The following is a 63,820-nucleotide window of genomic DNA, read 5'->3' on the forward strand; positions in this document are numbered from 1 at the left end:
AGATTGGATTACAGAGGGTACGCAGAAGGGTTTTTGCTTGGTTGTTTTGTCTCATTGGTAAAGAGTTTGATTTCGTTTTTCTTTTAATGATCCTAACCTAGGGAGTGTCCTATGGTAGGTGGGATTTTTGGTGTTTCTTTTTCTTTCTTCTTGGTGTTTATCTCCCTTTATGATTTTAGATAAACCCCTAGAGCGGATGGCTTTTTGTAGGCTTGTTTCTTTTGTTTCATTTTCGGGGCATGTCAAATAGGTTGGTCGTTTTATTAGGCCTTTGCACATTCTTCTTGTTTTTAATATGATTACTTACTTATATAAAAAAAAAAAGACAGATTCTGTGCAGGTCACACTCAAGAAAGATAACTTGAGTTATACATCAGATTGCTACGATGTTTGTCTCGTTTAAAGCTTAGAGATAGGGCTAAAACTTTTATGTTTGGGCTCAACCAGTTCAATCTCAAAGATACCCAAAAATCACTTACAAAGTCACAGATGTGATAGGGCAGTTCTTAGGCATTTCATAAACATTTTGCATGCTAATCAATCCGAATTTGGTACCATTCTATCTATTTCTCAAGTCACCAATATTTGGAGTAAAACTGTAGCAAATAACTACTAAACCTGCCAAAACAATACATCCCCAAAATTTCACTCAACTCTTTCTAACTTCAACCAAACTTCAATGAATCATCATACAACAAAAACACTTCTCATGGCTAAATTTTACTATTAATAATCATCAAACTCTCAATAATTCATCAATTTCATCAACATTCTCAAAATCATAAACAATACACATATGTAAAATCTATACACCCTTGATTTCTAAATCAAACTTGGGTTGGATTTACTACCTTGAATTTGAGCAGCTCCAACACTATAATCTCTCCTTGATATAATCTCTTTCCTCTTAAACCCTAAGCATTAAAACCATAAGAATTCAAAACTTTAAATTTAATCTCACTTCTTGATGCAAGGATCTTACCTTTGGATGCTTAGGATTAAAATCCACTCAAAAATACCCAAAATCTATGAATTTTCTTCGAAAACTAGTGAAGAAATTTGGAGAGAATTAAAAGAGATGGCATGAATGGAGGGATAAGGTGGCTAGGGTTTCTACCTTGAACTCTTATTACATAATAATATATATATAGTTTCCCATTTTGCCCTTGCTCTTTCTTAGAAATTTCTCTACGTCCCTTACGATCATACAATAATGCCCTCATTTTTATTACATTCTCCATGAAATTCTATCTCTTTTCACTCCCCAAGTTTTCAACTAATTTTGAGTGAAAAAACCATTTTACCCCTAATGAAAGTTTAAGGGATTTTCTTCACATTTTTCTCAAAATAACTTTTAACAAAATTCAACTAAGGGCCAACCAACCAAAAATAACAACATGCAAGCTCAAATGAGAACAAATCAATAAACATTCAATCAATGCAACAATAATTTAACTACATACCTCAAGTGGGGCGTTACATGACAATATCTTCTTGTTATTCCTCGCGTAGGCATCTAGGCAGAATAGTGGGAGTTGCTTGAAAAAGCCAACATCTTTAAAGTCCTATTGCAATATTGATACGAACTTCACCAACAATTGTGATGAAACCCGATAGCAATGATGGATTGAAACCCCAAGATCGTGAAGACAAGATTTGTTGAGTCTTGACCCGTCACCTAACAAGACAAAAATCAAGACTACGAAGGATTGAAACACCACACCAAGAAAACCTAAGAATTCTCTCAAGAATTCAAGGTGATAAGTTTGGTTGTTTGAACGCCACAAGATTAACTTGATAAGTTCAAGAATTCTTTTTAAAAACTAAGAGGAACACAAGACCTCACAAGATGATAATTTTCTAAATAACCAAATCTCCTTTAAAATTCATAATACCCATCTATATACTTGGAACAACCCTCCAAGAATCGGCAAAGTCATAATTACAGCTTTAAAAACAATACAAAAATTAACCTAAACAAGTCCCTGCGTTTTTTTAGGACTCTTGGACTTCTAAAGACAGCCAAAAATAGCTAAATGACTAGATTCAATGTATTTTAACATGCCCAGCCAGGACCAAGTCATTCTCCTATTTAATATCCTTGAAACTCAACAAATTCACACCCTTTAATGGTCAAACCATGCTGGTTATGAATTTGCATGCTAATTAGCCTCTTCAATTGCTTTGATGACATGGACTAGGCGTTGATTATTATTTGAGCCCATCTTGGTCTTTTTAGAATCAGCCCAATTCTCTTGGATTAGCCCATTTAGTGCTTCCTTGAAACGTTGGGCTCTAAGTCTTGTAATTGGGCCACTAGGAAGTGACAAAGGGTCTTGTGCAAATTCAACTCCTTGGTTTGCATCAAATATGATAGCACAAAATTTTACTATGGGTTTTTAATTGTTCCATTTTCAATTTCTGTACCCTCAGCTTGCTTTCCTAGATTTTCTACTTTGGAATTTATGTTTTTGCAAGAATTCATAATTTTGTTCTTCAACTTGCTTTAGTTGTTATATATAGCACTTCATAAAGGCATCTGGGCAATACGGGAACTCATTTGAAGTTTTTTACTGTATATTGTGGTAAGGATAATAGTGGGAATTTGCTTGAAAAAGTCAATAGCTTTAAGGTCCTAACTGCAATGTGGCTGGAAAAACTTTGTACTATGGGGTTTTAGTTGTTCCATTTTCATTTCTGTGCCCTTGGCTTGCTTTCTTAGATTTTTCTTCTTTGGGATTTCAGTTTTTGCTAGAATTCATAATTTTGTTCTTCAACTTCCTTTATTTATTATATATTGCTTCATAAAGGCATCTAGGCAATGAGAGAACTCATTTGAAGTTTTTTACTGAATATTGTGGTAACGATAATAGTAAGAGTGGCCAGGTACAAATTTAAAGGGATTGAAAAAAGGAAAAAAGAAGAATGTAAAGAAAGAGAGAGGAGGAACTTATGAATCTTAAGCACTCTTCTCTCCTAATGAAGTTGACAGTTTTTGCTAGAAAGTCCTGGTCACTTTTTAATTTGTTTCTATAATCTCTTCCCTCTCTGTGGCTTTTTTCTTCTTGAGTTCGAAATTTATTATAAAAATTTATAGAACGGGAACTTTTAATTCAACTAAATTTCAAGTATGTACACATACATTCGTCGTTAGGTTCGGTATTGCACAACCAAGTTGTACATACATGAAATTTTAGTTATTTCCAAGAACCATAACTTGGCCACAAGAGGTGGAAATTGTAGTCCTAGAGATATTGAGGTGTTCATTATTATTCTGTGGTGGAGAAACTTGCTCATTTCACTCTGTCTGTTTTTTTTTTCTTTGCCTAGCTTTGACAAGGATTTTTAATTTTAACAAAAAAAATTTCCCAGGACTGATACCCTTTTGGTCCAAGTCAATGTGGATTCAGCATCCCAATATTGATTTTTGGTTTCTTCATTTTGTAATTTTCCCTTGATCCAAGGCGACCTTATGTTTTTAGAGGAAAGCTTAAAGGGCTCAAACATTCATGCTAACCCCTAGTAGAATGTCATACGATATCTAGTTGAGATTTTTGCTGCATCTATTGAAGATCATGTTTGTTATAGCTTTCATGAAATAGGTGATGTAGATATATAGCACAATGTCAAGGTGGTATTAAATCTAGAACTGATGATGCACCTCTTTAAGTGAGAGTAGAATATTGACAATATCATCTTGTTGTTTCTCCTGTAGGCATCTAGGCTATGAGATAGCTCACTTGAAGTTTTTTACTGAATATTGTAGTAAGGATAATGGTGAAAGTTAACTAAAAAAGCTAGATTTGTTTAAAAGTGCGATTGCTCCAACTTCAATATGGTGGGAAAAGAAAGCTAGGTTTAATGTCTTTTTTTTTTTTTTGTTATTGGACTCTTTTTTTAGTTTTTCTTTGTTGATTATGTAGACAACATCTTCTTGTTATTTCTCCTGTAGGCATCTAAGCAATGAGATAACTCATTTGAAGCTTTCTATTGAATCTTGTAGTAAGGATAATACTGAGAGTTGCCTGAAAAAGCTAGACTGGTTTAAAATTGCCATTGCTTCAACTTCAATATCGTGGGAAAAAAAGTGTGCCATGGGTTTTTTAATTCTTCACATTTTCAATTTTTGCACCCTCGGCTGCTTTCTTAGAATTTCTACTTTGGAATTTAAGTGTTCGCATTCATATCATTCTTGCCATTGTAATGGTACAAGAATAGGATGTCTTCTTATCTGAAAAAAATCACACCTTATTAATCCTTTGTCATTTTTTTTGCTGCTGTTGTATTTTGCAAATGTATGTCATGATATTTTCTTATCCTATTTTTGTCATCTTTCGTTTTAGTATCCAAATGTGGAGTCTTGCACTTGGACTTTAGCATGTTGGAAAGGTGGGACTTTTATTGAAATGCTTGGTTAAGGTATTTAGTAATTTGTTAAAGCTTTGGGACAGTGTATGATGGAATAGGAACAAGTTGTTTTGCTAGGAACATGTTGAGGATGATCGAATTAGAACCCTAAGGAAACTAAGTCCTTAAAACCCTAATCTTGAGACACCACATAGGTTGATCACTCCCTTTGATAAGTCGAGATTCAAGCATTCAATCAAGAACATAAGAAGGCAAAGCAAATAGCTTTCTGAAATAAACTTCAATTGATAATAATCTGTCCCTAAAAAAATAACATGGCTGCTTCTTTTTATAAGCAACAAACCTTAAAAGAAAACCCTAGCTAATTGAAAAACGGGTTGGGCCTAAGTACAAGCGAATTGGGCCTAATTAAACCTTAAAAAAATAAAAGACTAAAGAATCTAATGATAATTAAACATAAAAAAAGCCCAAGATTAAATAAACGAAAATTAATTCCTAAATTAATCCTTACATCCAACCTGATCTTCCGAATCTACCCCTTGCATAAAAAAATAATAGGCTATCCTTGGTGAAGCTTTGAAATCTTCGAATTTAGTCTTACAGTCTACTAGTACAACCTTTTTGTACTGCACTTCCATGATCAAGCCTTGTAAAGCCTCTTTCATCCTCTTTGCCTTTGCCCTAGTCATTGGACCGCCAATTCCTTACAAAGGATCTTGAGAATATTTGGGAACATCAACTTGGTCAGCACCTCAATCTCCATTATTCCCCTCTTCTTCGAAATGATTCGTCCTCAAATCTCCTATATCAAACAAAGATAAATCAGCAACATTAAAAGTTGCACTAACATTACCATAGTCGCTTGGTAAATCTAGCTTGTAGGCATTATCATTGATCCGCTCCAAGACTTGAAAAGGCCCATCTCCTCTAGGTTGCAATTTTGATTTCCTTTGTTTGGGAAACACTTCTCCCACTGCCTTAAGTTCTTTTGAATGATAGGACGCAACAAAGTAGTGAGTGTCCTATTAACTACTTTAGTTTGACCATCCGTTTGAGGATGTGCAACAGTAGAAAATAATAGTTTGGTTCATAATTTATTCCATAAAGTACGCCAAAAATGACTTAGGAACTTAACATCTCTATCACTAAAAATTGTCTTAGGCGGTTGCAAACGAACCACTTTTTTTTTTGTTTTTTTTGTGGTTAAGTAAGTAATTATATGTGCCGTTTGTTTTAGAACATGCAATAAAATGAGCCATTTTACTAAAGCTATCAGCAACAACAAATATGCTATCCTTACCACTTTAAGTTCTTGGTAATCCTAAAACAAAATCCATAGATATATCAATCCAGGATTAATTTGGTATAGGTAAAGGGGCATACAAGCCATGCGGTCTAACTTTAGATTTTGCTTGCCTACATGTAATGCACTTATCACAAACAAATTGCACATCATGCTTCATATTAGGCCAATAAAAATGCTCATGTAATATATTTAAAGTCTTTAGAACACCAAAGTGACCCATCAAACCTCCCCCATGACTTTCGCTAACAAGCAACTCTCGAACAAAACAAATAGGCACACATAATTTGTCTTTCTTGAATAGAAATCCTTCATGCCTATAAAGTAACCAAACGCACACTTATCACATGCATTCCACACTTGGCTGAAATCAGAATCATTGGCATACAAATCTTTAAGCAATTCAAAACCAAGTAATTTAGTTTGCAATGAAGTAAGTAATACGTACCTCCTAGACAATGCATCAGCCACAACGTTTTCCTTCCCATGCTTGTATTTGATTACATAAGGAAACGTTTCACATGTTCATCCAAATCTGAACCTCTTGGACTTGAACTGCTTCTCCACTTTAACGGCTTTGTATTTGATCCCTCATGCTGGAATTTTCGGTGAACTAATGAACTTTTTCCTTTATTCATCATTATCATTCTTTTAACTCATTAAAATTCATCATCCATTTATGATTTTTCGAAATTAAAATTTGAATTTCATTATCACATTAATTACACAACTATATATAGAAAGAGTGTTATGATAATAACATATTTTTTATTTTTTTTCATTGAATGTAATCTTTGTTTGTCTCATAGATTTCTTTTTCTGTTCTAACTCTAGAAAATCATTATTATGCAGTAATGGAGATCGAGGTGCTGACCAAGTTGGTATTCCCAAATATTCTCAAGATCCTTTGCAAGGAATTGGTGGTCCAATGACTAGGGCAAATACAAAGAGGAAGAAAGAGGCTTTGCAAGGCTTGATCATGGAAGTGCAATATAAAGAGGATGTACTAGAAGACTGTAAGATTAAATACAAAGATTTCAAAGCTTCACCAAGGATAGCCTATTATCTTTTTATGCAAGGGGTAGATTTGGAATATCAAGTTTGATGAAAGGATTAATGTAGAAATTAATTTTCGTTTATTTAATCTTGGGCCTTTTTTTTTTTTTTATGTTTTAATTATCATTAGATTATTTAGTATTTTATTTATATAAGGTTTAATTAGGACCAATTCGCTTGTACTTAGGCCCAAAAATAGGAATCAAAGGAAACAAGCCTGCAAATGGCCATTCACTCTTGAGGTTAATCTTAAACCAGAAAAACCAAGAAGAAAGCAAAGAGAACAACAACAATTCCACCTACCATAGGACACCTCCCTAGGTTAGAATCATTAAAAGAAAAACACGATATCAAACTCGTTACAAATGATAGAAAAACAACCAAGCAAAAACCATTCTGCGTAACCCTCCGTAATCCAGTCTTCAAACGGTGTCGGGAACTTGAGGAACATCTTTGAAAATAGATCTAGGAAGGCCCCAATCATTCGCCAACTTCCTATTGCTATAGGATACTTTGACATTCCTAAGTTCCATAGCTTTGTCTCTCACAACACTTTTGATAACATCAATTATGGTGAAGGAATCCTTATTGTCACCCCTAAAAATTCGCGAATTCCGCTCCCTCCAAATCCAATAAACCGTAGCCCTTAAACAAAGCCTACCCAAAGTGAATTTTAGGCCCTTACCATTTCCTTGCCAAATGGGGGATGTAATCATGCCAGGGTCTAACCACATAGCCAAGGTCAACAAGCATAAGGATCTTACTCCAAATAGACTTAGAAAAAGGGCATGCAAAAAATAAGTGGTCAAGAGATTCCATAGATGAGTTACAAAGGCAAAAATCTAGAGTGCAATGGCTTAGAGAGGGTGACCAGAACACAAGCTACTTCTTCAAGTGTGTGAATGGCCGAAAGAATAGAAATAGAATCACCAAGCTTAAGAGTGATAACGACATGGTTTTTGAAGACCCTTTGAGCATTAAGGAGGAAATTGTCAGCCACTTCAAAAGAGTATTTGAGGACTAGGGGTGTGAGAGCCTATCGAGGTTTACAAGAACTTATTGAACCTTTTTTTTGGATAAGTAAGCCTTTATAGAAAGGGGGAAGAATGCACAAAAGGCCTAAAAGCTGGCCAGCCTACCTCAGGACAAGCCCTAGGTTAGGAGCAAAGGAATGATACTATCTAAGTCTACCCCTAATTTTCTCTTTTTCCCATTCTGCTTGTCAAAGGAATGGAACCAAGTAGAAATTAAACAATACAATGAATCCCACCTACCATAGGACATGCCCTAGGTTAGGTTCAAAAGTATCAGAGCACAAAACCCATATGCATAAGCATTATCAATAAGAATTCCATAAACATGGACATTAACAAGGTAGGGCCTATTAATGACACAAAGACAAAGCACTAGATCAACACCGCAAGACTTCCAATTGTCAAAGTAGCCTTTTCTAGCACAATCACCCGTCGGGATGTCATATAACCCAATCCCCTTACACGACAAAAAACTCATCACATAAAAACAAACCATATAATTACCTCTCATGGGATGTTTTAAAAATAGACATGGGGACACCCGATTTCTCGGCAAGTCTTCTATTGTAGGTATTCTTTATGATCTTGCTAAGGTCCATAGCCCTTCTCCCTCACCACATTCTTGATGAAGTTGTGGAGCATATGTGCATCCTTGCATTCTCCACCAAAAATTCGGCTATTCCTCTCTCTCCAAATAGAGTAAACGGTGGCTCCCAAACTTAGCTTCCCTATAGAGTACTTTAGCTTTTTCTTCCTCTACCTACTAGCTATGTGCTCAACATAATCGTTCTAAGGTCGGGTGACATACCCAAGAGAAGAGAGCTCAAGGATTCGGTTCCAAATCCTTTGGGTGAAAAGACAAGCAAAAAAGAGATGATTGATCGTTTCTTGCCCATGATTACAAAAACAACACGCATTGCCAGAGGCTATTCCATACCTCATCAGTTTTTCCCTGGTCTAAAGCCAATCCTTACATGCCATCCATGTGATCATGGAGTGTCGTGGAATAGTTGTTGGGAACCATACAAGGTGATGCCACTCCACTTGGTGTTGGCGTACATGAGTAACCTCCCACGCCGATTTTATGGAGAACTTACCGGATGCATTAGGCTTCCAAACAACCACGTCCTCGCCCTCCTTTGGATCAAAGTCGATAGAATCCTTTATGTCCATCAAAGCCCAAGAATTAGTCGTTGGCCATCGCACCTTGTCCCATCCCAAATCTCACACACCTTAGCAAGATGTTGTAGCCCCGAATCATACACAATGCGGCTGCCATATCTATCCTTGAGAGGGCCTCTTGGGTGCCAATTATCATGCCAAACATAAGTTGCTTCACCATTTCTGATGATGACTTTGATGTGCTCTCTAGCTTCCATTCTAAGCTTCAAAATGCTCCTTCAAGCCCGAGAAGCATCCGAAGATATAGGCATCTCCCAAAAGGTCTTCCTTGCCAAATAGGTTGCTTTGATCCACTCAGCCCATCCGAAACCGCTACGTACTTGATTAAGATTCCAAACATGTCTCATCATGGCTGCCTTATTCCAATCTTGAGCTTTCACAATCCCCAACCCACCTTCTTCAACAGGGACACAAACCTCTTCCCATGCAACTTTGGCCTTTGAGGTTTTCATGTCACTCCCAGACCATAGGAAAGCCCTTAACTTAGCATCAATTTCATTGAGTATCTTTGAAGGGAGCATGAAAATAGATGACCAATAAACTTGAATGCTAAAAAGAATGGCCTTAATGAGAATTACCTGACCAACATAGGAGAGGAATTTGCTTCGCTAAGATTGAATGCGAGCCAAGATTTTGTCTACCAAAGGTTTACAATCAGCAAGGGAAAGCTTTTTGGTTATGAGAGGGACATCAAATACTTCATTGGCAGCTTTCCTTCTTGATACCCAAGGATCGATAAAAGAGCTTGTTTGCTCTCCTCACTCACCCTGGAGAAGAAAATGTTGCTTTTTGAGGGGTTTGCTTCTAACCCCGCCCAAAAGGTGAAACGATCCAATGCTCTTTTGACAATGCCAAGAGTGTTTTCATCCGCGTGGTAAAAGATCATTAAATCATCTGCAAAACAAAGATGGGTTAGGTTTAACTCTTTGCACCTCCAATGGTGCTTAAAAGAAGGTTCCTCTATTGCTCTATTTAGAAGTCTTGATAGCACCTCCATGGCAATAACAAAGAGATAGGGAGAGATAGGGTCTCCCTGCCTAAGCCCTCTAGAACCGTTAAAGAATCCGGTTAATTCCCCATTAACGGCTACAGCGTATTTAGGAGTTTTGATGCACTCCTCTACCCATCCAATAAAATTCAAAGGAAACCCGAGATGCTCTAGAGCTATAATAACGAAATCCCATCTCACATAATCATAAGCTTTCATAAGGTCTACCTTCATTGCACATCTAGCCCCTTTGGCCGACTTCCTGTCATAGTGGTGGAGAAGTTCTTGGCTCAAAATGATATTATCCATAATTTTCCTCCTCCCCATGAAGGCACCTTGGGCTTTGCTGACGAACTGAGGCAAAACTCTTTTAACTCTATTGGCCATAATCTTGGAGATGCATTTGTAGATGGTGTTAAAAAATGAGATCGGCCGAAACTCACTACAAGATGAGGGATTTTCATTCTTTGGGACTAAAGCAATAATGGCACAATTCACCTCTCTAAGCATCTTCCCAGACTTGAAGAAATTTTGGATCGCTTTAAAAACATCATGACCTACAATATCCCAAGCTTTTTTAAAGAAAAAAGCTCTATATCCATCTGGTCCCGGGGCTTTGTCTTTACTCAATCCAATCATGGTCTCTTGAATCTCTTCTTTGGAAACCTCACTAATCATGGAATTCACCGCCTCCTCCAAAATAACAGGGCTGATAAGTTCCTCCATGCCCTCATAGGAAACACCCTGACACTTATCTTCAAAAAGATTTGAGTAGAAAGATACAAACTCCTCTTTGATTCTATCTTGATCACTAGTAACCGAGTCTTCCCCAATTTCCAAGTTCACAATCTTATTTCTATTCCTCCCTCCAACAATCGATTTAAAGAAGTAAGAAGTATTAGCATCCCTCCCGTAACCATTTAACCCTAGACTTTTGCCTAGCTAGTGATTCTTTGGCTTTTGAAAGCTTGACCATCTTTTCCACCTTACCTTTCTCCTCTTGCAAAAGAGCATCATCAACCAGATCCACAACAAGCCTTTCTTGGACTTGGGCTAGATCATCTCTTGCAAATTTCACTCTTTCCAAAATGCTCTAGAACTCCTTTCTATTTAGTCTCTTAAGCTTAACCTTCAACGCCTTTAGCTTAGAGACTAGCCTGTACATGGGGTTACCCTCCACCTCCACACTCCACACTCTCTCCACCATAGGTAAAAAGTCCTCATGCTCTGCCCAAAAGTTGAAAAACTTGAAAGGGGATTTCTTACCTTGAAAGTTCAGTCCACTATCAACCACTATAAGACAATGGTCTGATATGCCTGGAGTAAGGAAGGACGCAAAAGAGTTGGGAAACCTGCTGCTCTAATGCTCATTACACATCACCCAATCAAGTTTGCACCAAATGCTCATATTGAGCTCTCCTCTGTTATTCCAAGTGAAGAATGACCCAATGGCATTAAGATCATCAATATCAGCTTCCTTACACATGTCATTAAACTCTTCATATTGCGAATTCCATTGATTAGAACCTCCTTTCTTTTCCCTTGCAAATCTAACCACATTAAAGTCGCCCATAATAACCCATGGTTCACGATGGCTAACATTGACTTGGTGGATAAGCTCCTTCCATAGCTCCTTCCTTTCCCCCACACTATTCATCCCATAGACAATAGAAAAAAAGAGCATGGAATTATCTTTCAAAATTCTAACCTTACAAAGAATTGCTAGAGCAGAAGTTTGGATAACCTACACATGCAAAATATCTCTATCCCAACCTACCCAAATTCTCCCCCTTTCACAAAAACAATAGTTCTCAACCATAGCCCAATTGTGGAACACCATTTTCCTAACAACATCCATATTATTCTCCCTAACCCTAGTCTCCAAAACAGCACTTAAACTTAAATTATTGCTACTAATAAGATTCCTTACCTCTTTTTGTTTAATGGGGGAATTAAGCCCCCTAACATTCCACGCGGCAACTTTAACCATGGCTATGAGGTAGCTTCGGTGGAGTTCTCGCCTTCTTCACTAGTTTCCTTCGTTTATTCTTACAAAGGCTTCCTTTTTTCTTCTCCAATCTTTCCTTTTCATCCATGCGTACTAGGTTCCCAAACGGCTGAAAAATTGGAGAGCTAGTTCCCATGTCACTGTCCTCAAATATATTCAAGAAAATAGCATTGGTAGTTGGAGTTCTCTCCTCTCTATCCTTATTGGCATTCGTAGCTTCCTCTCCCAAAACCATTCTACCTAACTCTGTTTCACTTTCCAGCCCTTCCTCAATACCATTCCCGCTCTTCCTCTCCTCCCCATCGGTAACATCTCTCTTTTCCTCACCCTCTTCGGATAGCACCACAAATTGGTTCACACATTTACAAGGTTTAGGGGCCTTACATTCCTTCTTTCCCTCAACCTTTTGCTGACTTACTGCTTGAGGGACAATTATATTCTTCTTGCTAGTAACTTGTCTCCATTCTTGCACATGAGGAGAAGTCGGCTTTTTGGGTAACAACATTCTGGTTTCCTTAGGAGCCCAATGACAGTTTCTTTGCACATGCCCGAACGTTATGCACTAAGCACAGGTAAATGGCTTCCATGCATACTCCACCTTAACTAATGCAATCTCACCACTCGGCATCTCTAGCTCAAATTCCTCTTTAAACTTTGTCGAAGAATCCATCTCAACGCACACTTTAGAAAACTCAAGCCTTTCGCCCGACTTGGTAATATTGTCCATATAAAGAGGGGTGCCTATTACACTTGCTATATGACTTAAGCCTTGGGGGTCCATAACTCAAGTGGGATACCGTAGAATTTCGCCTATATGGGTAACCTAGAAATCCCATTCATGCCCAACGACAAATTCGGAGTCCATAACTTAAAAAAGAAAGGCTGCCCTCATATGAACCATGGACCACCCTCTAGCACATCCATTTTAGTAACCTCATCTAGGAACTTGAGCAAATAGCCCCCATGCCCATATGAAGTGATCCCCACAACTCCAAAACGACTCAAATTTCTATCAACATAGCTCTTTACTTGGTAAAATGGCAATTTCTTCCTAAGGAAAAACCCGACTAGACAATTACTCCATTTGTCTATTCCTAAAGCCAAAATTTCAGTAGGGATTGAATTTCTAAACTTACCACCTTCCTTGCTCATATTTGGTTTGACATATTCAAGGGAAATATCAGACCTCTTTGAGACAAGAACACTTGTCCAAGCTCCTTTTTCCTCCCCTTTCACCTGTTTTTGATCACCACAACCATTTGGCTTCTCAATTCTATTCACTCCATCCACCACTTTGCTTGGGAGAGGGAGGTAATCCTTAGAAATCTCATTGACCTTTGCTGCCACATTTTCATAAAATCTCCCTCACCTTTAGTCAATGGCACATCATTCCGGCCTAATTTTTCTATAGCAATATGTGGCCCTACAACCTCACGACTCTTATCCACACCATGGCAGATTGTGTCCTGCCCATTTTCACCTACCCTAGAAGAAACACGGTACCCTCCAAAGCACTCTTGGATTCAGCACAAATAGCTCCTCTATCAACCCAAATAATTTCTCCTTCTTCAAATTCAGAATTCCCTCCATTAATAGGTTTCACCAACCGGACTTGGACAAACTCTCTATTAGAAATGGTGGCCCCTTTCAAGACTCTAGTAGGTACCAAAGCACTATTCCTAACACTTTCAATTTTCTTTTCCTCAATGTTTGGATGCTGCTCACTCAAACCAAAGCTTCTCCCACGTTCAAAAGCCCCCATGGGAGGCAAGGAAGAGAGGTAGCAGGAAAAAAATGAAAAAAAAATTTTCTCACCTGATGACGTAGCACCTTGGGTGGCGTAGCACCTAGGGTGATGTGGCACACGTGGAGGGATGAGGGATGACAAGGCAATGAGGTGGCATGACAAGTGTAAGGAGGAAGATGTGGGGATTTGTTAGATGAGGGATAAAGACAATCACAATAACCAATAGGAAGAGGTGAGGTGGAAATGAAAATCACTTATGGAACTTGCTATTAACCAGTCCAAAGGAAATAGATAAAGCAAAATCCACCAAGCCAATAGGAGAAAAAGGAGAATCTTAGCCAAAGATAAAAGGGGAAAGAATTCAAACAAACAACCACACTCACATTCTTGAAAAGGAAACCAAGACCAACCACACCAGAAAAGCTCCAGCCAACAAGATGAACCAAACTCCGGCAGCATAGCTACAATCTCCGAACAATAAGAATAACCAAACTCCGGCAGCACAACTACAAGCTTCTGTGACAAGCATAACCAGCCCCAAAGCAACACCCTAGCAACAATAACAAGCAAGGACGTCCAACTCTCCCAAACAAAACCAAAAGGCTTCAGCTCAGCAGGCTGAAACTCAGGCCAAGCAAGCCCAACTACGACCAACAACACTGCCAACACCAACCTACACCACAAATTCGCACCTAAACCAACCAGACTTTCACCACTCCAAAACACACCCACTCAAAACAACAACCTCTCACCACTCAATTAGCAACAAAACTGACCAGAACAGTTCAGAAGAAAAACGGAAAAAAAAAATGACACAAGAGAGGAAAAATCTTCAGCATTTCTTAGTACTAATTGTTTCTACTCTCAGCATATGCCTACAATGTTCAATTCTCTCTCAACAAGATTTTCGAAGATGGTTATAGACATTGCAACTAAACTAAAATAATTCTAAATTCAGTTTGCAGATTCGGTGAAGTAATTGTATAATCTTTTTGTGTTAATATTATTTTTTGGTCAAATAACGATGATTTAACAAACTGATTTAGCACACCAGAATCCGTTTACCATAGCTTTGAAGAATTTTGGTGTTATTACTACAATGGCTAAATGACTGTGGAGAAGTGAAGGTAAACAACCTTCATCACCCATCCTCCACCTTTACCAGTAAACACCTCATTCTCATCTAACCAGCCATCCTCCATCTTTTTCGTTTTTTTTTTTTTTCCTTCTGAACTTTTCTGGTCAGTTTTTTTTTTGCTGATTGAGTGGTGAGAGGTTGTTGTTTGGAGTGGGTGTGTTTTGGAGTGGTGAAAGTCTGGTTGGTTATTGCCGTTTTACCAAGTAAAGAGCTATGTTGATAGAAATTGGAGTCGTTTTGGAGCTATGGGGGTCACTTCATATGGGCATGGGGGCTATTTGCTCAATTTCCCAGATGAGTTACTAAAATGGATGTGCTAGAGGGTGGTCCATGGTTCATAGGAGGGCAGCCTTTTTGTTTTAAGTTATGGACTCCGAATTTTTTGTTGGGCATGAATGGGATTACTAGGGTAGCCATATGGGCGAAATTCTACGGTATCCCACTTGAGTTATAGACCTCCAAGGGCTTAAGTCATATAGCAAGTGTAATAGGCACCCCCTTTATATGGACAATATTACCGAGTCGGGTGAAAGGCTTGAGTTTGCTAAAGTGTGGGTTGAGATGGATTCTTCGACAAAGTTTAAGGAGGAATTTGAGCTAGAGATGCCGAGTGGTGAGATTCCACTAGTTAAGGTGGAGTATGCATGGAAGCCATTTACCTGTGCTTGGTGTAAAACGTTCAGACATGTGTAAAGAAACTGTCATTGGGCTCCTAAGGAAACAGGACCGTTGTTACCCAAAAAGCCGACTTCCCCTCATGTGCAAGAATGGAGACAAGTTGCTAGCAAGAAGAATATAACTGTCCCTCGAGAAGTAAGTCAGCAAAGGGTTGAGGGAAAGAAGGAAGGTAAGGCCCCTAAACCTTGTAAAAGTGTGAACCAATTTGTGGTGCTATCCGAAGAGGGTGAGGAAAAGAGAGATGTTGTCGATGGGGAGGAGAGGAAGAGTGGGAATGGTATTGAGGAAGGGCTGGAAACTGAAATAGAGTTGGGTAGAACGGTTTTGGAGAAGGAAGCTGTGAATGCCAATGAGGATAGAGAGGAGAGAACTCCAACTGCCAATGCTGTTTTCTTGAATACATTTGAGGACAGTGACATGGGAACTAGCTCTCCAATTTATCAACCGTTTGGGAACATGGTACGCGTGGATGAAAAGGAAAGATTGGACTTTCTAAGAATAAACGGAAGAAACTAGTGAAGAAGGCGAGAACTCCACCGAAGCTACCTCATAGCCATGGTTAAAGTTGCTACGTGGAATGTTAGGGGGCTTAATTCCCCCATTAAACAAAAAGAGGTAAGGAATCTTATTAGTAGCAATAATTTAAGTTTAAGTGCTGTTTTGGAGACTAGGGTTAGGGAGAATAATATGGATGTTGTTAGGAAAATGGTTTTCCGCAATTGGGCTATGGTTGAGAACTATTGTTTTTGTGAAAGGGGGAGAATTTGGGTGGGTTGGGATGGAGATATTTTGCATGTGTAGGTTATCCAAACTTCAGCTCAAGCAATTCTTTGTAAGGTTAGAATTTTGAAAGATAATTCCATGCTCTTTTATTCTATTGTCTATGGGATGAATAGTGTGGGGGAAAGGAAGGAGCTATGGAAGGAGCTTATCCACCATGCCAATGTTAGCCATCGCGAGCCATGGGTTATTATGGGCGACTTTAATGCGGTTAGATTTGCGGGGGAAAAGAAGGGAGGTTCTAATCAATGGAATTCGCAATGTGAAGAGTTTAATGACGTGTAAGGAAGCTGATATTGATGATCTTAATACCATTGGGTCATTCTTCACTTGGAATAACTGAGGAGAGCTCAATAGGAGGATTTGGTGCAAACTTGATGGGTGATGTGTAATGAGCATTAGAGCAGCAGGTTTCCCAACTCTTTTGCATCCTTCCTTACTCCAGGCATATCGGACCATTGTCTAATGGCGGTTGATAGTGGGCTGAACTTTCAAGGTAAGAAATCCCCTTTCAAATTTTTCAACTTTTGGGCAGAGCATGGGGACTTTTTACCTATGGTGGAGAGAGTGTGGAGTGTGGAGGTGGAGGGTAACCCCATGTATAGGCTAGTCTCTAAGCTAAAGGCGTTGAAGGTTGAGCTTAAGAGACTAAATAGAAAGGAGTTCTGGAGCATTTTGGAAAGAGTGAAATTTGCAAGAGATGATCTAGCCCAAGTCCAAGAAAGGCTTGTTGTGGATCCGGTTGATGATGCTCTTTTGCAAGAGGAGAAAGGTAAGGTGGAAAAGATGGTCAAGCTTTCAAAAGCCAAAGAATCACTAGCCAAGCAAAAGTCTAGGGTTAAATGGTTACGGGAGGGGGATGCTAACACTTCTTACTTCTTTAAATCAATTGCTGGATGGAGGAATAGAAATAAGATTGTGAACTTGGAAATTGGGGAAGACTCGGTTACTAGTGATCAAGATAGAATCAAAGAGGAGTTTGTGTCTTTCTACTCAAATCTTTTTGAAGATAAGTGTCAGGGTGTTTCCTATGAGGGCATGGAGGAACTTATCAGCCCTGTTATTTTGGACGAGGAGGCGAATTCCATGATTAGTGAGGTTTCCAAAGAAGAGATTCAAGAGACCATGTTTGGAATGAGTAAAGACAAAGCACCGGGGCCAGATGGATATGGAGCGTTTTTCTTTAAAAAAGCTTAGGATATTGTAGGTCATGATGTTTTTAAAGCGATCCAAAATTTCTTCAAGTCTGGGAAGATTCTTAGAGAGGTGAATTGTGCCATTATTGCTTTAGTCCCAAAGAATGAAAATCCCTCATCTTGTAGTGAGTTTCGGCCGATCTCATGTTTTAACACCATCTACAAATGCACCTCCAAGATTATGGCCAATAGAGTTAAAAGAGTTTTGCCTCAGTTCATCAGCAAAGCCCAAGGTGCCTTCATGGAGGGGAGGAAAATTATGGATAATATCATTTTGAGCCAAGAACTTCTCCACCACTATGACAAGAAGTCGGCCAAAGGGCCTAGATGTGCAATGAAGGTAGACCTTATGAAAGCTTATGATTATGTAAGATGGGATTTCGTTATTAAAGCTCTAGAGCTTCTCAGGTTTCCTTTGAATTTTATTGGATGGGTAGATGAGTGCATCAAAACTCCTAAATACTCTGTAGCCGTTAATGGGGAATTAATCGGATTCCTTAGCGGTTCTAGAGGGCTTAGGTAGGGAGACCCTATCTCTCCATATCTCTTTGTGATTGCCATGGAGGTGCTATCAAGACTTCTAAATAGAGCAATAGAGGAACCTTCTTTTAAGCACCATTGGAGGTGCAAAGAGTTAAACCTAACCCATCTTTGTTTTACAGTTGATTTAATGATCTTTTGCCATGCGGATGAAAACACTCTTGGCATTGTCAAAAGAGCATTGGATCGTTTCACCTTTTGGGCAGGGTTAGAAGCAAACCCCTCAAAAAGCAACATTTTCTTCTCCGGGGTGAGTGAGGAGAGCAAACAAGCTCTTTTATCGATCCTTGGGTATCAAGAAGGAAAGCTACCACTGAAGTATTTGGGTGTCCCTCTCATAACCAAAAAGTTTTCCCTTGCTGATTGCAAACCTTTGGTAGACAAAATCTTGGCTCTTCTTCAATCTTGGCGAAGCAAATTCCTCTCCTATGCTGGTCGGGTAATTCTCATTAAGGCCATTCTTTTTAGCATTCTAGTTTATTGGTCATCTATTTTCATGCTCCCTTCAAAGGTACTCAATGAAATTGATGCTAAGTTAAGGGCTTTCCTATGGGCTGGGAGTGACATGAAAACCTCAAAGGCCAAAGTTGCATAGGAAGAGGTTTGTGTCCCTGTTGAAAAAAGTGAATTGGGGATTGTGAGAGCTGAAGATTGGAATAAGGAAGCCATGATAAGACATGTTTGGAATCTTAATCAAGTACGTAGCGGCTTCGGATGGGTTGAGTGGATCAAAGCAACCTACTTGGCAAGGAAGAGCTTTTGGGAGATTCCTATACCTTCGGATGCTTCTTAGGCTTGGAGGAGCATTTTGAAGCTTAGAATGGAAGCTAGAGAGCACATCAAAGTCATCATCGGAAATGGTCAAGCAACTTATGTTTGGCATGATAATTGGCACCCAAAAGGCCCTCTCAAAGATAGATATGGCAGCCGCAATGTGTATGATTCGAGGCTACAACATCTTGTTAAGGTGTGTGAGATTTCGGATAGGACAAGGTGGCAATGGCCAACGGCTAATTCTTGGGCTTTGATGGACATGAAGGATTCTATCGACTTTGATCCAAAGGAGGGCGAGGACGTGGCTGTTTGGAAGCCTAATGCATCGGTAAGTTCTCTATAAAATCGGCTTGGGAAGTTACTCGTGTGCACCAACACCAAGTGGAATGGCATCACCTTGTATGGTTCCCAACAGCCATTCCACGACACTCCATGATCATGTGGATGGCATGTAAGGATCGGCTTCAGACCAGGGACAAATTGATGAGGTATGGAATAGCCTCTAGCAATGCATGCTGTTTTTGTAATCATGGGCAAGAAACGATCGATCATCTCTTTTTTGCTTGTCCTTTCACCCAAAGGATTTGGAACCGAATCCTTGAGCTCTCTTCTCTTGGGTATGTCACCCGGCTTTGGAACGATTATGTTGAGCACATAGCTAGTAGGTGGAGGAAGAAAAAGCTGAAGTACTTTATAGGGAAGTTAAGTTTGGGAGCCACCGTTTACTCTATTTGGAGAGAGAGGAATAGCCAGATTTTTGGTGGGGAATGCAAGGATGCACATACGCTCTACAACTCCATCAAGAATGTGGTGAGGGAGAGGGATATGGGCCTTAGCAAGATCATAAAGAATACCTTCAATGGAAGACTTGCCGAGAAATGGGGTCTCCCCATGTCTTTTTTTAAAACATCCCATGGGAAGTAATTATATGGTTTGTATTTATGTGATGGGTTTTTTGTCGTGTAAGGGGATTGGGTTATATGACATCCCGGCAGGTGATTGTGCTAGAAAAGGCTACTTTGACAATTGGAAGTCTTGGGGTGTTGATCTAGTGCTTTGTCTTTGTGTCATTAACGGGCCCTACCTTGTTAATGTCCATGTGTATGGAATTCTTATTGATAATGCTTATGCATATGGGTTTTGTGCTCTGATACTTTTGAAGCTAACCTAGGGCATGTCCTGTGGTAGGTGGGATTCATTGTATTCTTTAATCTCTACTTGGTTCCATTCCTTTGGCAAGTGGAATGGGAAAAAGAAAAGATTAGGGGTAGACTTAGATAGTATCATTCCTTTGCTCCTAACTAGGGCTTGTCCTAAGGTTGGTTGGCCGACTTTTAGGCCTTTTGTACATTCTTTCCCCTTTCTATAAAAGCTTACTTATCCAAAAAAAAAAAAAAAAAAAAAAAAAAAAAAAAAAAAAAAAAAAAAAAACGAAAAAGATGAAGGATAGCTGGTTTGATGAGAATGAGGTGTTTACTGGTAAAGGTGGAGGATGGGTGATGAAGGTGGAGTGAGGAGTGGTGGGTGGGGGGGAAAAAGGATAGAAGGTGGGCTGTTTCACTAATCCTAGAGAGAAGAGATAGCATTTTCTCTCACTAACCTTATTGTCAACCAAGTCCATTATGTATGAATTTTCATAGACATTTTTGCGATTGAACTTATTGAATTTTGCATCACTAGTGATATGGCTAATGGGATGATTGCCGAAGTGATGGATGAGGAAATCAAGAACACTATGTTTTCTTTGGGCAATGACAAAGCTTCTTGACCGGATGGTTTTAGTGCATATTTCTTCAAGAAAGCTTGGGATGTGGTGGGCAAAGATGTGACTATGGCTATTAAAGACTTCTTCAAAGAGGGCAAACTTCTTAGGGATGTAAATTGTACTTCAATTGCTCTTATTCCCAAGTGTAATAATGCTTCTTTGTGTAAGGACTATAGGCCTATTTCTTGCTGCAACATTACTTATAAATGTATCACCAAAATCATTGCGAATAGAATTAAGAGTGCTTTACCTCTCTTCATTGACCCGACACAAGTAGCCTTTGTTAGTGATAGGAGAATAGGAGATAATATCCTGTTATGCCAAGAGTTGGTGCACAACTTCAATCGAGCTTCAGCCAAAGAGAAAAGGTGTGCCTTGAAAGTTGATTTAATGAAGGCTCATGACTCGGTTAATTGGGAGTTTCTCTTACAAGTCCTGAACAACTTTGGATTCCCAAGTGTACTTGTCAATTGGATATCCAAATGCGTCACTACTCCTAGGTTCTTGGTGGTCATCAATGGGAAGCTGGTAGGTTTCTTTGGGAGCTTTAGAAGGCTGAGACAAGGGGATCCCTTATCCCCTTACTTGTTTGTTATTACTATGGAGGTTCTCTTGAGGCTTTTGAATAAAGTGGCAGCTAATCCGAACTTTAGTTTTCATTAGAGATACAAGAAAATTGGGTCGACTCATCTTTGTTTCATGGATGATCTCATGCTTTTTGGTAGAGCCGAAGGTACTTCTCTATCTCTCCTTAAGAATGCCTTAATTACCTTTGAAAGTTGGTCAGGATTGAGTGCTAATCTTGATAAGACCAATATCTTCCTTTCTGGTGTGAGTGACAATGAGAAGATGGAACTCTTAAGTTTGATAGGTTTTGCCGAGGCTACTCTTCCCATCAAATACTTAGGTGTACCCCTTATTACCTATAAGTTAACCTTTGGGGATTGTCGACCTCTCTTGGATAAAATCTTGGCTCGGATTACCTCTTGGAGAAGTAGGTTTTTATCATATGCGGGGAGGATCATTTTGATTAAGTCCATTCTTTGGAGTACCCAAATTTATTGATCGTCTCTCTTTATTCTTCCTTCCAAAATTAAGAAGGAAATTAATGCTAGGTTGAGAGCTTTTCTTTGGTCCGGAGTTGATATGAATAGACACAAAGCTAGAATAGCTTCGGAGGAGGTATGTGCACCCAAAAATGAGGGCGGGCTTGGGTTTATGAAATGTAAGGATTGGAACCTCGCCGCTTCTTTAATACATATTTGGAACATGTGCAATCATAGAAACCATACTTTGTGGATCTCCTGGGTCCGAATTCATCTTTTGAGAAATAGAAGCATTTAGAACATAAACATTCCCCAAAATTGTACATGGTCATGGGCACATATCCTAAAAAATAGGGAAATGGCTGGAAAGAATATCAAATGTAACATTGGCAATGATAACACCACCTCTCATGGACACATGTAGATGCAGGGATTGCTAAGGATGCTAAGGTGAGTTATGTGATTGATGGATGTAATTGGAAGTGGCCAGGTGCGAATTCTTGGGCTCTTACAAGCACGAGGAATTCTGTGAATTTCACACCTTCTAATATTGATGACAAGATTTGTTGGATACCTTCACCTTCGGGGGATTTCTCTACCAAATCGGCTTTGGGAGGCTATTAGAGGAAGAAGAGCAAAAGTTGAGTGGTGTGACTTGGTATGGTTCTGTAAGGCTATCCCAAGATACTCTATGATCTTATGGATGGCTATTAAGGAGAGATTACCTATAAAGGAAGGTTGATAAGGTATGGGGCTACTATTAACGCTTATTGTTTCCTTTGTAACTCATCCATGGAATCTCTTGACCACTTATTTTTTGCATGCCCTTTTTCTATGTGCATTTAGAGCAAGATCCCTATGAATGTTGACCTTGGCTATGTGGTTAGACCCTGGCATGATTACATCCCCCATTTGGCAAGGAAATGGAAAGGTAAGAGCCTAAAATTCACTTTGGGTAGGCTTTGTTTAGGGGCTACGGTTTATTAGATTTGGAGGGAGCAGAATTCGCGAATTTTTAGGGGTGACTATAAGGATTCCTTCACCATAATTGATGTTATCAAAAGTCTTGTGAGAGACAAAGCTATGGAACTTAGGAATGTCAAAGTATCCTGTAGCAATAGGAAGTTGGCGAATGATTGGGGCCTCCTTAGGTCTATTTTCAAAGACGTTCCTCAAGTTCCCGACGCCATTTGAATACTGGATTATGGAGAGAATGGTTTTTGCTTGGTTGTGTTTCTACCATTTGTAATGAGTTTGATCTCGTGTTTTTTTTTTAATTGATCCTAACCTAGGGAGATGTCCTATGGTAGGTGGAATTTTTCGTGCTCTCATTGCTTTCTTCTTGGTATTTATCTCCCTATGTGCTTTAAGATAAACCCCAAGAGTGAATGGCCATTTGTAGGCTTGTTTCTTTTGATTCCTATTTTCGAGGCATGTCCCAAAATAGGCTGGTCGCCCTTTATCATGCCTTTGTACATTACTTACTTACCTTATAAATTTTGAAATAAACATAAATTATAGGGTTTAAAATGAAATTTTATAAACTTTATAAAAAAAAAAAAAAAAATTTGTTAAAAAGAATGTTGTTTTTAAGTGGGTTCAATAGCATGACTGGACTTTCAAAACTTTGAAAGATAAGCTAACTAATGCACATTTGTTGTGTTTGCCTAACTTTGATAAAGCTTTTAAGATAGAATGTGATGCATCCGAGATTTGAATAGGAGCTGTTTTGATGTAGGATTCCAAACCAATTGCTTATTTTAGTGAAAAGCTAAGTGAGGCAGCGTTGAATTATCCTGCGTATGACAAGGAGCTTTATGCATTAGTAAGAACTCTTCAAACATGGCAGCATTACTTGTTGCCGAGGGAATTCATCATTCATTCCGATCATGAGAGCTTGAAGCTCTTGAGGACCCAAGGTAAGGTTAATAAAAGACATGCTAAGTGGTTGGAGTTCATAGAAACGCTTCCTTATGTAATCAAATACAAGCACGGGAAGGAAAACGTTGTGGCTGATGCATTGTCTAGGAGGTACGTATTACTTACTTCATTGCAAACTAAATTACTTGGTTTTGAATTGCTTAAGGATTTGTGTGCCAATGATTCTAATTGCAGCCAAGTATGAAATGCATGTGATAAGTATGCGTTTGGTGATTTTTATATGCATGAAGGATTTCTATTCAAGAAAGATAAATTATGTGTGCTTATTTGTTCTATTCGTGAGTTGCTTGTTAGGAAAAGTCATGGGGGAGGTTTGGTGGGTCAATTTGGTGTTCTAAAGACTTTAGATATATTAGCATTTTTATTGGCCTCATATGAAGCATGATGTGCAATCTGTTTGTGATAAGTGCATTACATGTAGGCAAGCAAATTCTAAACTTAGACAGCATGACTTGTATACCCCTTTACCTGTACCTAATCAACTTTGGATTGATATATCTATGGATTTTGTTTTAGGATTACCAAGGACTCAAAGTGGTAAGGATAGCATAGTTGTTGTTCTAAAACCAACAACGCAACACGTATTGCTGATTTGTTCTTTAAAGAAATGGTTCGTTTGCATGGGTTACCTAAGACAATTCTTAGTGACAGAGATGTTAAGTTCCTAAATCATTTTTGGTGCACTTTATGGAATAAATTAGGAACCAAACTTTTATTTTCTACTATTGCACATCCTCAAACGGATGGTCAAGCTGAAGTAGTTAATAGGAAACTCACTACTTTGCTGCGTGCTATCATTCAAAAGAACTTAAGGTAGTGGGAGAAATTGTTTATGGCATTAATCCTTTAACACCTTTGGATATTTACCTTTGCCTCCAAATGAGCATGCTAATCTTGATGGTAAGAAAAATGCAGATTTTGTGAAAGACTTACATGCCAAAGTTCGGGCCAACATTGAAAGGAAAAATGAGCAATGTGCTGAGCACGCCAATAAAGGGCGTTTGAAGGTTGTCTTCCAACCTGGAGATTGGGTTTGGGTGCACATGCGTAAGGAGAGATTTCCCACACAAAGGAAATCAAAATTGCAGCCTAGAGGAGATGGACCTTTTCAAGTCTTGGAGCAGATCAATGATAATGCCTACAAGCTAGATTTGCCAAGCGACTATGGTAATGTTAGTGCAACTTTTAAAAGTTGCTGATTTATCTCTGTTTGATGTAGGTGATTTGAGGACGAATCCTTTCGAAGAGGAGGGGAATAATGGAGATCGAGGTGCAGACCAAGTTGATGTTCCCAAATATTCCCAAGATCCTTTGCAAGGAATTAGCGGTCTAATGATCATGGAAGTGCAATACAAAGAGGTTGTACTAGAAGACTCTAAGACTAAATTCGAAGATTTCAAAGCTTCACCAAGGATGATCTATTATGTTTTTATGCAAGGGTAGATTCGGAAGATCAAGTTGGATGCGAGGATTAATTTAGGACTTAATTTTCGTTTTTTTAATCTTGGGCTTTTTTTTATGCTTTAATTATCATTAGATTCTTTAGTCTTTTATTTATTTAAGGTTTATTTAGGCCCAATTCATTTTTACTAAAGCCCAACCCGTTTTTTCAATTAGCTAGGGTTTTTTTTTTAGGGTTTGCTATTATAAAAAGGGGCACCCATGTTATTTTTGGCGGACATATTATTATAAATTGAAGTTTAGTTTCAAAAAGCTATTTGCTTGCCTTCTTGTGTTCTTGATTGAATGCTTGAATCTCAACTTATCAAAGGGAGTGATCAACCTTTGTGGCATCTCAAAATTAGGGTTTTAAGGAGTTAATTTCGTTAGGGTTCTAATTCAATCATCCTCAACACGTTCCTAGCAAACTAACTTTTTCCTATTCCATTGAGTTCATGGGTTCCTAGGGTAATTCGCCTGGAGTGTCTATATCACTTAGTGGTAAAGAACGCATTACAGTACACTACAACTGTTCCCAGTGTTGATTTCGTAATAGCTAGGTTGAAATCTAGAGAACTTGAGTTGAAAATCCAAAAAAGAAATGGGAATAACTGTTTTATGAAGGGAAGACCTGATGTTGGACATTTAGCAAAAGAAATGTTTAAGGAATAAGAGGAAGCGAAAGGCTAATAATAATAAACCTAAATCAGAGACGAGAGTAACATAGCATCCTCTAGTAATAGCATTGAAATCACTGAAGCACTCACTGTATCAAGTTTTGAAATATCTAATGTAGGTGTTAGACTCAAGGTGTTCCTTCCATATGAGTCCAAATAAAAGTTGGTTTCAAAATTCGATAAATGGTGAACCTGTAGGGTTCAAGGTCTAGGAAATATCACCATTAGAATAAATAGTGGTAAATTCATAATGTTAGCAAGAGTAAGATATATACCTGAGCTTAAGCGTTGCCTGATTTCAGTGGGCACTCTAGATGAAGCTGGCTATAGCTATAGGGCTAAAAAGGGCTGCATTTCTGTTTGCAAGAATGATCAAATATTTACTTGAAGGGGTTAAGAGGCATGGTTTGTATATTTTGTGTGGTCAGTATTATCCAATAGCTGTTAATTCTGCTTTTATATCCATTAACATCTCTCTTGCAGAGAAGTGGCACCTAAGGATGGGCCATATAGGCCAAAGAGGTATGAATTCCCTTAAACAGTAGGGGTACTTCGGCAATGATAATGTGTCAAATATTAGTTTCTATGAAACATGTGTCACGGGTAAACAACACAGGCTGAGTTTCCCAAAAGGAACTCACCTGGCTGTAAATTGTCTAGAATATTTACATGCTGATCTATGGGGTCCAGAGAGAGTTAAATCACATAGAGGGAATAATTATTTCCTATCCATTGTGGATGATTACAGTAGGAAGGTATGGGTATACCTTCTTAGATCTAAGGATGAGGCCCTAAGTAAATTCAAGGGCTGGAAAACTTTGGTAGAAAACCAAGTAGAGAAAAAAGTAAAAGCTCTAAGAACAAATAATGGCTTGGAGTTCTGTAACACTAAGTTTGATACATACTGTAGAGACCAGAGAATTTTAAGACATATGACAGTTAGAAGGACTCCCCAGCAAAATGGAGTTGCTGAGAGGATGAATAGGACCTTGTTAGAGAAGGTCAAGTGTCTTTTACTCACTGCTAGTCTGCCTAAGTCATTTTGGGGGGTGGCTTTAACCACAGCTGCTTATTTAGTAAATAGGTCTCTTTCTAGTGCAATAGGTTTTAAATGCCTTGAAGAAAAAAGGTCAAGAAGAAAAAAGGTCGACGGTTTCATGAACAATGGTAGACGGCGATCAACGGCCAATCAAAGTTTGGAATGATGGGGTTTTTGAAGTAGAGGTGTCGACGAATCTTATGGTGGCTTCAGGGAGTTATAACAGCATCGGTATTTTTCGAAATCAAGAAATAAGGTCGACGGTTGCGTGAACGATTTGTGAACAGCGAGCAACGAAAGGCTGGATGGCGACTGCTGAAAATAGATGGGTTTTGTCATGGAGATGCTGTCAAGTCTTATGGCGGTGTTATCTCCCTCGAACAATGCCGAAATCAGATAGGATTGAGTCACGGTTGGACCATGATTCGACACTATTTTGACGGTCCAACCGCGGCTCAATCCAGTTTGATTAAGAATACAAGTTACAAGAGGACATCGGATCAGAGATGATGTCGATTCCCGGTCGAATCGGTCCGATTGGCCGGTACGGTTGTCAGAACATTGCATGGGACATGAAAATTTTGTGCTTGGGCTGATCAAAATAAAGCTGGAGAATCCTTATATGATTGTGCAGGTGGAATATGTGGTAATATTTTGTCCACAATTTTTCTTATCCTTCTTCCTTTTCATCATCGTGTCAGGTCAAATTATTTGAGTCATTTGGTGCAAAGTCGTGTAGCTATAGTGAGTTAATTTTCATTTTATTTTTTAACACCTCTTGACACTCCGTTTTTGCGACTTGTAGCTACATCTTATTTCTTTGTATGAGCCAACAGAGGACCTCCCTCAACTCCAGCGTTAGACTAGGATAGATTGTGCTCGCCTTTTGTTGCCCTTTTGTTTTTTCTAATATGAATCGAACAATTAATAAAATGGAAATTTTTACAAGTATATCTTCTACGAAGTCATTATAGTCCGTCTAACCGAACTAACTAATAATATCAAATTTTTCTCTAAGTTATGCGTTGTCCACTTTCTTAAGTGGTTTTCGAAAAACAATGAGAGTCTTTTCTCGCGACGACATCGACTTAAGGTTAGTTGCTCGTCGAGAGTCTTAGTCACTGAGTCATAATTGACTTTTCCTTGACATGCTTTTCTCAGTTATTTCCCAAGTTACTACTTTGTCCAGTCATGGGGTACACCTTTTTGAGTTGAATTATGGCATCACTCTACAGTTAGGCTACCTTTACGAGCTTCTGACTTTGAGTTCCTTACGTAATATTTACTTTGACTGTGACCTCATTAGAATTTCAAACACAAATTTGAAGAATAATACTTGCTTTATATTGATGAAATATTGACCCTAGAAGGCCTTACAAATTGTAATAATGAAAAAACATAAAATAAGAAATAAAAAACTAGACCCGAGCTAATTATTGGTAATAGCTTCGAAGATGCTTGGCATTCCATGCTCGCAAAACTGCTTTGTCATTTAAATGTTCTAGGTGAAAAGTTCCTACTATGAGCTTTTCTGAAATTCTGAATAGACCTTCCCATTTGGCCCCAAGTGCCCTCGATCTTGCATATCTTGATCCGGGCAAAATTTTCCTAAAGAACGAGGTCCCTTACCTCAAAATCATGGTTTCTTACTTTTGAGTTGAAATTTTTTTTTTCTCGTTGTTGATACGAGGTCTCAATTCAGATTTGACTCGATATTCTTCAATTAGATCTAGTTTCAAGCGCAAGAGTTCTTCGTTAATATCTTTATTAAAAACTTCCAACGAACGAGCCAATTCCAACTTCCACTGGGGCTATTGCCTCACATCCATAAGCGAGTGAGAAAAAGGTCTCTCCTTTCAATCTTCTAGCTGTGGTTCTAAACGACCATAACACATCTGGCAGCTCATTTGTCCATGTCCTTTTAGGGGAATCAAACTTATTTTTCATTGTGTGCTTGATTACTTAGTTCACTGCTTCGACCTAACCATTAGCTTTAAGTCGATAAATAGCTGAAAAACTTTTCTTTATGTCGAGCTTTTCACCAAATGACATGAAATCCTCACAGTCAAACTGTTTCCCACATTCGGTGTTGATTGTATGTGGGATTTCAAATCTACATATGATGTTCTTGTGGACAAAGTCCTTAAGTTTGTCCACCGTTATTGTTGCTAAAGGCTCAGCTTTTGCCTACCTAGTGAAGTAGTCAACTGCGAGCACTACAAACTTTATCCCCTATTATCCTTGAGGGAGCAGGCCTATCAAATCAATCCCCCAAATCACAAATGGCTAGGGGCTAGTCAGGGTTGTGAGTTCTTGAGATGGGGCTCGCAGAATATTTGCAAACTTGTGACATCCTAACAGCAGGGTGTTGTATCTTCTCTTCTTGAGTTTCTCGATTATCAGGGTGAAACGAACGGACTTGGCACAGAGGGTTCTAGCTTCATTTCAGTCTTCAGGTTAATCTTCCATATTTCAAGTAGGTTGCTATTGGATTCATCCAAGTATACTGCTACCCTGTTACTATTACTGCTTCTTCTTTTGTGAGGATGCTAGGGCTTTGCAAAAGTTTAACTAGGATTGAGCTCGTAGCTTCTTTACTCATTGCTGAAGCTAGGCGAGCTAAAGCTTCTGCCACTAAGTTTTACTCTTTAGGGATTTGTTGCACTGTGTAGCTCTTGAATGATTCGAGCTCTTTTTTTTTTTTTTTTTTTTATAAATATTATATTAAAAAAAGAGAAGAATGTACAAAGGCCTGATAAAGGGCAACCAGCCTATTTTGGGACATGCCCCAAAATAGGAATCAAAGGAAACAAGCCTACAAACGACCATTCACTCTTAGGGTTAATCTTAAACCACAAAAACCAAGAAGAAAGCAAAGAGAACAACAACAATTCCACCTACCATAGGACACCTCCCTAGGTTAGGATCATTAAAAGAAAAACACGATATCAAACTCGTTACAAATGATAGAAACACAACCAAGCAAAAACCATTCTGCGTAACCCTCCGTAATCCAGTCTTCAAACGGTGTTGGGAACTTGAGGAACATCTTTGAAAATAGATCTGGGGAGGCCCCAATCATTCGCCAACTTCCCATTGCTATAGGATACTTTGATATTCCTGAGTTCCATAGCTTTGTCTCTCACAACACTTTTGATAACATCAATTATGGTGAAGGAATCCTTATAGTCACCCCTAAAAATTCACGAATTTCGCTCCCTCCAAATCCAATAAACCGTAGCCCCTAAACAAAGCCTACCCAAAGTGAATTTTAGGCTCTTACCTTTCCATTTCCTTGCCAAATGGGGGATGTAATCATGCCAGGGTCTAACCACATAGCCAAGGTCAGCAAGCATAAGGATCTTACTCCAAATAGACATAGAAAAAGGGCATGCAAAAAATAAGTGGTCAAGAGATTCAATAGATGAGTTACAAAGGCAACAATGAGCGTTAGTAGTAGCCCCATACCTCATCAACCTTTCCTTTGTAGGTAATCTCTCCTTAATAGCCATCCATAAGATCATAGAGTATCTTAGGATAGCCTTTGAGAACCACACCAAGTCACACCACTCAACTTTTGCTCTTCTGCTTCTAATAGCCTCCCAAGCCGATTTGGTAGAGAAATCCCCCGAAGGTGAGGGTATCCAACATATCTTGTCGTCAACATTGGAAGGTGTGAAATTCACAGAATTCCTCATACTAATAAGAGCCTAAGAATTGGCACTTGGCCACTTCCAATTGCATCCATCAATCATAGAACTCACCTTAGCATCCTTAACAATCCCTGCATCATAAATAATCCTTTCCCCGTAGACGCAAACAAGGGGGCCGTTCGGGTGCTAGTTATCAAACCAAAGAGAGGTGGTGTTACCATTGCCAATACAACATTTGATATTCTTTCTAGCCATTTCCCTACTTTTTAGGATATGTCTACATGACCATGTACAATTTTGGGGAATGCTTATGTCCCAAATGCTTCTATTTCTTAAAAGATGAATTCGGACCCAAGAGACCACAAAGTATGGTTTCTATGATTGCACAGGTTCCAAATATGTCTTAAAGCAGCGGCGAGGTTCCATTCCTTACATTTCATAAACCCAAGCCCGGCCTCATTTTTGGGTACACATACCTCCTCCTAAGCTATTTTTGCTTTGTGTCTATTCATATCAACTCCGGACCAAAGAAAAGCTCTCAAACTAGCATCAATTTCCTTCTGAATTTTGGAAGGAAGAATAAAGAGAGATGACCAATAATTTTGGAAGGAAGAATAAAGAGAGACGACCAATAAATCTGGATACTCCAAAGAATCGACTTAATCCAAATAATCCTCCCCGCATAGGATGAAAACCTACTTCTCCAAGAGGTAACCTGAGCCAAAATTTTATCCAAGAGAGGTTGGCAATCCCCAAAGGTTAACTTAGAGGTAATAAGGGGTACACCTAAGTATTTGATGGGTAGAGTAGCCTCGGTATAACCTATCAAACATAAGAGTTCCATCTTCTCATTGTCATTCACACCAGAAAGGAAGATGTTGCTCTTATTGGGATTAGCACTCAATCCTGACCAACTTTCAAAGGTAATTAAAGCATTCTTAAGGAGAGATAGAGAAGTACCTTCGGCTTTACAAAAAAGCATGAGATCGTCCACGAAACAAAGATGAGTCAGCCCCATTTTCTTGCATCTCCATTGAAAGCTAAAGTTCGGATTAGCTGCCACTCTATTCAATAGCCTAAAGAGAACCTCCATAGCAATATCAAACAAGTAAGGGGACAACGGATCCCCCTTGTCTCAGCCCTTTAGAGCTCCCAAAGAAACCCACCAGCTCCCCATTGATGACCATCGAGAACCTAGGAGTAGTGATGCATTTGGATATCCAATTGACAAGTACACTCAGGAATCCAAAATTCTTAAGGACTTGTAAAAGAAACTCCCAATTGACCGAGTCATAAGCCTTCATTAAATCAACTTTCAAAGCACACCTTTTCTCCTTGGCCGAAGCTCGATTGTAGTTGTGCACCAGCTCTTGGCATAACAGGATATTATCTCCTATTCTCCTATCACCAACAAAGGCTGCTTGTGTCGGGTCAATGAAGAGAGGTAAAGCACTTTTAATTCTATTCGCAATGATTTTGGGGATACATTTATAAATAATGTTGCAGCAAGAAATGGGCCTGTAGTCCTTACACAAAAAAACATTATGACACTTGGGAATAAGAGCAATTGAAGTACAATTTACCTCCCTAAGAAGTTTGCCCTCCTTGAAGAAGTCTTTAATAGCCATAGTCACATCTTTGCCCACCACATCCCAAGCTTTCTTGAAGAAATAGGCACCAAAACCATCTGGTCCAGGAGCTTTGTTATTGCCCAAAGAAAACAGAGTGTTCTTGATTTCCTCATCCATCACTTTGGCAATCATCCTATTAGCCATATCACTAGTGATGCAAGGTTCAATAAGTTTCTTTAAACCTTGGTAGTCCCTCACACCCCTCGGCTCCTCAAATACTCTTTTAAAGTGGCTAACAATTTCTTCCTTAATGCTCAAAGGGTCTTAAAAAACCATGCCGTTATCACTCTTAAGCTTGGTGATTCTATTTCTATTCTTTCGGCCAGTCACACACTTGAAGAAGTAGCTTGTATTCTAGTCACCCTCTCTAAGCCATTGCACTCTAGATTTTTGCCTAGCTAAAGACTCATAAGCTCGACTTAAAGATTTAAAATTAAAAGCTTTGGCTTTTTCCTCACGAATAAGGTTCTCTTTAAGAGGATTAGAGGCAAGAGCATGTTGGACCCTTAGGAGGTTTTCTCTAGCTTCAATAACTCTAGTCAAGATACTCCCAAACTCCATCTTGGTAAACACTTTTAATGCTTCTTTGACTTTTAAGTAGATGATGCTGATCGCATTGCCATTATTAACCATTATCGGGAGTACCCGACTATTATCAATCCTCGTCGTGATTACGAGTGCATTACGACTAGGGCAAGGTACTAGGTTGCCTTTTTCTTTAGTGAAGCCTATCACTTCACATTCAATTCTAGGCCGCTTTAGCGATCTTTCTTTGAAGCTCATGATTCAGGGAATTGAGTCTATTATAGGTCCCCCATAAATCATTCTTACCATGAGTTATCAGGTTGGCCACTTCCAATTGCATCCATCAATCACATAACTCACTTTAGCATCCTTAGCAATCCCTGCATCATAAATAATCCTTTCCCCATAGATGCAAACAAGGGAGCCGTTCGGGTGCCAGTTATGAAACTAAAGAGAGGTGGTGTTACCATTGCCAATGTTACATTTGATATTCTTTCTAGCCATTTCCCTACTTTTGAGGATATGTCTCCATGACCATGTATAATTTTGGGGAATGCTTATGCCCCAAATGCTTCTATTTCTCAAAAGATGAATTCGGACCCAAGAGACCCATAAAGTATGGTTTCTATGATTGCACAGGTTCCAAATATGTCTTAAAGAAGCCGCGAGGTTCCATTCCTTAGATTTCATAAACCTAAGCCCGCCCTCATTTTTGGGTACTCCTAAGCTTTTCTAACTTTGTGTCTATTCATATCAACTTCGGACCAAAGAAAAGCTCTCAAACTAGCATCAATTTCCTTTTGAATTTTGGAAGGAAGAGTAAAGAGAGATGACCAAAATATTTGCATACTCCAAAGAATGGACTTAATCAAAATAATCCTCCCTGCATAGGATAAAAACCTACTTCTCCAAGAGGCAACCCCAACCAAGATTTTATCCTCCCTGCATGTTATATTAATATGTTTGGTTATGGAGAATAAATTGGTGGGTATGTTATTTAAATTACTAAATTGTCCCTTTTAAAATATTAATATAATATTATTTTTATTATTAATTTTTGAATAATTTTTTTAACCCCCAATATTTCAGATTTAGCCAAAACACCCACGCTTATATAAAACTTTAATTTATGACGAAATCACCCCCACTCCTGCCGCTACCGCAAACCACCGTCGAAAGTCACCAAAGGTCCTTGTGAGTAGCTCACAGTGACCAAGAGGCTTCGATATGGCCGTTTCTGGATATCCAATTGACAAGAACAGTCAGGAAACCAAAATTCTTTAGCACTTGTAAGAGAAACTCCCGATTGACCGAGTCATAAGCCTTCATTAAATACTCTTTCAAGGCACACCTTTTTTCCTTGGCCTCTCTTTTTATCTGTTGATCGATCTTGTTGCTGGTCGGAGGTTTTTTTTTTTGAGAAACTACTAGCTAAGGCTGCCAATGAACTCTCAAATAGCTGATGTTTTGCTACCATTTGATAGAATTTGGCCAAACTCACATGATTTGCACTTTAGAGATCTTTCCATAGCTTTGGCTACAACGTTATTCCAACGATCAATAACATCCAGATTGATTCTTCTGGTGCATCCGCGACCTTGGATTGCCTGTTCCTGAACCTCGTTAGATAAGGAGTCAGAGATTCTTTCTCCTCTAGGCAGATGTTGCTTAGATAGCAAAGAGGCACAGCGAACTGTCTCCTTGGTTGGAGCTGCTGATGATACAGTGAGGAAAATTGTTGCCACGATTATTGATTTCACCTTGAGTACCACTTCTTGGCATCCCTCACTAAAGTCACCATGAAGCAATGTCACTTCGCCAAATCAAAGACCTGACACACATACAAAGTTTAATCCTTCGCAAGTGCACGAGTCACAAGCGCAACATAATGCACGAGTAAGGGTCGATCCCACAGAGACTGAAGATGCTCTCATGATCCTTGTAACTATGCCTTGATGAATCAAAACAACAAGAATTGAAATAAAGAAAACATACAAACGACATTAAAGTAAATCTAAATCTAATTATCTACAAAGAATCCTAAGGCTCTAACTCTATCATAATTATTAGGCTATGTGTTCATCATTGAACTATCGTTCTCCCCACTCCATTCTAGGGTTCGTACATTATCGGGTTCAACCTAGTACTTTCATCATTCAAACTAGCTAGTGGCGTATAGCCTAGTCTGAACAACAAAGGAACCATTTTGGACAGACACAAGTCATCCATTCACAGAGTTAATCAAGATAGGCACGACGTCTCTCGTTTCTAAGGTATTACCACGGCCATTTGGAATAACCTATTGTTTCCATCAACTAAACTAGCTAGTGGTATCTAACCGAGTCTGGTAACAAAAACTCATTAAGCACAAGACGATCTCAAAGACAATAACCAATCTATACTTGAGCAGGGCTACAAGTCGGTCATTCCACAAACAATCTTGTCTGATACAATCAATTAACTAACATCAAGGTTGATCAGGCCCTAATAACAACTAAAGATTGAATTAAATGTAATAACTGAATCTAGAACATGATAGAATGGATCAAACAAATAGATTAACAATAAAACACAAGCCTTCAATTAGATTACATCAGATCCCTAGAAAACAAAATGCAACATAAAGGAAAAGAAACAACGACACATAAAACCATAATCATGAAGAACAAAGGAGGAGGAGAGGAAAAAGAACCTCCTCTCCTCTCCAAACTCCACCTTTCCAAGAAGCCCCAAATGTATTCTCTCCCTAAAATGTGTATCTAAAACCTAAAACCCTCTAAAAGCTGTCTTTATATAGTTTTTAGACAAATGGAAGATTTGTAAATACTGGTCGCTGAAATTAAGGTTGGAAATGCGACATTTATACGTTCTGCGCAATTTGCTCCACAGCGCAATTTATTTGTGCGGTGTCTCATTTTAATTATGCCCCGACTTGTTTGAATTGAGCCCCGGAGTGTTTATGTTGCAGCTTAATTTAATTGAGCCGCGGCGCAAAGTCAAAATTTCACACTTTTACTTCTCGCCTTGATTTATCCGAACTCAAGTGAGTCTAAGATGTCCGAACACAAACACAAGCGAGAATAATCCATTCTTTTGCACCTAAAAACTTGAAAAAAAAAACGCACAACCTGTGATTCCGAAAGATAACGAAACATGCAAGAATTCACATCATAAATCATGCATTAAACCTTAAATTCCTTACAGTTTCACCCCTAAATCACTATATAAATCTGCATTTCCAACACTCAACAAGACCTGATATAGCCGCATCAGATCGTTGAAAGTATCCAGATGATCTTTGGGATCTCCTTTCCCATCAAACTTAATGTCTAGCACTCGGAATCCCTAGGGAAGCGGCGCTTGACGGACCTCCTCTGAGAATTGAGAACTTGCTATTCCCTTCACTTAAGTATTCTGCCAGGCACTTAGATCATTGAGCATTCTCTGCACCTGATCCAACTCAACATTTCCTGGAGGATTCTGTATGCGGGCTCTATTTATTCTCATTTTGAGCAAATAAGCCCTAAGGTCGATTGTTTGAGACCCTAATCAGTCCTGTATGCTTGTGCACGAATGATAAGTGCTTGAAAATACACTTATACTTAGTGGTTTATTGGGAGTATTTGGGGAAATTAGGATTAATTTGCATTAATTAACTTAATTATTTCATAAATGCACTTTTTGGGATCATAGGTATTTTTGTTGTGTTTTTACGGAATAAAGCTTAAAAATAATATTCGGATGAGAGATGATGTTGGCAAGAGAATTTGTGATGACTGAAAACAAACAAATCGAGAATCGGAGTTGAATTGAAGAAGTTATGGCGATTTGAAGTTGAAGGGAAAATCCTGAAAAACGCTCCAATTTTTAACATGCGTCAGTGATTCAACAGTAAATTGAGTTGTAGATGTTGTATCAAGATGATTCTTGAACTATTGGAAAGCTGATTTAAAGTGCTACATTTCATATGTTTACCACTTTTCCAGATTCCATCGTGATCGTGCTAAAAATCACCATCTCTAGAGTGCTGAAGAATGATGCAAGGTTAGAAGAGGAATTGGACTATGCTGCAACACACTTAGTCTAGAATCAACTATGTCGTAGCACAGAGTCGGGGCACAGTCACGATAGCTGGAAATCTTTCTTTTGTTTTTAACTAGGTAAATAGGGCTTAAGAGTTTTAAACTAAATAGAATTAAGGAAAACAAAACCCTAACCCTTGTGGGATATAAATAGAAGTCTTTTAGCATTATTTTGGGGATTTTTTTAGAGAGGATGGATAATATAGAGACCAAAAATACTCAATAATATAGAGATTAAGAGAGATTGAAAGAGGCTTGGACATAAGAATTAGGGAAGATCATCATCAACTCCATTGTTCTACCCAAGATTCCCTAAGTTTTTCTTATCTGTTGTTGTTATTTTGTTATTCATTGATATGATTATGTTTTTATTCTTCTCCATGAGTAATTAATTTTTTGTGATTGAGTGTCATTTCAAAACCCTAGACATGTCTTGAAATTAATAAAATATGCATCTATTTATCTTTTGATCCCTCTTAGTTATGTGATTATTTCTCTGTAAATAGGGTTTAGATAGATTGTCTCAATAGTTTAAGTGCGCAATTAAATTGTTAGAATTAATCTATTAATGCCAATTTAGGTTGCTTAGTACAGAATCGCTTTATTAACCTAAATAACTAGTGATAAAGTATATGTCTGCATACATGGGGGTTAATCACTCAAGATAACTAAACTAACCATATGAGTTTAGCCTTGATTCAGTAGGTCTTTCGCAACTTAATGCTTTTATTACTTTGAATCTAGAGATCATATCCTGGGTTATTTAATAAATAGGGAATTGGGTTATGACCGTGTCTAGTCTAATGACTCAGTATGGAGAGATGCGGGACTTATCAACGTTTGGTATTTTCTGAGCTAATGTGATCAAGAGGGTAGAAAGTTAAAGAATGCTTTTATTATATGTAATTCATGTCTAGTGGTGGCTAATAAACCTTCAATCTCACTTCTCTGATTCATCTCTTTCGTGATTGTTTGCTTGTTTTACTTTATTTAATTTTAGTTTGCTAGTTTTTGTTGAGTTTTTATAATTTGTGACAAACCCCATTAGAAGTAGATAATTAATTAAGTTCACAAATCTTCTGCGAGAAAGACCCTTACTCTTTTCTACTACACGACTTTGCTTTAGAATTTAGTGAGGTAAAATTAGGTGTTGCATTTGCACGCATCAGCGAAGCAGAATCATGATAGCTGGGGTAATACATACTGTTGTACTCCTTAGCTTCTTGCCCGTGATGTTAGTTAAAATCGAAACATCAATTTTTATTGCTAGATTGGCATGCATGACTAATCTTGCGTGCCTGTAAGGTATGAACTTGCCTTTGGTGTGGGCTAAAACTGGCACGCTAGTGCTAGGCATTTCGTCATTTAAGACAAGAATCTCTACAACGACCATTATTTTCCTTTTCCCCCATGGGTTCCTTGCTCGGTCGCCTTCCAAGATTAATATGTTCTTGGGTCTCATGCTCATGAGTGATGTGTGTCCTCTCCCGTCAGAGTTGACGGTCACTTCTCGCCGCTGATAAACCAAATTGTTCGCCAACTGGCCTATTCTACCCGCTAGGGGCAGGCTTGGTGAAGAATGACCGGTTAGGGTCCTAATTGGTCTATTGTTCCTTTCTCAAATTTACCACATTTTGTTGCACCACTTGTACAACTAGCGACCTTATCATGTCCATCAGTTGCCCATTTTTTGGGTTGGAAGTTCTTGCCCCTAACTGATTGGCGAGATGTTGGGGTGGTACTAGTGGTAAGTGACTTTGAGCAGTAGTCTGATTGACTTCCTGATGAGTTGTTTCCATATTATAATGGTTTCCGATCGTTGTTCTGGGTACTCTAGATGATCTAGTATGGGCCATAATGACTTTTCCAGTGATCGGAAGTGTTATGGGAATTGTTTCCTGCTGGGAATAAGAGAGCTTGAAGGGGGCCCTCGTTCTAGCGCAAAAATGTTTATACGAAAATTCACACCAACCGGAGAGATTCGATCGACCTTGGTGGAATTGGAATAGATGTGTGCGTGCTTAAATGAAAATCAGCAATGAATAATAGATGAGTAATAAAATAAGAACAGAAGACGATTTTTAAAGTGGTTCGGCAAGTTGAAACTTGAGCCTACGTCCACTGTTATCTTATTGTTTTTCAGAGCTTGCAAAAAATGTGTATTTTACCAAGAATAATATGGTAACCCCTCTTTCATTGTCTTAGAGGGTATTTATACATAAACTTTGCAAAGGAAAGTGAGGTAAATCCATGATTGCGATCAGATTCGGCATGCAATCCCGTGATTGTAGTGATTGTGCACTAAGATTGCGTTGACATCAGTGTAGATAATATCAAAAATAAAAAGAAAACAAAATTAAATAGAAAATAATAGAAAATATAAAATTTTTGTACAAACTCAAACAAAGCTCTAAAATACCAAACTTATAAAAAGTAAAATAACCAAATTGTTTTATAATAATTAGCTCAAGGCAAGAGATTAATTTAACAAATAAAAGAAACAAGAGCCAAAACTCTCTGTTTTTCTCACAAATAATCAATACAAAGAGGTGTTTACAGTATCTCTTAACCGCCCTTCAGCGTTAAATAAACTTTGCTTGGGACACACTTGTCCCTTTTATCTAGAGGTGGGAATTTAGGTCCGGGCCCAATGGGATTGCCCAAAAAGGGGACCTAGGACTGGTCCTTGGGAGGACAGGTCCTATAGGGCTCGGGCCCAGACCCGGACTAGGCCCAATGAGGAGGGACCGGTCCTTGGGTTGGTCCCTCCTCCAAGGCCTGGGCTTGGGATCAATCCTTGGGTTGGTCCCTCATCCAAGGCCCAAGCCTAGGACCAGTGCCAAGGCTGGGCCCAAACCCCCACCCTTAATTTCCCATACACCCTCGGGAAATATCAATAACCACCTTGTTATATATTAAATTGACAATAAATATAAGGTCTAAACTGAAATTTTGCAAATTAGGGGGGTAAAATAATTTTCCATGCCCATAGGACCTAGAACTGTTCCTAGGGAACAATTCGGGCCCTAATATTTCTCATGGGTCTGGGATCGGTCCCAATTTGAGACCAATCCTATTGGGCCCAGTCTCAGGTTCGGACAGGATTGGGCCTTGCCCAGCTCTACTTTTATCATTTATAATCAACTAATGCCATTTGTTTGGCTTAATTAATACAAATCTTAAGGGCTAAGGAAAGGGAGGTGGAAAGCCACAAATAAGACATGTTTCCACATTACAAATATAAAAATAACTTTTCAAACTTACAAAATTTTAACAAGGAAACAAAAAAAAAAAAAANTGTGTGTGTGTGTTTGTTTCCAAAAGTGAATTTGAAAACAAATCAAAATGTTTGAATTTTGTTAGGACTAATGAAACTTAAAAATAGAGAAAACAACTTTACTATGTTTTCTCCATTTTCTCTTTTAAGCCTTAATTTTAGTCCATATTTTCCTATTTCCAAAGAACAAAAACACACCAGAGCTGGTGAACAGCGTCTTCACAATTTCCCATGCTGGAATATGGAAAACAAGAAAATGAGAACGCGGCCATAATAGATTATTCATGTGTAAAACTTGGAATCATATAGAAACTTACATGAAAATATGATAGATATGAAAATTTATTATGCCATCACAGAGGCTGCTCAAAGCACAGCATTAACAAAAGGTTCATTGTGAAACATAACCAACAATTCAGGATGCCATTTAGAACAAGATTTGCTCTAAATTGGATAACACTTTCAGTACATCTGTGTGTCCGTGTTCTTGTGTGTCCGTGCCAATGATAATATATATCTATGCATTTAAAGGTCTGTCTATATATGTGTGCGTATGATGGAAAACTTTTGAAGAGATTTCACACTCAAGTTGGATTGAACACGTCTTTTCACTATCACCAAATAAATTTGACCATTCTACTTAAGAAACAACTCCAGTTTGCAATTGAAATAATAATTTCCTCAAAAGAAGGTAGTATAACCTAACTTCCCTCATTTTTTAATTAACTGAAGTCACCAGCCAACAGAAACATCTATCACGTGATAATATCTCTTATATTGAGCACAAAAGAGAATTTTTTTTATAGGAGAAGTAAAGAAAGATTATTTCCAAGGAAGTTATTTTGTTGATAATCACACACACACACAGAGATTTGTTTTTTTTTTTTTTTTTTTTTTAATTTATATTAAGCAACACACCACAAGAAGCACTTTGGGAGCAGAACCGTAATCCTTCATGGGAGGGTTTTGCATATAAACAAGTTCGACACCACCCTAAATCCAAAAGCCTAAGCCAATGGTTTGCTGGTTAACTGTTGCATATAAAACCTTCACTACTCACAAATTTACCAAAACACTTTGTACACCACAAAACACAGAATGATAATCTACTTTCTATTAAAGTAAAATTGAAAGCATCTTCCTATCTAACACTCAGGAGTCGCTTCCCTATAAAATTCATTCCAAGCACACCTGCCACTCGAAGTGCAATCTATATTATACTAGTAAATCAAAGTACAATCTAAAGTATGATTTTCAGTTCAAACATATAAAAAAAATATAAGTTCTTGGTAATGCAAACAAGAGTACACCTTTTGTGAACGGCAAAATTAAATGCCTTTGCAAACAACCCTCCAGTTTCTTTGCTGGAGGAAAAGGACCTTTTCCCCTTGGTTGAACCTAGTAAGAATGAAAACCATGACATGTAAGAAAGACAATTTGAATATCTTAAAAAAAAAAAAACAAAAAAAAACAAAAAAAAACTAACATGTATTCACCTGTGCCTCAGGATTCATTCCAAGAGCAAGCAATGATCCCAAAGCTTCTGCAAATGCATCCCTCACAGACAATAAAGGATCCTCAAGAGCCTACTAAAAGCAGCAGCAATAATGATATACATATAACCAGCTCCTCAGAAATTGACGATAATAAAAAAATAAAGAGGGGGAAAAGGAGAACAAATAACAGCCACCTTGACACAATGAGAGGCTGAACTGTCAAGTCCTCCAACACCAAGACCTGGTCCTCCAATGTTGGCAAAAGCCTTCAGACAGCGTGCAGCAGCTATTCTAACAACAAACGATTTGTCCCCAACAGCAAACCGCATGATGAGTCGGAATGCCTCAGTATATGCTGAAGCAGCAGCACTACCACCAGAGCCTTCCAAAGCATTTTGAAGCAAAAGTAGAGCCTCTTGTCTCACAAACTCCTGCAATTTGAGATTTGCAAAATTCAAGTTAATAACAAATTTGAAAGTGAACCTATCCCACATCAGTCTCTGTCAGTTCTTCAGCCAACAAATTCTCATCTCTGGACGGTAATCAAAGTTCAATTTTCCAACTCTCCTAGTAAAAAAGTAGATATCATTAAGACTTTTTCTTTTCTTTTCTTTTATTATAAGAAACAATAAAAATATTTAAAATTTAAATATAAATGGACTTACAAAGAGGTGGACTCAAAAACAAGACAAAACAAACAAAAATTCAGTAACTCCACATCTAACACTCCCTCAAACAGGATTTAAAAATTCAGAAAATCAATATAAAACAGTAGCTTAATCCTTTTGAACTCTTCAAATTGCTTTATAACTGAAGCCCACATAGAGTATGAACTGTCTCCTATGGTAAATCCACTTCATCATCCTCAGCTTCTTAAAAATTCCTTTATTTCTTTTAGTCTGAATGACCCCCGTCGCAACCAGTTTATAACACCTCCAAACGACAAGAGCTTTCTCACCTCCACAAATTCTTAACGGAATCCAATAAACAATGACACAAAAATTCAGTATAACCCAATCTATATCAGCCTCTCCAAAAATCTTGAACCATTGTTTCTACACATAAGACACCAATTTGGAGAGAAAAAAACCCTCAGCACCAAGATTGAATAACATCAAATATATTAATCTTTCCATGGCTTACCAACCAATACAAAACCTGAAGTCTTTCATTAAAGGCTGAGAAAATAAATCTTCCTCTATCAGTTCTCCCTTCCATGTTTTCATTCCTTGTTTTCATTAATGTAAATAAAATTTTTAAAGTTGCTTATTAAATGAAACTACCTCATTAAACTTCATTAGTTTGGTTGCAATAATAGTTGTTTCAAGCAAACCCGAAGTAATTCTTCTCCCAAAATGTCGATATAATTCTCCCAAGCATTGTGTGGCACCTACCAAAAAAAAGGAATTCAGATTATCAGATGTACAATCAACAGCAAAGCAAGCAGAAGGGTTAGGCGAACTTGCAAGGAAATAAGAAATATGCTTTTTCTAACAAAACCAGATAGCATGTATTTACCAAAAGCATGTGATATTAACACAGATGGTGCACAATTATACAATAATGCAAGCAATATTAGAAGAATTTTATATATAAAAAAGGAAAAGGCATCAAGAAAATCCAGAAAAAAGGTGGTGAAATACTGGTATGAAGTTATTATTAAAAAAAACAAGCAGTAGAAAAAAATAGATAAAAACCTTAACGTCTAAAATCCAATAAACCAACAAAAGGCTGTTTGCTGATAAAGGCTAGATAGGTGAGAGTAACAAACAATATAAATCAAATATAAACAAAAAGAGCTAGAAGATTTTAGAATTTCGAGATGCCACTTGGGTGATCATTTTCCTTATCTTTATAGGTTTTGTGTCAATAGAAATGTTTACATGCACTCTTTTATAGTTTTCTTAGCAAGTTCTCTAATATGGAATTAGAACTTCAATTTGAAAAGGAATTTGAAGGAGAGAGACACGTGAAAATCCATTGAGCTTTTGGAGTTGACAGGAAACGTAAATATTGATGAGACTAAAAAGGATTGAAGATTAAAAAACTTGGAGGCTTTGGGCAATTACTCTTGTAAATCCTTTTATGAGTGGTTGTTAAATGATTCCCCATTGATGACTTTAAACCTTGCAAGATAATATGGAAGACTAAAATCCCTTCTAAAGTCCAAGCCTTGTGGGGCTAAAGGCAAAATCAATATGAGATATGTGATTAAAAGATAGTATCTCTTGATATATCTCTCTCCATCTTGGTGTGTCCTTGGTCAGAAAAGTTTGCAGATTATGAATCATCTCTTCTTTTATTGTCCTATGGCTTCAAAATTAGGGTATAGAATTTATAAATAATTCAAAATATCATGGCTATTCCAAGTTCTTTAGATTCTTTACTTATAGAGAACTTTTTGCTTTTCAAGAAGGAAAAATGCTAAATCTCTCTAGAAATGTGTTGTATCAGCTCTTCTTTGGATTATATGGCCAGAAAGAAATAATTGTACTTTTGGTGAAACAAGCAGCAACAATAAGGGACCGTCGGACAGAGTTAGACTTTTTGCTTCTATTTGCGTATCACTTTCAAAGTAATTTCAAGACTCTTCTTTTTTCTCTTTATACATTAGTGAGAGGTCTTTTGGTCTGACTTTGTATGGATTGATTCCTTTGGCTCAAGGAAGGAAGATTATCTTTAACAGAATTTTGTCATTATCTGGTATAGAATTGCTTCTCTTCTCTAATTCGTTGATCTCTTTGTGAAATCTAGTGCACTGATGTCCTATCTTTTTGAAACACAAAAGATAAAAAGAAGACTCAAAAACATACATTATAGCTCCATAATAGAATGCTTCAATCATTCAAAAGGCCAATCACTCTCTTGTCCCAGATACTCCATAAAGAGGGGAACTGGATAATTCTCCAAAAAATGCAATTACTTATAAGCTAAACTTCTACAAATTGCCAACAATCCTACCATTGTTTCACGCATAACACAACAAACTCCCAAAAAATAAATAATAATAATAATAAAATTCATGGATCAAATCTACCATAAGACATAACAATTAAGCAAAAGATTATCACTACTTCACCTTTGTCTTATACACGTGCAAAACAGTATGCGCAAGTATCAATTTTCATGCATTAGATTGAAGAACAACTTTCATCTCTTCTGCTATAAGAGGATATACAGTATGCGCAAGTGTCAAGCTACAATATGTGAAGTTTTTGACTAACCAGCAACTTTCTGAGGCTCGCTCTTCTTTCCATCAGAAAGAAACCCTTGAAGACTGCTCACTCTTGAATATATCGAAATATTGTCTCCCTTTAATATTATTCTTCCCATCGCTATCGAAGCCAAATGTCTCACAGGTCGGCGAGCACCAAGAATAAGCATGGAGTACAATGCTTCCTCGCACTTTCTTTGCCATAACAAAATTGATTCCTAAATCAATCAAATCCAAAAGCAGACAATCCAATAAAATTAAAAAAAAAAAGGTGGAAATGTACATAAAATAGATTACTACATTTAGCTAAGACTGAACTTAATTTGTTACTTCCTACACAGGAAATGCTCAAAGCAACGCAGATCAAATGCATTCATTTAAAGAAAACGCAGAAGAAGTATAATGTGAAAGGAATAACAAGCATTGAATCAATTCGCATGGTTAAAATCACATTTGGAGTAAAAATGAGTACAGAAAGAAAACGCAGCGTTTAGATCGAGTGACCTTAGGCTCTTCGTCAATGGCGGAGATGAGATCGGAGAGAAGATCGAAGCAGAGGAGAGGGTCAGGCGATTGTTGCGATGCGGAGGTGACTATAGACTCTAGCTGCGCCACCAATACGCCGAATCGCGAGAGAGGAACGTTTTCTCTCACGTAGTTCCTCGCCATCTGCGAAGGAACGAACTCCTTCAGTTTCACAGTGTTTGAAGAAGGATCAAGTGAAGAAGTTTTTAAGTGGAAGAGATGCTAGCTCACAACGGTTTGGCCAAAAACCTTTCCGAAAGAAAATAAATAAAAAAATTTGCCAACGCTACAGTGAGGTTTTTTTAATTTTTATTTTAAGAAAAAAAAGGTCTAAATTTTGAGGGTTTAACATTTAATTAGTGGTCGAATGTGGTTCAATAGGAAAAAAAAATAATTAAAAAAACATTTTTAACATTTTCGTGAAATCTCTGTTAGTAAAGGTGAGCACCCTAAATATAATATGTAATTCCTTAAAATTGGGATATATTTTTTTATTTATTTAATACATTTTTCATAGAAATATCAATTTTTTTTTAGGTGATAACCTCATTAATTAACATCTATTAACTGTTTATATGCTAATTAATTAATGGTTTATTATCATCTTAAAAAACTCTGAATTCAAAGTAATATCTTTCAACTTTTATTATTTTGGTAAGCAACCATATGAATTTAGCAAAATCTTATAATTTTAATCCCAAAGGGTTAGTCTGACGATTAAGAATATTTATTTCTTATATTGATTTCTTAGATTCAAATTACCTTAGATCACTTATCACATTTGTGATTTACGTTACTTCCGTGTTAGAAGAGTTCAATCCTGCATCGATGCATCTTCGGCCTTGGGTTCACATAACTATTAAGGGTAGTTAATAGTTGTAAAAATCACCTTGAGTTTTAGACCAGAAAAACAAACATTGGCATACTCGAGCTTGAAACTAAAATCAAATCAAATGAACTTGGCCGCACCCCGAAAGCCAAGTATTTATGGCATTGCATAAAGAGGAACCAATGCACTCTACATCGTTCACAATCATATCTAGGCACTTTGCTGTTATTTTACAGTAATTTTCAACAACTTATTACTTTAAATAATTGAATTTGGGGGATCAAGTTGAAATTAACCAAGTTTTGAAGGGTTCCCTTTAGGTAATATCTTTCATCTTATTTTCGACAATTATTTTCTCTGTCTTTTTTATTAATGGAACAACAATAAATTATATATATATATAATTTGAGATCTCAACTTTGAATGTGAACTCATATACATATTTAAGTGTCAACACTATAATGATTATAAAACAATTGGATAAGTTAATAACTTTCCTAAAATCAATATGGTGTAGCAACCATTTAGGATACAACTCTTTTATGTGTAACAATAATCTTGTAAATAAAGAGATTCCGATTGCAATCTGTCAAAACTTGAGTTGGCAAGAGAAGCAGAAAGAGGAAAGGAGACTGCCAGAGCATGCCAAGAAAGAAGAGAATGACAGAAAGACTTTTGTACTTTTGTATATTGTATACTCTTTGTGTATTGATTCAATTTATACATAAAACGTAAGCATAAGAATGGAAATGTAATAAAGTTTAATTACACAAATTATGGATGATTGATTTGAGATGATTATGCCAAGAATCAAGGCTGGAGTCAAGGCATAATCATAGGATGGAAGGAAGGTTGTGATCAAGCCATAACCACAACATTATATTCATCACTCTCTCTCTCAAGCTTGTGGTTTGCATATGTCATAAACTCCAAGCTTGTGAAGAAGATATGAATGTTGTCTACTGCATAAAGGTTTTGTAAAGACATCTGTTGGTTGCTCCATAGTGCGAATACGAAGAGTCTTGATTATCCCTTTCTAAATTTTTTCTCTAATGAAGTGACAATCAATTTCTATGTGCTTTTGTTCTTTCATGGAACATCGGGTTTGCTCAATGTCATTTGCGGCCTTGTTATCACAGTATAATTGAACAAGCTTACTTGTTTGTATTTCCAAATCTCCTAGTAACCCAAGTATCTAGGTGATCTCACATATTGCTTTTTTCATGGCTCTGTATTAAGCTTTTACTGATGAAAGAGATAATGTCAATTGCCTCTTTGTTTTCCAAGAAATCAGAGCTCCTCCAAGCTTTATACAAAACCCGGTGAGGGATTTTCTCGTCATTGGACATGTGGCCCAATCAGAGTCGCAGTATGCAGTAATGTCTAAATTTCTGTCTTGAGGTAAAAGAAGTCCTAGGCCAGGACAATCTTTCAAGTACTTAAGCACTTTCATTGATGTATCCATGTGGGATTGCTTTGGCTTATGCATAAACTGGCTGAGAATATATGTACACAGCATAGTTGATGTCTAGTTGTGTCATGGTGAGATAAATAAGCCGCCCTATAAGCCTTTGATAATGTGAGGGATCCTCTAGTGGTGGATTAATTTATGAGGATGAGATCCCTTTATCATAATCCTGAGTGGTGAGCTTGGAGTTTTGTTCGACCGAAACAATACTTGGTCTGCATGCTGACAATCTAGAATCTGATATAAGCTCTAGAACATACTTGTGTTGACTAAGGGAAGTGTTGATCAGAGATCTTGCAATTTTAATCCCAATAAATATTTTGGTTCCCCAAGTCTTTTATTCGAAAATGTCTGTTGAGATGCTCTTTTAATAATCTGATGGCTGCTTCATTATTACCTGTGATCAAAATATCATCAACATAGATGATGAGGGCAATGAAGGTTTTACCTTTCTGCCAAGAGAAGAGTGCATAATCATACTTAGATTGGACAAATCTTAAGACTGTGAGAGCTTCTATGAATTGTTCATTCCACTATCAAGATGCCTGTTTTAAACCATAGAGGGACTTTCGTAGATGACATATTGTGTTCTCCCCCTGTTTGCGAAGTCCTTGTGGCAGATCTATATAAATTTCTCCATGTAGATCACCATGAAGGAATGCATTATGAACATCCATTTGATAGAAAGACCAGTCTCGAACAGAAGCAATAGAAACGAAAGCTCAGACAGTAACATGTTTGCAACAAGGGAGAATGTCTCTTGGTAATCAAAGTCCTATTGTTGAGTAAAGCCCTTGGCAACTAACCAAGTTTTCTAACATTCAATCGATCCATTAGCACGGTGTTTGATTTTATAAACCCATTTGCAACCAATAGGATTCCGATGAGGTGGACAAGGCACCAAGTCCCAAGTATTATTCTAAGCAAGAGTCGTAAGTTCATCTACCATGGCTTGCTACCAGTGAGGATGGTGAACAGCTTCATAATAAGTGGATGGTTCACGATTGGCAAAAATCTGATGAACACATACCATGTGGGCAGGAGATAGACGGTTATAGTTGACATATTTAGAGGTCGGTTAAGGAGTATCTGATAGAGCCAATGTGGTGGAACAAATGTAATCTGTTGTCCAGATATGAGATTGGGTGATACGGGTGGACCGTCGTTGAGGAGGCCTAAAAGTTGGTGTGGGAGATACTTGAGGCCTTGATGGTGGTATGGGAGATACTGGAGGCCTTGATAGTGGTATGGGAGATATTGGAGGCCCTATTGGTGATACTGGAAGATATGTAGGTGAAGTGTCAATACTTTGTGTTGTTTCTACCAATGGAGAATCAGGGATTAAACTAGTAGGTATGTATACATTTGATGGGAGGCTGATGTCATTGGCAGGTAGCATTGTAAAAAGAGAACTTGTCAGCCCATCATCCTCCAAAAAAATGGTTGACTATTGAGGAGGGGAGTTTGAACTTGCTTCATTGTTGAGAAAGAGGAAACTATCTTCATAAAATACAACATCTCGAGAAACCATAAATTTGTTTGTAGCTAGATCATAAAGATAATAATTATTCTAGAGCATTGGGCATCCCATGAAAATGCACCGAGTGGCCCGATGTCCGAACTTGTCATTGACCCAATAATGGCAGAGTAATAGAGAGAGCCAAATACTTGTAGATGATTGTTGTCAGGTGTTTTGATGAATAACATTTCATATGGAGTCTTACCACCAAGTATCTGAGTTGGCATGCGATTGATCAGGTAAATGGCTCTAATCACACATTCACCTCAAAATTTAATAGGAATGTTGGTTTGGTGTTTAACGACACGGGCTACTTCTAATAGGTGTCGATGTTTTCTCTCGACTACCCTATTTTGTTAAGCTATATAGGTGCAAGAACTCTCGTAAAGAATTCCAAGAGAGGAAAAAAGAGTTGAGCATTGATGGTTAACGAAGTCATGAGCATTATTTGTCCAGACATGTTGGACAAATGAATGGAACTGATTGGTGACCACAGTTAAGAAATTTTTAATAGTGAAAGTTTGGGCTTTTGACTGCATAAGAAAGACCCATGTGTCATGGGAGAAATCATCTACAATTGTGAGAAAAAATATGGATCCATCATGGTTAGGAGTGTGGTAAGGACCTCAAATGTCTAGGTGGGTTAGGGAAAAAAGTTGTATAGTAGAGAATGTGCTATGTGGGAATGTTATATGGGATTATTTTGCTAAAGGGCATATTGGACATGTAGGTTGAGGGATTGACGCACTATGACCCAGTCTTTAATGGAGAATGAAAGTATGTTTATTGATATTTGTATTACAATGAACAGTTTTATCTGTAATACAAGATGACAAACTTTGAAATTTATTGGAAAAATTATCAGGAGTCCAATAGTATAAACCATTATTAACTCTAACCAAGCTCATCAGTGTCCCAATCGAAGGGTCTTAAAATTCACGTGTTAGAAAGGAATTTTAAGAGGCAACTATTATCAATGCAAATTTTGGAGACAAAGATAAGATTAAAATGGAAGGCATGAACAAAAAGAACATTCTTGAAAATTAATTTTTCAGTGAGAGGAATTGTTCCTATGTGGGTGGCTGGGGTGATATTCTCGTTTGGCATACGAACGGATATAAATGATGCAATGGTTTTATGAGAGAAAAATTTTGGGTTGCAAATAATATGATTACCAGCCCTTGAATCAATAATCTAAACATCATCTTTAATAAAATTCAAGAAAAACTATGTACCTGCATAAGATACGGTAGATATGGACGAGATTTGGTTCATCATTTGAGGGATTGATTGTATTGTTCTATACTAATAAGTGGTGATTAGACTTGATTTCTAGCAAGAATGGTGGTAACTTGATGAATGGTTGAATTTCCACTTTTGTCCAAAACGCCCATGTAATTTCTAGCAATGATCCCGAGTGTGGTTCTATCTTTTACAATATTCACAAAACAATTTTGGTTTACCTGTTTTGGAAGATCCAGACCCATTGGACCAATTTGAACCATTTGACCCATTTGACCAATTAGGCCCATTAGCCCAAGTTGACTTGTTTGACCTTGTGTGTGATGTGGTGGCATGAGGACCTTGCAATTGATAAGTCAAGTTCTGGCCATTGGATGAAAGATTTGAATCTTAGCTCTTCATCCCTTCATATATAAACCCATCTTTCTCATTTTGCAAAAAACTTAGCTGCTCCACACTTTTTTTCTCTCCAGCCAATGGCACAAACTTCTTCTTCTCACCCAAAAAAGCGACGGCCTCTCCTGATTTTGCACCATCTATGACAAGTTGCTATTGGCTCTCCTCTTGGACAGCCAACTAAAAAGTACAGTGAAAGGCTGGCAACAACGATGTGGCTAGGATTTGGGTGTGAAATGATGAGAGGAACGATTTGTTGAGCCCAAGGAGAAATCGACTAAGCCTCTCCTAATCTCGAATTCTTTGGTATTGCACAAGGGTTACCGACGGCCCATCAATAGTTTCTTTAGCCGCATCTAACTCATTCCATAGGGAATAGAAGGTGTTGAAATAGGTTGTTACGGTGGAGTTGCCTTGGTGGATGTTGGCGAGTTGTTGGCGAAGAGTGAAAACTTTTGCTAGATCGAGCTTCCCATACATCTCTTTGATGTGTGTCCACATCTTAGCTGCTAGTTCCAATAGAGGCAAACCGACCGCCACTTCAAACATGAAACAATTTCCGATGTAGGATCTTACTAACATATTACATCTCTTCCAATAATGGTAGAGATGTGATTCAATCTATAGTGGTGGAATCGAGCCATCAATGAATCCCTCTTTATCTTTTGTTATGAGAGCTCGCCGGAAATCGAGAGCTCAGATAGCATAATTGTCAAATCTGGTTAAGGACTATTTGAGGAGAGCGATTTTCGATCCATCAGAAGTCAGTGCATTCAAGGCATCGCCTGGTTCAGGGCGGCGACTGTTGGTTGGTAGAATTTGGAAATTGAATGGTTGGTTCGGGTAAGGATTTTGACCTAGATCATAACCCGAAACCCAAATGGGTTGGATTGATTTGTTGGGTTTGGGTCGATTTTTATTGTTGGTATTGGGCCAATCTGAGTTGTTGAGGTTGGGCCGGTTTGTATTGTTGGTATTGGGCCAGTCTGAGTTGTTGAGGTTGGGCCAGTTTGTATTGCTGGTGTTGGGCCAGTTTGAGTTGTTAGGTTTGGGCGGCTTGATTTGTTGGGTTTGGGTTAGTTGGGTTTGCTGGATCTGGACTGGTTTGATCTGTTGGGTTTGGGTTAATGGTAGTGTTGTCAAGGGTGGCTATGGGTTTTGTGATTGAGATGTTTGCCATCTGTTTGACAAAATAGGATAAAAGAAATAAAATTATGAGGAGAACTAACAAGTTTCTATTTGCAATGCAGGGACAGAAAAAAGATGTTAGCTGAGTGGAAGCTGTGTTTATGAAGATCACTCTGATATCATGTCAGAACTTGAGTTGGCAAGAGAAGCAAAAAGAGGAAATGAGATTGCCAGAGAATGCCAAGAAAGAAGAGAATGGCAAAAAGACTTTTGTACTTTTGTATATTGTATATTCTTTGTATATTGCTTCAATCTATACATAAAATGTAAGGATAAGAATGGAAATGTAATAAAGCCTAATTACACAAATTATGGATGATTGATTGGAGATCATTATGCCAAGAATCAAGGTTGGAGTCAAGGCATAATCACAAGATGTAACGAAGGCTGTGATCAAGCCATAACCACAGCATTCTATTCCATCATAGTCAACTGTCAATCAATTCAAATCGCCTTATTTTTCAATTATTAGATATAATAGAAATGGTCTATTAGATTCTTATATATATGTAATTTTAGAGTTAAAATTCATCCCTAAGGTATAATATAATAACAAAATCATCTTGATGCTTCTCAAATAACAGAAATCCCCCTATTGTGAAGATTTAAATGTTAAAATAAAAGGTAGAAAGGTAATTTGGTAATATTTAATAATGCATAAGGCTCACTAACAATTCATTAACGATGGGAGGATTTAACCACTATTGGGTAGCCGGTGGCTGAGCAGTCAATTAAGACTCTTAAGTGTATTACTTAAGAGATTCTGAGTTCGATTCACCTCAGTCCCTAATAGAAGTTGCCACTGAAGCTCTTTTTGATCGATAGTTCTAAGATCTCGAAGGATTAGTTGAAGTGTATGCAAGTCACAAGTTGGCCCAAAAACCCTCGGCTGTCTACAAATTAAAAGATGATAGGAGGATTGTTATTTTGGAAAATTTTTGTTATTATATCGTATTTTAAGAGATTAATGTCGTTAACTTTTAATTTTATTATAATATTATTGGACTGAACATAAAGTATTATTTAAATAAAGTAGAAGAGACATGAATATATACTTACATAGTATCCCAAGAATGGTCCACTACTATGAGACTGACCACTTTCAGGTGTCACAAAGAGGCACCAAACCCAATTTGTTTATATTTCTTCAGGACCTGAAGAACTATGGGTTAAAGATCCTTTCATCCACATGGTCTACTCCTCCTAATTCAACTCCAAAAAAAAAAAATATTATGCTTTTTGGTCAAAAAACCAAGCTTCTGTTATGACCTTTTAACTCATCACTCATGTCAAGTATCAACCCAGTTTGGAGGACCTCCTCTAAGAAGATAAAAGAGTATATCTTAACCGTCAATCACATATATGCAACAAAACAAAGTAACTATAAGCTTTTAATTATTTTTTATTAGTATCAAATACTCCAATACAAAGAAGTAAAATACATACGTCAACCAGATCAAGTAGAAACTATACGATAATTATATATCCAGCTGCTTTCCCTTTCAACACTACCATTTACTCTAAGATAATTACATGTATAAATTAATGACACCTTTTTTATATTGTTTATCGGTTGATGAACGCCTTGACATGAGACATCATTTCTTGTATTCGGATTTGAGAGAACGGAGAATTGTGCAGAATTTGAAATGCATGTCCAACTCCCTTGTACATCACTGTTTCTACCTTCTTGCCGGCGCCCGCCAACGCGTTGCAGAACTCCAAGTTCCTGTCCTTAAGTATATCCATTTCTGATATACACACCATCACTGATGGAAGTCTCAGTTCCTGCAACCTCGCTGCACCATTTGCTAGAGGATTGCACCATGGATGGTCTCTATTAGCCCCTAACGGTAGTGACAACCGCCAATATGTATCCGAAGCTGATAGCGTCAGAGCAGAATTAACCGGTTGAGTCATGTGTTTTTCGGACGCCGTTCTCGACTCTCCTCCAAAGAAAGGTTGCATCAATATGCTACCCCTGAGACACAATGGCTTAATCATGTTGCTATTGAATGCGCCACTGGATCCCAACCTCGTGGCCACATTGTAAGCAATATTGGCACCAGCACTATCACCAGAAAGGAACAAGCTGGAGAAATTGCACTGGTTTATCCACCAATTGTGCTCACTGGACCCATTTAAAGCCTGCTGTTTCACCCACATAAGGGTGTTGACGCCATCGTCATATGCGGCGGGGAGACGATTTTCCGGGGCTAGACGGTAGTTCACGGACAAAATCACACACCCTGCTTTGGAAGCAAGATTGGCTAGGAACTCATGGTAACAACTCCAAGCAGCTGAGCCAATGCAAAATCCACCACCATGGAAGTAAACAAGCAAAGGCAGCTTGCCTGCAGGGCAGCTCGGAACATAAATCCGCGCCCATAAGTTCGAGTACTTATCGATGAAAACATCTTTCGCCGCAACTCGAGCATCTAATGCCGCGGTGCAGGGGACAATAGGGATGGCTAGAGGCCTCTCGACATGACCATCTTTGTAGACTCTTAGGAATCCTTCAATTTCTTCAATAACAACTCCACGGTTGTTCTTGCCTACTTGAAGCTGGTTGAGCCTTGGATCAGTAAAAACTGCAGCCATTTTCTTTTTACTTCTCATTCAACAATGGAAAGGAATGGTTTAGAAGTATGGTTATGATGATGTTCTAAGGTCTCCTTATATAGAAGAATTACAAGATTCAAAGAGAAGAAAGAAAAATTCTCAAGGTGAAAGAGGAAGCTTCCTCTTCTTTTTCATCTGACAAGTGGGCAACTGAACTCACCAAATAGCATCATACGGATTCTCTTAAGTCTGATAATTTTTTTCTACAACTCACTGTGTAGAATAGTTGAGAAGAAATAGCTATATTAACTTTGGTAAGATTAAATTTTTGACGATTGGATATGATTCGACAACGACTTATGAAGAGTTGACTTGTAATAAGCCACTTGTATCATGAATAAGTTTTTAAGAGTCAGAAAAATCGTCGTTGAAAATGATATTTAGGAATAAATACAAAATCAACTATTAGAAACTTATTGACTTTTTCATTTTCCAACTTCCTCTTTTTCGTTGAAATTTTCTTTCTAAAGAGTAAAAGCATAACACTTTGAGGGAATAATGAGATTATATTTCCACATTATTCATATTAATGTTCTATTTCTCTTTTTGTTAAAAGAATACTCTAGATGCTTGATTTTATAAAAAAGCAGGAGAAGGAAGAAACAAATAAGTCATGTATATTCATCTTTGTGAATGTGAGCAAGGAGATATATCAATATTATGCTAGTACATAGGTGTTGGAGTTGTCGACCATCTCAACAATAATAGGTCACGCAAACGCATTCGATGGTTTAAGCCTATTCCATGAAGAGCCGTTGTAAGATTTCTCTAAGTTATTAATTTCTTATTGAATTTAGGTTTAGGAAAAAAGATTCTTATACTACAAGGTTTTAGTTTTTAAATATAGTATATAAACATATTTTTCTCTTGTATGAGTATGATAACAAATCATAGGGTAAACTATATTCATTGTAACGAGAGAGGTGAGACAATATACTTTACTAGACGTAGCTTGTTAATTAGGTGAACTAAAGTAAATTACGTGTATTATTCTTTCTCTTTACTGATTTTAGTTTTGTATTACTCTAGATTGTTCCAACAGGAATTTGTGTTGTAGGCAAAACATTAATTTCTAAGTGAAAACGTTATGAAATTTTTAACTTCCAGACTAAAGTTACGCATCCAGTTGTTAACTTCTCAAACCCTAAATCAAAAACTAGCTGCCGACGCTCATCTATAATCTGCATGTTAAGAAATTTCAGAATATCCACAGCTGTTAAGAATTTGTGTGTGTGTTTATATGTATCTATCAAATTGTTGCTGTCGATTTGAGTGGATAATTAACGTTTATGCAAATGGACAGTCAACTTTAATTTATTCCTCATATATATCATCCTATCTTCTATCTTTTGCTTTTTGATTCCCTTGTGCAGTCTCTTGCTGTTATCTTTTAATCCATTAATGCTTCTCACAGCTACTATTTCAATAAGATAACATTTCAGATAGGTTTCGCATTTTGTTGAATGCTGTAGCTTGAACTTTATTCACAACTTTACGTCGTTCCGACCCAATTTGGTTTCGCTTTCTTGATTTGAGCTTTATCTGAATATAATCAAATTGTGATCATTGATCATAGTGTCGATAATTAGCCAAAATCCGATCACTTTTCTTTTATTCTTCATGGGATATGGATAAAAACTATTTTAGATACAACCATTGAGATGAACCAGAATCCAGAAATTGAAATACATTAAAATGAAGGTGATAAAAGAGGGAGAGAAAACAGGCATGTGAAGAATGGGTTAAAATAACTACTGTTGGAGTCCCATACTGACTAGACGCGCTCAAACCTACTGGTTTATAAAAGATGGCAATATTCTTATTCAACAAGATTTTATTGAGTGGGGAGTCAAGTCTACCTCAAATTCTATCATGGTATTAGAGCTCAGGTTCAATTGCGTTTAGTGTTTGACTAGTGGTGGAGGAGTTAAAGTCAGTAATTACCTCCAATAACAGGCATGACCCAGTAATCCTCTCATTCAACAAGCAACAAGCTTGACCGCCCACTCAAGCCTACTGGTTTATAAGAGAGGTTAATCCTCTTATTCAACAAATGGGTGCGTAAACTGACATGAACACTCCTAGTCAACAGATCAAAAAAAACAAAAAACAAAAGAAAACAAAAAACAAAAGAGAATGGGTTAAGATTTTGTTCTTTGTACTTGGTTGCCCTTAGAATCTTTTATCTTCCGTCCATCTTGTGGCCCAATGATACTTCATTCTAGATTCTTCAAAGAAGCATTTTCTCATGATAAAGTTTTCTTCATATTTTGTTCTTTTTCTGTAATTTTGTCAACTGAATTTGAAAAAAAAAAAAAAAAAGAGAAATTAAGTTGATTATATGCACCATTGATGAACATTAAGTTAACAGAAAAGGCAATTAAGGTATATTTGCTTTCTGGTAAGGGTGATTCTCGGTTTAAAACAATGAATTTATTTTGTTAATCAATCGTTTCATAGAATTTTCAATTGGATTCAATGCGATCTTACTTTGAAATTAAGTTAATTGGACTAGATGAATTAATTAAATAAGTTGGTGCTTTATTCTAGGTGAATTTCCATCCAATTCAATGCTTCGGAATATATTTTTGCAACATGGGTAATACTAGTTCAAAATTTATATAAGAATCACCCTTTAGTAGTCGGGTGAAGCGATAAGAACTCTTGAATATATTATTTAAAGTCTTGAGTTTGATTCTTTTCAATTGCTAATAAAGGTAGTCATTGAATTTGATTCTCCTTTAATTGCTAATAGAGGTGACTAGTAAAAGGTTTACGCGTTCGTTAACTTCAGGATCTCGAAAGATTAGTCGAAAGGTGTATAAACTGGCCCGAACACCCCCAGTCACAAAAAAAAAAAAAACAAAATTATATGTCAACATTTCGGCAATATTCCTAATCGTAGAACTAAAAATTTTAAGTACAATGAATTTACACTAAGGTATTTGGTAATCTAGAAAGACAGTATGAAAAGCACCATAAAAAAAGGGAAAGAGAACATTTAAAACGAGTCAAACGTTTTTCTTTGCCATCATAACACCTTACGTAAATACATATGATAAGATATAAAATTATATCTCGCCGTGGTACAGCAATAAATTAGGTTCGACAAGTATATTGCCACAAGGGATTCGAATATATTCAGACCTAAATTTGAACGAAATATTAAAGTATTTTGACGAAAATTAATTATAATCCAAATTTAGAATATGGGAAAGTTGTGGCATGCATGAAGGGAGGAAAATAAATCCCTATAAAAAATGAAGCTTTTTTCTACCTTTCCACAGACATTTTGTCAAAGTTTTTATTGATTCATGTTCTATTTTTCTGGCCATTTTTTTGAGTTGAACCATTATCTAATTTCTCAACTCTTTTATGTCTAATCACTTTGTTAATAAAATTATTTATGGCTGGAAGTGGAATATGAATACAATTATTATCATTTAAAAAAAAAAAAAAAAAAAATTCTTTGACAGAAAAGGCTTCTCTATAAAATGTTTATTTGTCAATCACTTGATTAATTTTTTTTTTTTATTTTTTTTTATGACTAGGGTCTCCCGGTCGGTGTACATTTTGAGTAATACACCAATAATCTTTATCAATCCTCTCGGCCACACAAAGGTAGTTTAAATGTTTTTTTTTTTCAAAAATCATTTTAAATGTTCTTTTGTCTTAAAAAAACGCATTTATAAATTTTAATTAACACACAACTTTTAACTATTTGGAGGTGCTTTTGACAATGTGAAAAGTACTTTCAAACATCTGTGTGGACTCATTAACTAATAACTAGTTTTTGGCTAAAAAAATTAGGGGTTTGTTTGGTATGACTTCTTCGCATATAACTTATGAAAGAAGAATTTATTAAAATAGTGTTTGTATGAAAAATATGATATTTTTAGCTTAAAAAATGTAAAAGAGATTTATGGTCGTAAATTACCAAAACAGACTTTAAATATACTAGAAATGATAAATATATATATATGAAAAATATGATATTGTTTAGGTTAATTGATTCTTTTGGTCCTAACCCAGGGTTTGTCCTAAGATAGGATGACCGTTTTGTTCTAGCCTCCTTGTACATTCTTTTTTTATTCATGCATACTTACTTACCAAAAAAAATGATAAAAAAAAAAAAAATCATTTTGGATATATTTTTTGTTGGGATTGTGCCTTGAATCCCACATTGATTGGGAATGAGAGTTGCAAAAAGTATCTCAAAAAGTGTAAAATAGACACCAAAAGAATAGTCATTGTGGGCTGTTATTAAGGTGTAATTGGACTTTTTAGGATAGTGTAAGGAGTTAGCAATTTTTCTCTTCTAAAAATTGCATAATTGTAAGCTTTTATGTAGTGGATTGTTTGAGTGGATACTGGACATAGGCTAAATTGATTGGGCCGAATCACTTTAAAATTCTTGTGTTTGTTTTGCTTTATTTTTAGTTGTTTGCTTTAATTTTGCGTTTGAGTTGTGAGAATCTTTTTCAACAAGTGGTATCAAAGCCCACGATTCATGATTTGGGAGAAGGCAAACTCGAGAGGAGGTTGGATTTAAGAGTAGATCAGAGACTGTGAAGCATCTCAAATTTTCTGGAGGTATGTCTATGTTTGAGGTTCCTTTATTTGATGGTAAAATTAATTTTATGTTATGGCAAAGTACGATACAAGAACTTTTGGTACAACAACATCTTGATCAGGCATTAGAAGAGAGTAAGTCATAGAAGATGTCTGTTAGAGAATGGAATAGAATTCAAAGGAGAGCTATCAGTATAATCAAATTGGCCTTAGCTCCAGAGATAAAGTACAACATGCTGATTGAGTCTACACCAAAGCGTTTGTGGGAAAAACTGGAAGATATTTATGCGTCGAAATCGTTGACTAACAGACCGTGTTTGAAGATAGATTTGTACTCTCAGAAGATGGATAAAGGTACGAGTCTCCATGATCATTTAAATTAATTTAATAGGCTAGTATCTCAATTCTCAGCTATTTCTAATGAGTTAAAGGATGAAGAAAATGCATTGATATTATTGTCATCTTTGCCTAAATATTATAGACCTTCAGTTCAAACTTTGTTGGTAGGTAGATCTACTTTAAAATTAGATGATGCAAATGCCTTATTGCGTGAGAATGAAAGGTTTATGGGATCAGAGAACTCATCACTTAGAGGAGATATAGTAGTTGTAGAAGGTTCTAATCGAGGAAGGACTCAAGAGAGTGGTGATAAATCAAAAGTTAGAGATTACAATAATAAGGAGTGTTATTATTGTGGAGAGAATGGACATATCCAACCACGCTGCAAGAAATTAAGGGAGGATATGCTTGCTTTCAAGAAGGCTCAACAGATAAAAGATTCGAAGGATGATGCTTAGGTTGCTAATAATGAAGGTGAATTTTTAGTAACATGTCCAGATGAAACTCAAATTTTAAAGGGTGAAAAAGGATGAGTTTTAGATTCTGCTGCATCCATGCATGTTTGTAATGATAAAGATTGTTTTGTTGAATTGAAAGAAGATGGAAATTATGGAAATATTGTTGTCGGTAATAACGAGAAAGTGAAGATTGAAGGCGTTGGTAGCGTCGTCTCAAGCTTCACAATGGTGTTGTCAGGAAGCTTCGTCATGTGAGGTATTTACCGAGTTGTAGTCACCATTTGATTTCTTTGGGTGAGTTGGCTTCTCATGGATATACTTACATCAGTCAAAGAGATGGATGCGAAGTGTATAAAAATGATGTTCTGATTTTGCAAGGCAAAGAAATGAAAAACAACTATATTTGCTTGATGAAGGTGTGTGTCTTAAGAAATCAAGAAATAAAGTTGTTCAAGTTCCTGTTGTGAAAGAAAAGAAGACTGTCATGCGAGTAAGATTTTCACATGCTAATATGATGTTTGAGGATTCAAGTCAAGGATAGAATTGTTGGGATTGTGCCTTGAATCCCATATTGCTTGGGAATGAGAGTTGCAAAGGGACTCTCCCCTTTAAATAGACTAGTAAATTGGGCTTTTAAAGCGTCTCAAAAAGTATAAAATAGATATCAAAAGAACAGTCATTGTGTACTGTTATTAGGGGTGTAATTGGACTTTTTAGGATAGTGTAAGGCGTTTGTAATTTTTCTTTTCTAAAAATTGCATAGTTGTAAGCTTTTGTTTAGTGGATTATTTGAGTGGATAGTGGATGTATGCTAAATTGATTGGGCCAAACCACTTTAAAATTCTTGTTTGGTTTGTTTTATTTTTAGTTGTTTGCTTTAATTTTGCATTTTAGTTGTGGGAATCTTTTTCAAAATTTTTAACCAAAAAAAGAAAAAAAAGGAAAAACAGATTCTTAATGGCACCCTTAATAGATTTACACGAGTTTCAAATTAAAAAATGGTTAAAGTCAGAAGGAAAAATGGGTTTATTTTCTTATCATTTTCAGTTTCATTTTTGTTTTACTCTTGCAATAAGACATTCAAACTGGTCCTGTAGAAATTGAGTTGAACAGTACAGTACACCACCTTTATAGTTTATAAAGATATGAAATGTGCCCATTTTAATTAGTGGCAGAAATATCCCCTTCCACTCAGATTTCTTTTATGCAGAAAGGAGATTCATTTTGCAAAAAATAACAAAAGAAGGAAACAAATCTATAGGAACCATCTCCTAAAATGTGATGGATATTGATGGATGCGACACACAAATGGCCTACATCTTTATCCCAACAGCCTGTTGAAAGGAACTCGTAATAATAATGCAGTTTCAGTTAGTCTTTATAATGTTTTTTGTGTTAACCTGGTGGCATTACTCATCATTTACGTTCGTTTTGGCTGTGTTGTCGTCGGTATCTGATTCGTTGTGCTCATCTTCAACATCGGATGCATGCTCAGTTTTGCCTACGAGTAAGGAGATAAAACTCTTGTGATCTGCAGTTAGGGAGATCTACTTACTGATTGTATATTTTTACTGACTTATAGTTAATGGATTCTTATGTCACTGTTATGTGCCACCATGAGAGTTATGCTTTGGATGTAAATCAAAATGCTTGGTACCAGTCAGAATATGCTTTCCAATTTTTTGTTTTCTTTAATTTTACGTGTGAAACAAACATGGGGTGGCTTTTTAATAATAACAGCAGCACTTATTCTATTACCTTTGAATCTTGAAAATTACAGTCTTAAAGCTTATAATGTCACCATACTGAATTTTGACCAATTCTCACTGTGGGTTGGCCTAAAAGTTTGAAAAAAATGCCACCCCTACCGTTTTAATCTACAGTATTTCACATTTTACATAAGCAGAATGCTGTTTGGCAGGCCTGAAAGATGAGACTTTTGATAGTGCGCGAGGATCGATCTTCCTTGCTTCTAAAGTAACCAATATTCTGTAGGTCCCTGGAGGAAGATCTTGAAAGATTTCATATGAAATATCTGGCCAGACAGAATCACTTAAAACGTTTGGCGAAAGTTCCAATCCATGGAAGTTGAGCCACCAGAATATATATAACTCAAACAATGTGATCTTAAAACTTTGAGTGGGAGCTGCCGAACAATAGGTCATATTCATTTCACTTAAACCCTCTACAGGGTAAAAGTTTTGATTCCTTTCATTCATCCTGATCGATTTCCGCCACAAATAAGTCTTTCAAGCCCCATGGATCGATATTTATCTTTATTCTTCAAAAAGTATTCCCTTCTTTCTTCTCTTCCTTTTTGACCAATGACCACCTCCTCCATGTGTACAAATGTGTGTTAGATAAGAGTGTGGCCTGGAATAAAGTTTTGTACATTTCTTTCAGAACTGGTTACACCGATCACAAAGGCTGCTAAACTTTAAGTTGTTTACTGTTGATGGGGCCTCCAGTGACTAATCATATGGCTGATATTTTGCTGACAAACGTATCTCACAAACTCTATCTCACAAACCAACATTGCACTTGAGATGAGTTAACATGTCAACTAACTACTTTGACTAAACATGAACAGTTGTTCCTTGTAATATAATGGTCATTTTTCATAAGGAACGACTATTCCTTATGAAAGAACAACCATTCCTTCATAAGAAATGACCATTCTTCCTTCATACATAGTCGTTCTTTCAAAGAACGACCCATTTTATAAAGAATGAATGATTGTTCCTTAGAGAGAAACAGTCATTCCTTTTGTGAACGGTCGTTTCTTGGGTCTAGTCAAAAACATTTTGTGTTTTGGGTGTGGTGGAGTTACCAACTCAACTGTCACGTCAAGGTTTGTGCGAGAAGTTTGTGAAATTCGTTTGTTAGCCTATCTTTTTTCCTAATTGAATTTACCCCACCGCAAACTCCTTTGGCAGTTAGGTCTAAAAAGCCAGTTTAGGCAAAGATTCATAACATTTGAATAACATCTAAGACGTGTAATCATCTAGAAACTAACATTTATCAATTAAAATTGATATTTTTTTTTCATCCAGCAGTTCATTTCAGCCATAACATCTTACATGTGTACTCATCTACAAGCTAAAATTTTTCAATTAAAATTGATACACTTTGGCTTCCTGTAGAAACCAAATTCAAGACACTGCTCTATATTCTTCACTTGTCATTATTCATCCCTTTTCAAGTTTATCGTAGTCTATGACAGTCGATCAAGCTTACCTATATCAGTAACACTAACATTTTTCATGAACTTGACAAGTGATGAAAGTTCAAGAACTTCATATGTAAACTCTTTAAGCAATGAAAAATGCTAACAAATACGATAAAAAGACATGGGCAAAGAAGTATGGAAAAGACTATTTGGTGGGTTGATCTCATCTTCCATCATCCCATCATGTTTTGGTTTGTTGGGGGCACCATACCAGTCTGATACATCTGCATATTATGACTCCTTACTACATTTCCATGCCATCCTACACAAACATATCAATATCACATGATTATTTTTCGAGGATTCTGAAAATTTTCTGGGAAAAGTTATGTGTTTGTTGTCTCTCTCTCTTTTTTTTTTTTTAAAACAGTTGAGAAAAATGACAATATCAACAACATCAATAAGCCTTAGGCCTTTACATGTACCTTATATTGGAATCTATTTGGTTAAAATTCCAGGATATAGATTTAACAAAATACTATGTTAATGCATTTGGATGCTAATTAAGTATCTTTCATTTCTTCTATTTTTTTTCTTTCTGTCATGCAATTGGATTGGTGATTATTGCATATACAAGGCACTACCATGAACAATATTTCACAAGTCATGATTCAGAATATTTACCTATTGAAGGGTCAAGTCCTCTGTTCTGAAGTTCCCTATACTCCTGACACAAAGCACAGTATTCGCAAAGGCAATGAGTGATCCAGTCTGGGGCAGGAGACTCAACCAGGTTATATCTGCTTCGAAGTTTTGTGCGATAAGTGCAAGACAGGAAACATGGACACCCAAATATGCAAGCAATTGCACCGTAAATCAACCCACTTACTGCACAGGCTGCATCAAACACAAGTG

General features: G+C 37.3%; 2 protein-coding genes across 2 annotated transcripts; both read right to left on the reverse strand.

Annotated features, from left to right (window-relative positions):
* Positions 1-40,013: 40,013 nt before the first annotated feature.
* Positions 40,014-45,345, reverse strand: LOC116114686 (protein SWEETIE-like). Its single transcript, XM_031400821.1, has 7 exons — positions 45,083-45,345; positions 44,589-44,796; positions 42,648-42,754; positions 41,559-41,795; positions 41,365-41,454; positions 41,179-41,266; positions 40,014-40,102 (listed from the first exon to the last, which is right to left on the reverse strand). The coding sequence occupies exons 1-7, from the start codon at positions 45,245-45,247 to the stop codon at positions 40,014-40,016; spliced, it is 984 nt and encodes a 327-aa protein (XP_031256681.1). The 5' UTR covers positions 45,248-45,345.
* A 7,794-nt stretch (positions 45,346-53,139) lies between these two features.
* Positions 53,140-54,376, reverse strand: LOC116114697 (probable carboxylesterase 17). Its single transcript, XM_031400833.1, has one exon. The coding sequence runs from the start codon at positions 54,362-54,364 to the stop codon at positions 53,312-53,314; it is 1,053 nt and encodes a 350-aa protein (XP_031256693.1). The 5' UTR covers positions 54,365-54,376; the 3' UTR covers positions 53,140-53,311.
* Between the last annotated feature and the right edge of the window lie 9,444 nt (positions 54,377-63,820).

This window comes from Pistacia vera, unplaced genomic scaffold (assembly GCF_008641045.1).
Source record: "Pistacia vera cultivar Batoury unplaced genomic scaffold, PisVer_v2 Contig72, whole genome shotgun sequence".
Classification (NCBI taxonomy): domain Eukaryota; kingdom Viridiplantae; phylum Streptophyta; class Magnoliopsida; order Sapindales; family Anacardiaceae; genus Pistacia; species Pistacia vera.

Excerpts from the sequence above, each read along its gene's own strand:
- LOC116114686 (XM_031400821.1), bottom strand. The coding sequence starts at position 45,247 with ATGGCGAGGAACTACGTGAGAGAAAACGTTCCTCTCTCGCGATTCGGC. Across the intron at positions 44,797-45,082 it reads CCATTGACGAAGAGCCTAAG|GAATCAATTTTGTTATGGCA; the intron begins GTCACTCGATCT and ends TGATTGATTTAG. Across the intron at positions 41,455-41,558 it reads CAGCCTCTCATTGTGTCAAG|GCTCTTGAGGATCCTTTATT; the intron begins GTGGCTGTTATT and ends TGCTTTTAGTAG.
- LOC116114697 (XM_031400833.1), bottom strand. The coding sequence starts at position 54,364 with ATGAGAAGTAAAAAGAAAATGGCTGCAGTTTTTACTGATCCAAGGCTC.